The 70,400-nt window shown below is 37.1% G+C and overlaps 8 protein-coding genes across 10 annotated transcripts in view; 2 read left to right on the top strand and 6 right to left on the bottom strand.

Moving 5' to 3' along the window:
- The window catches only part of LOC109101487 (NF-kappa-B-repressing factor-like), a 4,459-nt gene extending 486 nt beyond the window's left edge, over positions 1-3,973 (top strand). The window contains exons 1-3 of one of the 2 annotated variants that reach the window (XM_019114847.2): positions 125-425; positions 624-748; positions 981-3,973. In XM_019114847.2, the coding sequence (XP_018970392.2) occupies positions 199-425; positions 624-748; positions 981-3,205 (2,577 nt within the window). In that variant the 5' untranslated portion in view covers positions 125-198 and the 3' untranslated portion in view covers positions 3,206-3,973. Of the gene's footprint in view, positions 1-124; positions 426-623; positions 749-980 lie in introns of those variants that run through there. The other variant, XM_042770247.1, reaches the window with a different exon arrangement.
- Positions 3,881-8,516, bottom strand: ube2a (ubiquitin-conjugating enzyme E2A (RAD6 homolog)). Its single transcript, XM_042770251.1, has 6 exons — positions 8,296-8,516; positions 8,020-8,100; positions 7,579-7,604; positions 6,620-6,709; positions 6,384-6,472; positions 3,881-5,061 (listed from the first exon to the last, which is right to left on the bottom strand). The coding sequence occupies exons 1-6, from the start codon at positions 8,337-8,339 to the stop codon at positions 4,933-4,935; spliced, it is 459 nt and encodes a 152-aa protein (XP_042626185.1). The 5' UTR covers positions 8,340-8,516; the 3' UTR covers positions 3,881-4,932.
- Positions 8,517-8,915: 399 nt separating this feature from the next.
- LOC109101490 lies at positions 8,916-14,020 on the bottom strand. Of its 2 annotated transcripts, none has more exons than XM_042770249.1 (12): positions 13,875-14,020; positions 13,744-13,799; positions 13,450-13,638; positions 13,261-13,371; positions 13,035-13,175; positions 12,780-12,887; positions 11,729-11,887; positions 10,186-10,765; positions 10,026-10,089; positions 9,766-9,941; positions 9,585-9,673; positions 8,916-9,493 (listed from the first exon to the last, which is right to left on the bottom strand). In XM_042770249.1, the coding sequence occupies exons 2-12, from the start codon at positions 13,789-13,791 to the stop codon at positions 9,401-9,403; spliced, it is 1,758 nt and encodes a 585-aa protein (XP_042626183.1). In that variant the 5' UTR covers positions 13,792-13,799; positions 13,875-14,020; the 3' UTR covers positions 8,916-9,400. The 2 variants fall into 2 exon arrangements, with proteins under 2 accessions (XP_042626183.1, XP_042626184.1); XM_042770250.1 differs by having other exon boundaries at positions 13,450-13,635.
- A 9,546-nt stretch (positions 14,021-23,566) lies between these two features.
- Positions 23,567-26,037, bottom strand: LOC109102111 (ADP/ATP translocase 3). The gene is given in 5 exon segments (XM_042770246.1): positions 23,567-24,023; positions 24,111-24,251; positions 24,331-24,577; positions 24,579-24,818; positions 25,808-26,037. Coding segments are annotated over 5 exon segments (897 nt in total). The 5' UTR covers positions 25,919-26,037; the 3' UTR covers positions 23,567-23,865.
- A 628-nt stretch (positions 26,038-26,665) lies between these two features.
- Positions 26,666-31,944, bottom strand: LOC122133945 (solute carrier family 25 member 43-like). Its single transcript, XM_019115428.2, has 5 exons — positions 31,497-31,944; positions 30,045-30,286; positions 28,868-29,040; positions 27,941-28,075; positions 26,666-27,637 (listed from the first exon to the last, which is right to left on the bottom strand). The coding sequence occupies exons 1-5, from the start codon at positions 31,766-31,768 to the stop codon at positions 27,422-27,424; spliced, it is 1,038 nt and encodes a 345-aa protein (XP_018970973.2). The 5' UTR covers positions 31,769-31,944; the 3' UTR covers positions 26,666-27,421.
- Positions 31,945-45,489: 13,545 nt separating this feature from the next.
- Positions 45,490-57,450, top strand: LOC109102107 (ligand of Numb protein X 2-like). The gene is given in 13 exon segments (XM_042770245.1): positions 45,490-45,759; positions 46,688-47,241; positions 48,460-48,650; positions 49,464-49,660; positions 52,284-52,658; positions 52,660-52,686; positions 52,853-52,987; positions 54,423-54,424; positions 55,043-55,215; positions 55,314-55,557; position 55,604; positions 55,715-55,872; positions 56,408-57,450. Coding segments are annotated over 12 exon segments (2,034 nt in total). The 5' UTR covers positions 45,490-45,759; positions 46,688-46,846; the 3' UTR covers positions 56,544-57,450.
- A 1,363-nt stretch (positions 57,451-58,813) lies between these two features.
- Positions 58,814-64,757, bottom strand: LOC109102105 (cysteine-rich hydrophobic domain-containing protein 2-like). Its single transcript, XM_019115424.2, has 6 exons — positions 64,549-64,757; positions 63,456-63,510; positions 62,339-62,494; positions 61,850-61,906; positions 61,342-61,401; positions 58,814-60,201 (listed from the first exon to the last, which is right to left on the bottom strand). The coding sequence occupies exons 1-6, from the start codon at positions 64,689-64,691 to the stop codon at positions 60,151-60,153; spliced, it is 522 nt and encodes a 173-aa protein (XP_018970969.1). The 5' UTR covers positions 64,692-64,757; the 3' UTR covers positions 58,814-60,150.
- Positions 64,758-66,002: 1,245 nt separating this feature from the next.
- LOC109102671 (homeobox protein CDX-1) lies at positions 66,003-69,599 on the bottom strand. Its single transcript, XM_042770244.1, has 3 exons — positions 68,968-69,599; positions 66,944-67,089; positions 66,003-66,838 (listed from the first exon to the last, which is right to left on the bottom strand). The coding sequence occupies exons 1-3, from the start codon at positions 69,401-69,403 to the stop codon at positions 66,605-66,607; spliced, it is 816 nt and encodes a 271-aa protein (XP_042626178.1). The 5' UTR covers positions 69,404-69,599; the 3' UTR covers positions 66,003-66,604.
- Between the last annotated feature and the right edge of the window lie 801 nt (positions 69,600-70,400).

Genomic DNA, 70,400 nt, shown 5'->3' with positions numbered 1-70,400 from the left:
GCAAACCACTCCGTACCACTCAGCATCTGACTCTATACTTAAATAGCAATTGCGTGATTGTTATAAGCATTAGCTAGTTTACATATTTTGTTCTGCATCGGGTGTATTATAATTTTATTGGGCCGTGTGAACTTCCCAGCATACACTGCGCGCATTACGTTGTTTCCGGTTAGCTACTGGCTACCGTCAGACACCGGGATGATCAAACCTCATTCAACGGGCCCGCGTGTTTTAAGTAAACCCGCTGGTCTTCGTTATTGGAACTGTAATATTGATGATTACCGTCAGCAGTACGAGAGTGACAAGCAGTGGTCCGCTAGACGTCAGTTCATTGTGAAACACATTGAGGAGTACGAGGGAAATGCTCTTGATAAGCTGCTGGCCCTGTCGATGGTGTGGGTTAACCATGTTTTCCTGGGATGCAGGTGGGAATTTGATTTTATAGGACGTGAGAACTGGGCTGTTTTTGGGTATTTTTGGCGGGAGTTTGAGTGAATAATTATATCACAAATGTCCTGGTCAAGTTTATTTTCTGTGCATCTTAATTGCAAAGTTATACATTAGTAATGTCAACCAAAGCATGTTGTTAATATTATGACTGTTCTTTTTTTTGGGGGGGGCAGGTATGGCTCCCAATTGATGCACAAGGTGCTTGAGATGGCAGAAGGGATTGATGTTGGCAAAATGCCCTCATATGAACTAGTACCAAACGTTGAAGCAAAAAAGAGGCTATATTCATCTGATGGAAGTAAGTCTATCAATGCTTTAAGTCAATCTTATCTGTCTGTTGATCGATCGATTGGTCAGTCTTCCTATCCATCTGCCTATGCATATATCACAGCATTGAAAAGTTAATCTGTAGGTGTTTTGCATCAAATATATAAAATGTAAATATTTTATTCAGCGTTTAAACAAAATAACATTGAGTAATCATTTGCGTGTAAATTGCTATTTTAATCATATTTTATTTTATATCTCAGGTGAAGAGCCTATGAGGAAGATGCCTTTGCCAAAATTCACATCCAGACCTCGATTTGAACCTGTACACTTTGTAAGTGGCGAAAACAGTGGCAGTCAAATTGGAGAAACTGACGAAAAAGAAAACGAGAAGGAGCGCAGGAGGGGTGTGATAAATGACGTAAGACAAAGGGAACCAGATCATCAGCCATATAATGGAAACCATGGAAACGGCTCCTCTTCCTCCTCAGGCTGCCTTGAGATGCGGAGATATGGTTATGATTCTTGGCCTGAGCACACAAGTAAGGACGTGGCCTCAGGCGGCACAAGTGGGCTTGGCTATGGCAGCAGAGGGTCCACCCCGAACTTCATGGGCAAGGTGCAACAGGAGTACACCGCTAGATATGAGGTGCATACCAGCAGACATTCCGACTCATTCTCACAGGCAGGCCGAGCTGATGAATACGGAAGTGCTGGACGGTCTGGAGCCTGGGATAGCGGACGGCGTGGACTGGGATTTGGACATCAGGATAGGCCGACGTCCAGCAAGGCTTTCAGCAGGGTATACGATGGTCCAAGCAGAGGCGGCTCTGGCCTTCTCCCAACACCCTCACTGCCGTCTTCTATCCCCGCATCAACAATTGACGAAAAACTGAGGCTGATTACCAGAGTATCATCGGCTGTTTTAATTACCTTGAGAGATCCTGCATTCATGAGTGGACCTGACATGCCAAACTACAATTTCATACTCAGCCGCAGCATTCAGGCTTGCAAGACGAACCCAGAGTACATCTATGTTAATTTAAGAGATATTCCACCCGCTGACCTTCCTAAAAACAGAAAAGTACCCTCTGAAGGATATGCATGTGAACTGAGGTGTCAGTCTGTGTACCTTGCCACAGGGTACTCTGGGAGCAAAAACGGTGCCAGAGACCGAGCGTCAGAACAAGCCGTCAAGCTGTTCATGAGGCCAGTGGAAATTCGTGTTCTGCAACGGCTGTACAAGCATACTTATGTTAATGACATGGTGGTGTGCCAGGTTAACACTCCAAACCCAGTCCTTCCCCCACCTCTTCGCAACCCTGAGGACAAGCCACTCCCTAGTACCAAGGGCCAGTATGAGCCTGACCGAAGCAAACACTGGACAGAGTTTGTTATCATGGAGAACGCACATGATGCCATCTGTATACTCAACAACTCGGCTGCGTTCAACCGCATGAAAGTTGATTACACTTTTGACCCGGTTCCCAACAGCAGTTTCTGGCTCTGTAGTGTGTACTTACAGGGCGAGCTGGTGGCACAAGCCAGAGGGACCAAGAAGAGCTCAAAACATGCAGCGGCAGAGGCAGCGGTAAGGAAGTTGCGAATGAACCAGGCTGCTCGTCAACAAGAGCAGCAACAGCAGCAGAATTTTTCTGGAGGCAACCACACTTCAGACCAGCCTGGTAGTCGCTACGCCCAGCAAAGCAGCAAGAAAGCGCAGCTAGGTGAATTGGTCATCCTTGAAAACTCTGATAACGCTATTTGCATAATTAATGACACTGCTCAATTTAATAAAGTGCTTGCTGACTACAAGTTTACGGTTCTGCCGGACCATCGCTGGAGGTGTGAAGTTTACCTCGATGGTCAGTATGTGGCTGCAGGCATTGGACCCAAAAAGACAGTGAAGCACATTGCAGCAGAGGAGGCCCTCGTCACACTTCGGCGCACACAAGCTGTGGTGAAGTCCAACCTCAGGAAAGAGGGCCACGTGGATGCAATTTCCCGAAATCAAATCATGGCTCATTCTGGCGAGGAATCCATGCGACAGGAGATCAAGGAGGACAACATCGGTAACCAGCTTCTCCGTAAGATGGGCTGGACGGGTGGTGGTTTGGGTAGAGAAGGAGAGGGTATTGCTGAACCCATCAAGGTCAAAGAGCAGTTTACCAGGGAAGGACTTGGTATGGATATGGACAGGCACAGTAATCAGCTGACTAAGCGTGACATTGAGGAAATAATTCGGAATTATGCGAGTTCAGACCGTCAAGATGACCTGCGCTTCTCCACAGAGCTTAACAATGAAGAGCGCAGGCAGATACACCAAGTATCCCAAAGATACGGGCTGCGCAGCAAATCGTATGGACAGAGCCGACAGCGCTTCCTCGTGGTTAGCCGCAGAGTTCAGAAGGAACAGCTGATTGGTCAGCTATTGCAGGAGGGGCAGGTGGGACGATATGAACTGGTGAAACCTCAGCCTTCACAATGACTAGGCTCAACAGGCCTCTGAGAAACCAACAGATGACCATTAATAAAAGCAAAGTGGTGTTACTTTTCCTGTTCATTTGTTTCCGAAGAGTGTAAAATATTTTTTTAAAAAGCCTGTAATATCTGTCAGTTCTCAATGACTACAGTGTGTACCCTTTGCCAATCTTTACCATGTATTATTGAAAACTGTCCAGATTTGTCATAGGTGAGCTCAAGACTATATGATGAACACATATCTTACTAACTTAACTTTTTGTCATATCATATATCCTGTGAATTATATTTATTGATATGGATGTTAGTAGTGGGGCCTTATGGCAGCATGTGCTCTTCTCTGAAATGACATTCCATTTTATGTTTTCACAATGGACAAGATATCATTCACTCAGTCTTTCATCTGTTGTAAGATAAACACTTGAAATATAAAAATATCCTTTAAGTAATTACAAAACAGTATATATTTTTTGTCATATTTTGGTTGTTGATTGTAGAATTAAATATTTCTCTCAACCTTAAATCTTTCAACTCCCTGTCTGGCAAATGAAGTTTGCGATTGCGAATACTGTCAACCAGTCTGCTTGTACTGACACATTAAATGTAGTCTGGTCATTGTTCATATTGTAGTCCATTTAATGAAATGTAGATGCTCTCTTTGTTCAAGAACAAACACCATAGAGTTAATTATACTGTTTATTTATAAGAATTGAGAAAATGTACAGTTTCTTACATGGGTTACTAGTGCAAATCCGACACTCTTGGTAAATTAGAAAAATGAAGATTAGCTTAAATGGATACTGCATGACAGCATCACACCCATATGTTTGAAGAAGCAATTTAATATAAAAATAAACGGCACTTTAATGGAACTTAAGAAAACAAGCAAAATAACCATGCATCTGGGGTGCAACAGACACAAAATAATGAATACGGCGGGGAAAAAAAAGCAACGCACTCAACTATGCCAATTTGTAATATTCTGAATCCCAGGCCTTAGGCATGGGGCTTTGTGGGACAGACAGATCACTGTGTACCTTCAAACAATTACTGCTGACAAACTAGCACACAGTGTCAATAGGCAACGCATGAACAGTATGAACTGCTTAATTAAAAGAACAAACCACTTGCACTTGATAAAAAAGGGCCAATTCCAACATTTGGTACATAATTTTCAAACTGGTTTTAAAAGGTCAGGTTGTCCAAGTGCAGTTATAAAGGCATGTTTCTGAACATCTAAGCTTTCCATACAACACAACATATCATCCATCTTTAATGTTCTTGCAGTTTAATTTGGAACTCTCAAAGACACATTAAGCGACATTCGGTATGACACTTTTGCAGAGACGCAAAGAAATCACTCTCTGGATTCATACTGAAAACAGCAACCAACATGTTAATACCCAAAATGAAATCAGCCCACAGTCTAGGAGCAACTTATAAAACCAAAGAAATAAGATGACAAATATGAGGGCAGGCCAAATAAAAGCAAGTAACCCTAGCAACAATATTTTGTAAAACTAAGGTTTATCCTCATCTTGGATAAGGTTCTGCATGAAGAGGGAGACCACAACACAACATCACTCTAATCTTGCAACAGCTACAGAACAGACAATTCTACAGAGTACGTGGAGAATGATTCAAAACATGATGTGTTTTATTTTATTCTTTGCAAGGTGGTTTTCCTCTTGTTGGCAAGGCGGACTATTGTTCATATGTGAACTGTAAGGAGGGTCAACAGTCACGCCAGCTCTGTTCCACAATGGCCGACACACGCTTCTCATACTCTCTCTTGTTTTCCTGATACAGCTGAGCTGCCTGGCTGTTGGCAGGGCTGTTTGGGTTCGGCTCATCCAGTAAAGACTGTGACAATGAAAGGCATGTTAACAACCTGAATAATGTCCTCACATTGTTACAGTACAATCAAAAAGGCATAAAGAAGAGTTTCAAGCAAAAATCATGCTAAATAAAACATTTAGTTTTAGGTTACTACACATTTTCCAATTTCAAAATTTCATACTTTTCCAGACTCAAAAAAGGCTTCTCTGTAGATCTTCAGACAATATTATGAAAAATCAATGATTAAGGGTGTAACGATTAAAGGTCAAATTCACAATATGAATTTACAATTTGATACTCTCCAACTACTACAAACCAGCGTTGTCACAGTACCGAAATTTCAGTAGTCGGTACCAATAAAATTTCACTTGTTTACATTACAAAAGCAAAAATATTTGTGGCATGTAGCCTCCAAATATTTTTTCAATCAAGTAAACACTGCTTTAAAAAGGTCAAATGACAAGTCTGTAATAAAATTAAGAATAAAGAACTGTTATTATATAAAACAAGTGACAAGTCTATTAGTTATCTATTTTAACACATCAAAAAAAAATTGGTTCCATCCACTGCTATGGTTATCACCAAGACAATCATTGCAATTTCAGATTCAGTCCCGCATTTAAAAAGTTTGCATTCTGGTAAAAACTCCAATTATAATCAATGAATAGATACACTGCACAATGAATCTCTTATTTACATTTGTTTACATTTTGTTGGTTATAATGAAACTACACAGAACTTTAAAGTGTGTGCTGAATAAAAACTCCATAATTCTGAGCAGTATTGAGAGGATTCTCACTAACTTACAATAACACGTCTGATTGGCCAGAGTGTTCATACGTACCACCTTTCCTGCATAATGGCTGGTATCATTACATTTTTAAGATTTTGGTATTGACTTTGTACTGAAGTAGTGGAACTTTTGACAGCACTACTAAAAACAAAGCCTGAATGAAGAAAAATTTAATTTGAAGGTTTGTTTTAATTACTTATAAGACATACATATTTGTTTCTTTAATTATAAAAAGTGCTTTTCATTGCAAAATGATCCATCAGGAATGGAGTGAGACTAAAAATATGCCAAGCACAGAGCAATGTGACACCTGAATAGAAATAATAATAAAAATTCTGGCTGTATGATTAATTTATTTTTTTAGAAATTCTCAATTTTATTCTGTAGGAAACAGAATGAGTTTCCAACAAACATTTCTCCATATTGTTTTCTTTTTTCCCACACTTATCCAGTCATTAAAACATACTAAAATAAAATGTTATACTTTTCCATACTGTGTTGGAACCCTGTAGTTTGTGCAAAAAAAGCAGAAATAAGTGCAGACATATCATACCTGTATTGAGGTTAAAATTGAGGAAACATCATATGTTGGACTCCAGCGATTCTGAAGAATATCCAAACATATACTACCATCTGCATAAACTGAACACAAAGAAATACAATTATATTTCATGGTCCACTGACACATAATTTTTGCAATGTGATATATGTACACACTTATATTTAATGAATCTAATATGCAAATATTTTATAAATGCAATAATAAGATTTTATAAATGTAAAACTTACCATTAGGGTGAAACATTTTAGAGACAAACCGGACTGTAGGAGGTTTGTTTGGATATTCTTCTGTAAATTCTATTGTTAGTTTGAAAGTTCCTATGACAAACAGAAGAAAAAAAATATGAAGCAAAACTATTTTCCACATGTAAACCAAATACCAGTACACAATTATACAGTGGCACATTTAATCGGTTGTCGTTATTTGGAACCCAAAGCTCAATCCTTATTCAGCAGTTAGTGTTTACTAAATCACATATTAATACAAACAAAACTGACAAAAAATAAAAATAAAAACATACACAAATATACAAAAAAAAACTAAAAAAAACACTATAAAATATACTATAATTTTATTATTTTTAAAATACAGCATTGTACAAAAGTTTGGGGCCAGTAAGTTTTTATTTAAAAGAAATTGATACTTTTATTCAGCAAGATCACATTAAATTGACCATTTTTTGTCACATTGTAAAGACCTAAATACGACCTAAAAATGTACTTCAAATGAATGCTATATTTTTTTTTTTTTTTTTTTTTTTAAAAAAAAAAAAAAAAAAAAAAAAAAACCTATATATTAAGCAGCACAACTGTTAGCACTGATGTTAGAAACTGACATGTTTCTTGAGCAGCAAATCAGCATATTAAAATGATTTCTGCAGGATCGTGTGAAACCGGAGCATGACTTGAACTTGAAAATTCAGCATTGCCATCGCAGAAATAAATTACATTTTACAATATATTAAAATATAAAACAGTCATTTTAAACAGTAATAATATTTTGCTGTGTTAACTATATTTATCAAATAAATGCAAACTAGGTGAGCAAAAAAAAAAAATTTTTTTTTTTTTTTAAATGAACCAAAATCTTTTAACCCATTTCTCCAATTATCACATTAAAACTGAAAAAAATATATAGAGAGAGATTTCAAAATACACATATAACAGCTTGTGTTTTCTTGACTTACCATCTTCAAAGGGTGTTCCTTCAGGGCTGTAGGCAGAAGAAATGGGTCAACATGTCAGGTTACACAGAACACTTGGCATGACAGCAAGAAACGAAGCCAAAAGCACTGGCCAATGTGCAACAGACCTGCGCATTACTATAATCCAAAAATAACAAAGTACACAGTCTACGGATAAGCCATTATAACATGTTTCCAACACAACACACAGCTCTATTCAGGACAGTCACTTCAAAGATCAAATAACCAGCACCTCTTATGGGGGACCATTGGCCATCTGGCCTATTTAAAACTGCTTATATTACCGCTAACAAGCTAGATGTCATCTTACAGACCTCAAATCGTCTGAGACAAAAAAAAAAAAAAAAACACTGTCAAAAAACACTGTCAGTGTGTTCTGTATACTGCTCATCGCTGTCAAAAAAAAAAGCAAAAAATACAAACCCAAAAATGACAGCGTTCCAGACCATGATGTTGTTTTCCGACGGTGCTCCGCTAACTCCTGCTGGTGGATCCTCCTGGAGACTGAAAAACAAGTCACCCGGAGAAGTTACACTACATATACTACACCTACACTACGACAACACACATGGCATCCAAATACATGATCGGAGAGGGATAATGACGTTAATAAAAGGCTATTCTGGGGGGGAAGTCGCCATGTTAAAGCCGGTGTTCAAAACGCTACCGAGGGCCTTTAGCATTTTCTGTGTCGCTTACCGTTTAAAATCTCTCATCAGACGCCGTCTTGCTGGGGTTGACATTGTTCAATTTGATAGCCAAGACGTAAACATAAGGTATCGACGGTGTTACTTTGAATCAGGTTAAATTCTTTTAGGTCAACGGACGTCGGTTTCGTCGATTCGGTTAAATATCGACGCTAGCCGTTCGCTCGCTTGGATCTTCCTCCTCCTGCCAGTTTTCTCTACTAAGGCAGTCAGTCTCTCTGGGACTGGACCATACCAACACAAAGCGGGGGGGGGAAGCAACTGTGCGATTAAATAAAAGTGAGCTCTTTCACAAAACTGTAAACCTATTCGTGGTTTATCATTAGAGAAGAATATGTATGACTAGCTTTATTAATTCGAGTGGTTTTAATTAATAAGAAAAGCAGATATGGTTAAAGCCGTTTAGCGAAAACCCTTCAAACACGCACAGTTGAAGCAGCCCAGCATAGTTACGTCATGGGTTTGACAGACGTGGTAGGTAGGTACGGGAGCAAACATTTAATATTGTAACTTGAAGACGAGTACGGAAAATATGTTTGAACAGTGTTAACTCTATAATATTTTTGCTTATATTACGAATTGCTAAGGTGCAAAAAATTCAATGACTCGAAATTAATAGTAAAATATATTTATTGGCATTATTCGAATACATTGCACACAGATCTACCCATTATGTCTTTTCAAAATTTTAACATTTTGATCAGTATCACAATGACTTTATCTCTTTTGTCCTGAGTAACCTGTGCTGTTTATTAAAATATAAATCACTTATTCAGTGTACAATTTTAAGGTACAAAAAAGAGTGAACTTACATATACAGTGTTAATTTTTTAAATATGAGTTTAAAATTTACAGATATTGATAACATGGATATTGTAAGATATTGTAACATTGCTGAAGTGAAACATAATTACAGTATATTTGTTAAAATGCTAAATGCTATAAAAGAGTGTTCATGAATCATGCTGCTCAAAGTCAAAGTCTGATCTCAGAGGTATATCACAATGCATCATTGAAGAATATTCACATGAAATGTCAAATAATGCACATTTAAAACATTAGATGGATTACAATAATAAAAAAAATCAATCTTTTTATTAGAAAACAAAATCCTTAACAGTTAGATTAGCTACTGCACTGAAGGCAGGCTCTCCCGGTAGGAACTTCCCTAGAACGTATGACAACAGCATCTATGCACACACACACAAAGAATTTAAATGTTAATCTGGATGTACATTTCAAAATGGATTTTAACTGCATAATCTCATCTTGAGTCCTTACATAAACAAGTTTCTTGTTCTCCTCTGTGTCCTGGAAGATCTTGAACAAAGTTTCAACTTCAGTCTTCTTGAGGATTAAAGAGTTTGAATCTAAAACCACCACAACAATTACTGCATATTGGTAAGGATGAAAGAATTATTTGTCTTGTCTTTACCAAGGCATGGGAAAATATTACACATACATTTTGAATTTATAAGCTGCAAAGCCTTCTCCTTGGTCGCTTGTTTCTCCTCACTGTCACGTGGCGGCTGGATGGCCACATTTCCTTCTGGCCATATATTCTCCCGGAAATTATCAATGTAGGACGCAATCTGAGCTTCGGTGGGATGCATCCTTTTTAAAAAGTTGTTTATTTTCCTGCATGGGAGGAAAGCTTATGCTTATCTTCTCATACTGTTAAATATATTTGGTGTTTGAATAGATATGAAATGGGATACTTACTTTTTTACCAAAGGCTGGACTGCTTTTAGAATGGCATCAACAATGTTAACGAGGACTGAGTTACCTGAAGATGGTAAAGACAAACATTGAATGGCAAGTTTTTAAGTTTCAGTTCTTGGTGATCATAAAAGCCGAACAGGACAAGGGAGTTACATCATACCAGTTATTTCCTTAAGTAACTCAAATATGGCTTTGGTAGCCTCAATTTGCTCCCAGTTGGTCTGGGGCTCCTTTTTCTGAGCCTTTGGCTGATTTGCCAGCTCTTCCTTGAGCTGTCCAGTTTTATCTTTTACTTGGGACTTTTGTTCTCCATTTAACTTTTTGTGAGTTAACTTGTCTTTTTTTTTTGTTTTCCCCCCAGACAGAGCACTTATAAAGCCATCGACGAAGTCAGACTGTAAGCCTTCAGTATGGTCCATGTCTGAGATTGAGATATCACTGGAGTGTCCTGAAGGACTGACTAATTTTGATCTATTAACAAAGACATCTAAACTTTCAGCAAGACTCTCCTGTCCATCTGAAACCACATCCTGTTCATCAGAGGTCTGATCTTCCATATCTGTTTCTCTATTTCTGAAGGTTTCAGTCTCTTCACGAGGATTACAAAACCTAATGTTTGTAGCTATTGGCCCTTCTACAATGCCCTCCTTTGGCTCTTCATCTGTGTCGATGCAGGCTGGCAGTGCTGTTGGTCCACCTCCTGCTTCATCGAGCTTATCCTCTCCTCTGGGGTTATGGGACTGGGAAAAAAACATAATATCACCAGAGGGTGGCAGTATCCTCAATAATTGACCTTGTGCTGAAGCTAAAGGTATATGTCTAATGTAAATCAACAAACTTTAGCTCTTTGGAAAAGACATCAAATTTTGATGTATATATGTTTTCCATTGACCTCATTTGTAAGTCGCTTTGGATAAAAGCATCTGCTAAATGACTAAATGTAAATATATATTGGTCCAAATATATTAAATATCTTAATTTCTAACTTTGGCCTGTAGTGTATGCTGTAACTAAATCAACTAAATTTAGCTCTATTTGGACAAGATTTAAAATCTTGCTGTATTTTTATTGATCCAAATATATGAAATATTGATATAAATACACTACCGTTCAAATATTTTAAAATGTTTTAAAAGAAGTCTCTCATGCTCACAATTTATTTTTTATCAAAAATACAGTTAAAACAGTAATATTGTGAAATATTATTACATTTTAAAAGAACTATTTCTATTTAAATTTATTTCACAATTTAATTTAATCATTTGTTGGCAAAGCTGTATTTTCAGCTGCCATTACTCCAGTGTCACATAACACTTCAGAAATTCTAATATGCTAATTTTCTACTAACTATTATTAATGTTGAAAACAGTTGTGCTGGCTAATATTTTCTTTTTTGTATCTTTGTTCAATTTAATGCATCCTTGCAGGGTTAAAGTCTTAGTATTAGTAGTTATTTATTTTTATTGCCATGACAGCATCTAAGGTTATCGTCACAACAATAACTTAGTTGAAATAATACAAGAGTTACATAAATTCATAATGAAAAACAAAATACAGCAGTTAAAATGATACAAGATTTTTTTTTTTTATTGAGTAAAATAATTAATTAATTTCTAAAATAAATCTTACTGACCCAACAGTAGTGTTTCATTAGTTTCATCATGGGATTTCCATTAAGCTATTGACCTAAAATCAGTTTTTACCTCATCCTCATCTTGGCCAGGAGTAAGAAAGCTTGCCAGTCCATTCAGAAAACTCCAGACACCTCCCTTATGTTCCTTATTACTCAGCAGCTGTGCAATGGGACACAAGAACTGGAATACAGGCTGAGTCTGACCAAGTTGTGCATCAGAAACCAGCTCCTGGTGGGAAATGAGAGGAAAACATTGCCAGGTATTTATTTCTACTGAGAACGCCTTGTTTAAAGGGGTCATATGATGTGATTTAAATTATTCCTTTCTCTTTGGATTGTTAGAAGCTCTTGGTGCATGAAGAAGATCTGTAAAGTTGCAAAGACTAAAGTCTCAAATCCAAAGAGATATTCTTTATCAAAACGGGTTCATTCAAACATGCCCCCACATCTCTATGTCACTATTTGGAAATATTTGCGTAATGCGTCCCAAATGTTCACGTAAAGAAAGGCGGTGTGGTTTCAGTAACCACAGTTAGTGTTGAAGCAGCCATGTCAGGGAGATGCTGTGTGTATCTAGAGGAAAGCAAAAGCACTTTATTTGGCCTTCCGAAAGTAGATGCATTTAGGAATCTTTAAGTTTCATGAACCAGAGGAGGTAATTCTGACTTTGCTATGACAATCTGGCACTTCTGAATCAGCTACTTTAAGTATGTTTTGTTTTTAGAGTATTTGCTATTGACTGTTCAAATGCGGAGTCACACGACTCTGTTCCCCTTTTGGGCTTGAACTGATGGTAAAACTAAGGACATTAGTCTTTACATTAATTCTGAAAGTTGAAGCTCGTGATTATGGAAAGGGGCATTACATTTCCAACGAGTGCTTGCGATGTTTGGCCAATCACAATACACTGGGCCAGAAGGAGGGACTTTGTAGAAAACTATGCATTTGAGAAAGACGGGGCATAGAGGACCTACAATAATGTACAGTATTTGAAAAATAATATGTTTTTTGAATATTAAAGCATGTCAACATATTCTGTTACACCAAATACACAAAATAATGATCTTTAAAAAAGCATAATATGAACCCTTTAATTCTAGATAGTGTGTGTGACAGCTTACTTGCAAAAAGTGCTCCAAGGCTGATCTAACTTCTTCTGTGTATGCAGCATCAAGATCCTTCTTTGTTTTCTCTACTATTGCAGATACAGAGGGTAAAGCTGAACTATCCTTAAAAACAACAGCAAAAAGAGAGAAAAAAAAGATTTTAAAGCAAGCAGCTACATACATTAATCAATAATAATGAGTAAAATATTAATGACTATCATACAAAATAGTCTGTGTTTTGATAGAACAGATGCATTGAAGATTCCTCACCATTTCCTCTCTCACTTGACAGAGGCTGTGAAAATTCAGTATATCTGATTGGGTCTTTTTGACATCCCAGTTGAGATTCTCAGGGTTATTTCTCTCCTCCAGGTGAACTGTGAAACACAGCTCTTCATTTTCCTTCTGAACCTAAGACAATGGTTTTTTTGTAAATTATTCAACTCAATTTAGCTTGCACGTTGTTCAGCTTTCTTTGTTTTTAAATATGCCTCACATTTGTAACACGGACTGCCCACTTCCCCACCCGCCACATCTCATAGGAAAGTTTAAACTCCATCATATCCTCCTGGACATTTGCTGTTAGGTAAACATCCGTTTCACAGTCCTTTTAAAAGAAAGCACAGACAAACTTAGTTGTACTGAAAAGCTTTGTAAATGAATTTAATATGCACATTTTCCATACATAATCCGAGTCCATGCCGCTTCTAATGGAGCCCTCTCTGCTGCTTGCAACATCATCTTCAATAACAGCAGCTCTTCGTGCCGATAAAGCCTTCTGTAAAAGCTCTTCCTCCTTATATTTTTTCTTTTTGGCTTTCTTTGACTTGACCATCAACAAGCTTAGAAAATTTTTCTTTGATCCTATTGCCTGCTAATAATAGTGAAAAAAATCATTTAATTACACTTTATTACATTATAAATTTACACTTACTGCTCATAAATCAAATTACTAAAATGAAAGAGAAAGATACATCACCCTTCTTCTTTTTTTTTCTGTCTGCAGACCGAGCATCCTCTGCTTCATCTGTCAATCTGTGGAATTTGTGGAAACCCGAATTAAGACAAAAAATAAAAATAATATTAAAAAAATTTTTTGATATGACTTACACTTCTTCTTCTTCTTCTTCTTCTTCTTCTTCACTTCCTACGGACGATGGTGTGCCTTCCCTATCTGAGTTTAGCAGGTCTCCTGTTGATCTTTTAGAGGTTACTCTATCCAGGTACAAAACTACCATCTGATTCAAGTTGTCTGGATTACAGAGGCATGTCACAAGCACATCAAGAGCTAGAGATGGACAACAGGACGAAAAAAGAATCAGTGTATTAGTAGAAAACACACAATACAATAAGAACAGCACAAAAATAACTTTTATATGAAAAATAACTAATATTTATATGAAATAAATTATAAAATTATATATAAAAAATATCTTATAATGAAAATACAGTCATTCATTGTTAGTTCATGCACAGTGCATTAACTAATGTTAACAAGCACAACTTTTTGTTTTAATAATGCATTAGTAAATGTTGAAATTAACGTTAACTGATTAATAAATGATGTAGAAGTATTGTTCATTCTTAGTTCATGTTCAGGGCCAGATTAAGGTGGGTGCTATTGATGCTGCAGCATTAGTCCCATTCCTGAAATAGGCCCAGATGAAAACAGACGAGAATTTTCCGGAAGCTGAACAGTCCTTTGCTATATTAACCTCAAAATAATTCTTAGAATGAAATTTGGAGTCCGACTTTCGGACGCCTATACACAGCGTTACTTAGGCTACTTATTATACAGTTACTATTATTCTATATTCTTTGCACTGTGACGTTACTGACATAACTAGGCATGATCATTTCGGTTATTTTTCCATTAACCGGCAAGATTATTTTAAATTAGAACTGAATTCATTAGAAAGGATAAGTGTCTGTGACCAGTTAAAAATAGGCCTACTAACAGAAAAACATAATAAAGCTAGGCTATATATAGGCCTATATAACAAATAAATAGGCCTACACAAGAAAGATATTTTTACTTAAATCATAAATTAAGAAAATGAACAAAAAACTGTGCAACAAGTAGCTTAGTATGCAAAGTTTCGGTTCATTTTTGTGCTGCGCGAAATGAACCCAGACGGCAGAAATCGGCATCCTATTTTTCTTTAGGCTTATTTTACAAAAGCACAAATAATTGTTTTTATTGTGAATGTACACAAATAAAATCAAACCTTTTACAATTCGGATTATCTTTATGACTAAAAGGAGTCATAAAAGAATCAAGTAATTGCCCCGGCGCTGCATGCGCACACACAGTTAAGCATTGCTACCTTTACAATTAAGCCTGTTTATTATCATAATAAAATACAGTCAGTCAAAAAAATAAATAAATCCACACACACACACACACACTGCTCAGTTTAAATATGTAGTAAAATCTGTTCCATTAAGTGTTATCACAATACCGCCATGATGTTATGCAAAACATTTAGTTTTACGTGGATATTGGAACCTGAGTGAAGTACATAGGCCTTATAATAAATAATAATTTGCCATTCAAATACATCGCTAATATGAAAATATTTGATTTTGTGTTTTCATATTTGCATTACCCAACATTGGTTTCAGTTTCGTTTTAGCCTAAATTAATTTGTTTTGGCTTTTCATTTACATTGCTATAGCTTTTTATATTTTTAATTCTTCTTCTTTTCTAAATACTGTTAATTGAAAGGATTTGTTGTGGAGTGAGGGGAACTAAAATAGCCTAGCTATGTTTACAGTGTTTATTATAGCCTGTTTGTAAACATTTTGCGTCTGCATTAGGTCTATTTCTTAATGAAATAATAAAACGCAACTTTTTCCCTTTTTTTTCTCTAAAAACACCTTTTCTATATAAGCGTATTTTAACCATGCAGCAAACCTGCTTCATACGAATAAATTGCACTTTACAGTTTTTGTAAATTGTAATAATATTTCACATTATTTTTTACTGTATTTTTGATCAGATAATTGCAGCCTTGTAGAGAATGTTAAGACAGTAAAGGTTTTTGTAAAAGACAATTTAGAAGCACCAGCCATCATGATTTGGTATACAAAAAAAAACAAAAACAAAAAAAACATATTGATAAAAAAAAATCTTACTGATTTACAATTAATTCTATAAACTAAATTTCATTTTGAATTTATATTAAATATGATGTTGGAGGCAGTTAGAGAAATAATTCACTCTTTGTCGCCATAACCATTGTGGACAAAGGCAAGATCAGCTGTACTTATATCCATGAGTACTGCTGCACACAAAAATGAAGATGAACAAGTTTGTAGAAAGTGACATGTTGAGACAAGCCTTAAGCATCGAGTGGAAAAGTAAAGTTCGTTTCAGAGATACTGTCCTAAACATAACAAATGAATGCTACAAATGTTGATGCCACATAGCTGATGGATGTTATGATCTTTAGAAAGATCATTAGAAATGATTTAGCACAAAGGTCAGTAGGACTAACCTTTTGTAGCAACTATCTCAGTTAGGACACACTGGTAGAGTTTTGCTTTCCAAAGCTCCTCAGGAAAAAGATTTCGCACCAGAGCTTTAGAGAAGGTCCTGAGGACTGCCATCTCCTCAGATCTTGAACCGAACACTGGAGAACTGAAACAGGTAAACAAATGAACATGCCAGTTTTCATGATGACTCATTTTACTAGCGGTATTCCTGGAACTGCATCAGGTGATCAGTCATATATTATAAAAAAAACACCATTATTTTTGACAAAAATTTATTTGGTTTTTAAACATGAGCTCTAGAATCATAAGGCCCAGTTGCTGTACTGACCTGTACGGACCAAGCATTAAACAGAAAAAAAGAAGAAGAATAAAAAGATAGTGATGTCACTCGTCATTATATTATACAATATTCTCAGAATAAATAAAGCATAAATAATGACACAGACAAACTTGCTCACCCATCTGACTGTTTTGCATTATGCAGGTGCTGAGTGAAGATCCTAATACAACCCACACTGGTAACAGACAGATCGAAGTTCACTGCCTTGGAAATGACTCTCTCGACAACCAGGTTAAACTCCCTCTGTATTGCCTTATGAAGGGGCTGACTGTCACCAAATTCTGGGACCGTGTACCACGGCTGGACCAGGTGAGTATAGGCACATTTAAAGACTATAAAGACATTTAAAAAATAATAATAATATAATTTAATCAAGCACAAATGCAATAATCCCCTTGTTATACCATGTATGTCTCTAATACTTTTGGTGAGGAAATTTACGCAACGAAAACCTATGAACCATAACCATATTATCTGATCCTCAGCTTCCTGTTCTATGCCAAGGCACAATGGGGGTGAAGCTTGCGAATAACAAAATTATTATTTACCCTGGAGAAGTGACCTCTGTACATTTGGATATTGCATTGTCTGAGACAAAGTTTGTCCAGTTCTGGAAGCATCAGTCTCATCAGTGACACCAACATGGTGACCTTTCTTTGTCTGAAACAGGAAGATTAAGGTCAAGGGATTAAATTCCAGTCATTTCACTGATTATGTCTGATATCAGAGTCATGAATACAGAAATGAGGTCAGTAAGAGCTTTTGCTTTTTTACTGGAAGACCCTGCATACAGAAATAAGGAACAAAAAGTAATCTTATGATTTCTATGGACGTGAGAAACCAAAACTAGTCTCAATCAAAACATTAAAAAATTCTGCTATATAGCTTACTATAGTAATGGTGTGTCCAAATGCTTCCCAGTTAGTTCTGCCTAAAAATTGACTTAATTGTTATGTATCCATTTACAATAAGGGAAGTCGTGGCCTAGTGGTTAGAAAGTTTGACTCCTAACCCTAGGGTTGTGGGTTTGAGTGTCGGGCCAGCAATACCACGACTGAGGTGCCCTTGAGCAAGGCACCGAACCCCCAACTGCTCCCCCAGGCACCGCGGCATAAATGGCTGCCCACTGCTCCAGGTGTGTGTTCACGGTGTGTGTGTGTGTGTGTTCACTGCTGCGTGTGTGTGCACTTTGAATGGGTTAAATGCAGAGCACGAATTCTGAGTATGGGTCACCATACTTGGCTGTATGTCACATCACTTCACTTTATAACCATTACAGGTAGCCTATGTATTCAATTGCACTGCAGAAGCTTTGTTTTGGGACACAGACAATGGTCTGCAATGTTTTTTACATTGTTTAAGATGGAAGACCATAAGCAGGAAACCAGCTACCAGCTGGTCAGTCAAGTCCAGTTCAACAGGTTTTGTAACACGACAGTTGGTCAACCATTTAATAACCAGCTTGAACCAGCCAATGGAAACTTTTTGTACCAAAACATAGTAATTAGATTTTGCCACAGGACAGTGGCAACCACTCTATTAACACATGTTCAAAGTAAGATTAAGAATACAAATATGAATTATAACAAGAATAGTTCGGCAGAAATATTATTCTTAATGTTCTTAAGTAACCAATATGTAAGATTGTTACCTTTCGTTCTGCTTCTTCAGGTGTATCATCCGTCTGAGTGCTTGTTTCACGGTCATGCTTTTTGATAGTGAAATCAAAAAGGCATAAAAAACAACAGAAGGCTAGTGTCCATATTTGTCCAAACTCTAAGAAGTACCAAACAAGTACAAATATAATGGCGACGATGTACCGCCTAGCGTGCATTGTTAAAAAGGTCCAGGTTCAGAAAGAAATTCCTTTGCATTCGATTGCTTGATTCGTCCACTTAAACGCAACACAGCATCCCTCTCCTCTACTTTCATCCATACAGACGAGACTCATACTGAATGTAGAACCGGAAGGTAGGCGTCTATGGTTTGAGGAACTTGCTTTTATAATGTAATCGGTGCACTTGAAGGTGTTTTGGTCGACCATAGAGCTCCTGCTTAATCTTTAATATAATCTGCTTTCTGTAGGTAATATATGTATGGTGCAGCTCAACGCTAATTTCGTGAACAAATCGTTATCGTTCATTTTCACTTTGCTATAGAAAGTAAAGCACTCACCATGCATGCAATAACAGCAAGCGTATGGTGAAGTAGCCTACTTTCACTCATTTGTCTTTCTTCAACCATCGCCGCAGGGTGGCTGTTATAAATTGATGCATGTTGAGTATCCTACATTTCATCGAGGGAGTGTTTTAAAGGCTTGTTTGTGTTTATGCGGTGCAGTGTAACGTGTTTATGTTTCGTTTTTCGTCGTCGTCAAAAGGATCTGCTGAGTTACTGGTTCTTTGAAGTTGTAAGTCGTTAACCTCCTAGTGCACTTTGTCCGGAAACGTCACGCCCCCTTGCCATTACGGGTAAAGTTAGGCAGGTTGCACATCGGCCTTTCAGATGTTGTGACATATATTTCAAAGAACGAATAGTCGTTTAATTTTCGCTTGTGCTGAACTGAAAAAAACAGGCATACAAAAGTAAAATTACGTAAGGAAGTTATTACAGCTCTTAATTTATACAGGCTGTTGTCTATATCAGTAGTTTGATAATACAGGTGTTGGAGGAGGGGGTAGGCGCATTTTAACCGGGGTTCGGTTATATATATATACTAACTCCCTGACATTTCTGCCTCCCTATAACTCAGTGACACACTTATAAAACAAAAGTCTGCCACCCTACTGGTGTAACCTTTTAGACAAGTAATCAAATTAATCTTTTTGTGAAAGGATTCGAGTCGCTGAGATAGGTTAAAGGGTTAGTTCACCCAAAAATGAAAATAATGTCATTAATTACTCACTCTTATGTCGTTTCAAGACCTGCGTTCATCTTCGGAACACAAATTAAGATATTTCTGATGGAATCTGAGAGATGTCTGACCCTGCATAGACAGCAAGGTAACTGAAATGTTCCCAAGTCCAGAAACGTAGCAAGGAGATCTGTAAAATAATCCATGTGACATCAGTGGTTTATCCGCAATTATGCAAAGCTATGAGAATACTGATGATGACATTATTTTCATTTTTGGGTGAACGAACCCTTTAAAGGCTTCATCACTGCTCTTTTGCAGGATCCAGTTCACAGGGAAGAAATGTATGGCTGTGTCCCAATGTTGCTACTTATACTACACTCTTAAAGTATGTACTCTTTTGGTGAAGAAAAAATACACACTTTTGAATGAAGAGTACAGGCAAGCTTTCACTGCTGTGTGTGTGCACTTGGATGGGTTAAATGCAGAGCACCAATTCCGAGTACAAGTTACCATACTTATGTCACGACTTTCACTTTCACTTAGCTATTTTTTAAAAAGTTTTTGGCAACTTTTAGCAACTTTTGTAAAGTGACTCAAATGATGAATCTAAATTACACAAAAAGAGGAAAAACCATTGAACAGCTACCCAGCCAAGCAGCACATCAACCTGGAGAGAACTGGAGAAAGATGCCTAACAGTACAAACATCAAATGTGCATTAAGTTGCTAGTTCTAATTGGCCAATAATATATGCACATTTATGATACAGCATGTTATTAGCTTGTATATATAAATTGTTGTTCACTTAGGTACACTGTAAGAAAAAATATGTAGAAGCACTGAAAAGGTATTAGTCATTTTCTGCCAGGATGTAAGTTGTAACCTTAAAACACAAAATACAATGTGGAATTTAAAACACAGGAAAAAAACTTGTGAAAAATAAATATGGATTGTTCCTTCATTTTAACCGCACATTGTATTCTATTTTTACAGACTTTTGTGTAGCATACTAACTACCAAGTTAATTACTAGTTAATAAGAAAATACATAAAATGTGTAACTGTTCAATAATTAAATGTTGTAAGAAATTGTATCGTAAAGATGTTACTTATGTTACTTTTACAAATTAAAATATTTTATGTTTTATGTTATTTTTATGGACAAATAACATTTAAAAAAATATCTTTTGCTGAGATTTGAGTAATCTTGTTATGTGTTCTACGTAAAAAAATGCTTTTTTTATGTAATGGTTATACAATGACGTCATCACGCAATGACATCACAACGTCATTTAGCAATTTTTAGTAACAAAAGGATCTGCCTTTAGCAACTTCCCCTAAAAAATTAGTTTGGCAACACTGTTTATGTTGTTGCTGTTGAAACTGTCTATACGGTGGATCGCAGACTTATACCGCCACCTATCTCTCAAATGGACTCTATATCTACAATCTCAGTTGGGAGTGTCAATGCTGTTTGGGAGATCAAGCCACGTCACAGAACAAGGAAAGTTTTGTAAATGAACTGCATGAATAAGGGGTGGGATGTCTATGAATTCAGCTTCCAAAAGAAAATGTTCTATTAAATTAAATTACTTAACAAACCTTAAATAAATCAAATAAGTGCTCAAAATCTACTAATAAATCATCCAAAATACATGTGTCATAGAACCTTGGGAGGCTTTTTATTCATTTTTGTAGTTTCTGATTTGTGGGGAGGTTGTGGCCTAGAGGTTAAAGAGTCTGACTCCTAACCCTGAGGTTGTGGGTTCGAGTCTCAATACCATGACTGAGGTGTCTTTACCATGACTGAGGTGTCCTTGAGCAAGGCACCGGACCCCCAACTGCTCCCCGGGCGCTGCAGCATAATTGGCTGCCCACTGCTCCGGGTGTGTGCAGAGCACGAATTCTGAGTATGGGTCACCATACTTGGCCATACTTGGCAAATTCACACCAAAAAATACCACCAAGACACACAATACTTGGCCAAACTCAGCAATTCACAACTACACTTTGACTTTCGTCAAAGCGCAATGAATTGTGGGTAACAGAACATCTGGGACTTCTCTTTTCAACTATGCTTTTGGACACACTTATTTTAATCTCATATACTATTTAGGATGGATAATATGAACATTGGGACACAGGGTCAGATTCCCGGAGAGGTTCATTCAGGCAGCTGGCATATGATTAAACCTCTACACTCACATGATGGAGCAGAGCACCCTGCCACTGCCCAGCCAGAGATTAAATACGTAAAAAATAGAACCCTATGACTGAAACTGTACAAGTCATGTGATCTCTGAGTAGATCCTGCTGCCAGCCAGCAAATTTAAACCCCCTTCGCAGGATTACATCACGCTCAACAGTCTGTCAGAACGATTCTGACTCTTGTGTAATCGGCTCATCCTGTAAACGCATATCACGCGATCCATTAGAGAAATGTTTTAATTTGTTCTACTGAACTTGTCATATTTCTCACCTAGCAGTGACAAGAGTTAGCAGGACAACTGGCAAATTCATATGATGTGCACAATTCATTAGGGGTGCACGATTAATATCGGCCGATAATTAATGCGTATCTCGTCAGTAAAGCCGGTTCTCGAATCAGCGGTAAATTCCATCAGGTGAGTGATTTCACATAGAGCAGCGTTTACTACACGGATCCGATGTTAACTGACAAGCTGCGCAAATCCACGTTGATAATGAACGTGGTTTTGCGCAGCTTGTCAGTTAACAACGGCTCTGTGTAGTAACAGCTGCTCTATGTGAAATCAAGCACGTGATGGAATTTACCGCTGATTAGAGAACCAGCTTTACTGACGAGATGCGCATTAATTATCAGCCGATATTTATTATTTTATTAATCCTGATATATGTATAGCTGTGATAATATAGAGTGTCAAGCAATCAAAAGGGCTTCATCACACACAATTTAATTATAAAAAACTTTTTTTGTATTATCACCACCATCTACTATTTATCCCTGCTGAACATCCTGTATTACCCTACTCAGGAACTCACCATGCTTGAAGTGAAGGTGATGCAAGGACAGATTAGTGTGGCTAATTTACGACTAGCTTGATGTCTACTAAGAGGTCACACACAAGCCGCCTTTTCCAACATACTGGATTACACTGGAGAAGAGCCATTAGCCTTGCAGCTGTTATAAACTTTCAGTTTTCATTCATGCCTCTTAAATGTTATCAGGTCACCTGAAACCTATGGACAGAAGCACAAGCTTTAAGACATTTTTTCCCCTTCAATATCTTTAAGGGGATTCCACTACTGGCTTTAAGCTCAACTTGATTCACAAATATTTGACACTTCAGTCTGTGAGGACTTGAGTAAGGAATATCTAAATCACCACAAATGTAAAAATGCAGATGCACAAATTCATACAAATTTTGAGATGAGATACAAGTATACAGAAACATGTAGGGCTCCAAAACAAATCATAAGTCTTGCAGGACCTGGATTACATTGAGGGGCACAAGTGTACCCTCAGCTGTACTTGGCTCAGACTCAATTACAACAGGGTATGAGGTTGCATCTTAAGAAAATAAATGTTGCCTGATACTCAGGAACATGCTTAAAGGCATGTGAGAAGACTAGCATCTGAGTAAACACTTAGACACTTCCAAGTGACAACTCCCTGTGGTGCAGTTTGAAGGTTATATAATGATTTGATCAGACTTTAACTGATAAACTGAGTGTTTTCAACTGTCGTCTTGCATTATCAGCACACATTTTTTCTGTTTAACACTGTAAAGCTGCTTCGACAGTCTATATTGTATAAAGCGCTATATAAATAAAGGTGACTTGATTTGTTTTAATACCATGTAAAAATGTGCCTACTACCCTGACTGCCTTAGGAAAATCACACCAATTTATGACAATCCAATACTCCAAGCTGCAAAAAAAAGGCTCCATGCCTGTGAATCATTCTGCTAGTTCAGTTTGCTGACATTTTTAAAGTGATGGGGATGGAGTTTGTTTGAATTTAGGAACAGGGTGGAAGCCATCCAAATTGCTGAATCACAACACCTGTAACGCAAGATATAAAAGGTAGAAACAAACAAACAAAAACAAAACGCCACAGGAATTTATGGTGTAGGTTCATTCAGTGGGTCTTTATTGATGCATTGACTAAAAACAGACCGGCTGGAAAACAGGTAGATTTTAGTACCTGGGATTCTTTTTCTCTGGGAATGACAGTATGGTGAGGGGAACCAAAAAGAAAAATAAGAAACAGGGGCAAAAGAAAACTGCAAAAACAATTTCCCCCAGTTCAACTAGTACGGACATACTAGTTGGTCCCTATAAATAAGGCGGAATTTGAGTGTTCTTCCAAATGTACAAGATATGTTACAGTTAAACATCTCACATTGAATGGTGGACCGGGAAACGCTTAAATGACCTTCTTCAGCTCATCATACAAAACCAGCACAAAGGCACCACCCATGCCTCTGAGAACATTAGACCAGGCTCCCTTGAAGAAAGCCTTGCCACCCTCATCACGTGAGATCTTCTTCCAGCAGTCAATTGTGCCACTGTACATTATGTCGGCTGCAACAAAACAAAAGAAAAGTGATCAATCCACAGCTTTAACATGTTAACTTATATTGGAAGCATCTTTAAAAACGGTCAACTGACCTCCTTTGCGTCCAGACTGCATCATCATACGACGACGGACTGTATCGAAGGGGTAGGATGCAATACCAGCAACAGCAGTCACAGTCAGAGCGATCATCCAGCTGACAACAATGTGGGTGTTTTTGGGATCTGGCAGCATACCTAAAGACATGACAGCAAATGTAGTGAATGCAGCAATGGCACACTTTGACGATGATACCTCAAATGCATTGTGACTTACCCTTGGCTGTGTCATAGATGCCGAAATAGGCGGCTCTGTAAATGATGATACCCTGGACGGACACATTGAAGCCCTGGTACAGACCTCTGATGCCATCAGACTTGGAGATCTTCACCAAGCAGTTACCCAGGCCGCTGAACTCTCTTTCTGCTCCAGCCTTGCCGACGTCAGCGGCCAGACGGGTTCTTGCGAAGTCGAGGGGGTACACGAAGCAGAGGGATGTGGCACCAGCAGCACCACCTGAAGCCCAGGTTACCAGCGAAGTACCTCCAGAACTGGGTGTGCTTGTCTACACCATCGAGGAAGACCTTCTTGTACTTGTCCTTAAAAGCAAAGTTGAGGGCCTGGGTGGGGAAGTATCTGATGACGTTTGCCAAGTTTCCTCTCCAGAACGACAGAAAGCCCTGCTCCTTGGGAATACGCACCACGCAGTCAATAATGCCCTTGTATTGCTTATCCACTGTAATCTGTTTGCTAGCATGTTGCACCTGTAAACATATTAGAAAATCAATCAATGCACACAATGAAAGGGCAATGCAATGGAAGAGTGATTGATTGAAAGACTAGCTGAAGCCTCAAAGATTACAAATGTCCCAAACTGAAAGCAACTAAAAGTGAATTTGGTGGAAAATAGTTTAAAACTATTATCCTCTTTATAGAATAAAACCAAAGAACACCACGTGATTATTCGAAATGAAAAAGCCGGCAAAATACTCGCTATCTTCCGGTAGGTGGTTTCCGTCAAAATTGTCCGCAAAAACAATGAAAATGTTGTAAAAATGTGTGAAAACTATAAATATATGCAACATTAAATCAATGTCACCCATATGATACGCCCATAAAAATATCGTGTCCTCTCAAACAATAACTGTGGGACTTCGACGTTCCAGGGCGCGAGCGTTAGCTTGCAAGCTAGCAACAAAGGCCTAAAGTTAGCTATTCACTGGCCTCCCCTTCTCGCGACCTTGGCAAGATCAATAAGGATGCTGGTTTACAGTGTTTTAAAAATAATAAAAAAAAAACTCCTTCCAAACCCCCAAAAAAAAAAAAAAAAACCCTCATTGGTTAGTGCTTGAAGCATTTCTCGGGTTCTCTCGAGGAGGGTTGGTAAATGTTAGGGAGCACTTAAGGCCTAAGTCAGTCGATCTTCTAACAAATTTATTTTACGATCAGCTTGATTTTAAAAGGCTCAAAGTCTACTTCACTCACACAAAGATCAAGATTCTCATTTAGTCAAGAGGTTCACCGTTTCGTTAGGCACTCTCCATTCAATGAACAATTAAAAGTAACGGTAATTGAAAAAAAAAAAAAAAAGAAGCAGGTTAAAATCTGATAACGCTCTTGAGTTTTATTTTAGCCATAAAGTCTTCTAGGATTACACTGTGCTGGTTGTATTCACATTTTAGCTCACTTTGTAATTTAATTTCTTTAAATTATGCAATTGTATAATCCCATTGATATAACCGCGTAACGTTACCTGAAGCAGCAGCTTGACTCTCTCGATTGGGGCTACGGCGGTTTTAGAGATAGCAGCGGCAATACCACCGGCCAAGAAGTCCTTGGCGAAAGAGATGGCGGTCTCATTCATTATCGGGTGTTCTTGGAGAGGTGTAACTTCAAGAGGTCTACCCCGCTCTGCCGCAGGACTAACGTGTGGAATGCCGGCTGATTCGAAATGGCCGAATGAAAAGTTGAGAAGAGATTTTTAAAAGGTTTGTCTCGCGAGAGGAAACGTACCCAAGGCTTCTAAGATTCGATTGGACCGTCGACTAAACGTCACACATTCCAGGAGGCGGGACCCTTTTATGATGACGGAGATGAATGGCTTAAAGTTAGAAAGGTAACCTTAAGCCTTCTCAAGGTGGAAAGCGTAAATGACAACAGGAAGTTTTTTAAAACAGAAAAACGTTTCCATGTAGCCAGTAATTCATGACTAATAATGTTTAAAACGTAACAAAAACATACATTTTTGCACTGTTTTTGATGCACATTGACAATTCAATAGAGCAAGAGGATCAGGATTGTCCAGATTTTAGTTTCAGCTGTCAAGCCAAGAAGCAGTTCTCCAAGGTGACATAGCATGCAAGTTTGTCACTAGCTTGACATGACTGTCTTTAGTTAATGATCTCCAAGAGAAAAAGGGCCAACATGTCAGTACAAAGTCCTTCACATGACTTTTGACTGAGGCAAAGCAAGTGATTTGGGAACATGTGATTACACAAGGCAATAAAAAAAATCAATACAGCCTGCATCACTACCATCTCTACTAATGCAATTCAATTTTGTATTATATAACAATGAATGGATAATAAAATATGACGAATAACACAATAAGTTGACAATAAGGACTAAGATAGGTTTATTGCTTATACTTCATACTGTTTTTACAATGTGCTTAAAGATTTCATCTTTAACAAATCTCATCCTTTTCACAGCTGAATCAAAGACGGTGACTGAGTTACCACGTTTCCAGATCAGTAGGATATCAGTACATTACAATGCAGATTTAAAATCGGAAAAATTGCACCACAATATGACCTAAAAATCAAGTGGTTTATAAATAACAGAAGACCTTTAAAAAGGCCCAAGAGCTAAATTTCAGTAAAAAAACTAATACTTTGTTTGACAAAGGCATTGCTCTATATTGTTGAAATGACGTTCAACATATTTCCTGAGAAGTGATTAAAACAAGGTTTTATATTTCCGCAGTTCTTAAAAATACTCTTTCAGTGGAGCATAAAGCCAAAAGCCATAAATGTCATAACGCTGAAAGGACAGGTCACCTTTAACACCGGCCTCTTAGGTGCACTACTTTCATTTAAGGCTGAGTCTGATGTGTTCAAGGTACTGTAGAATGTACGTAATGGACTTGCTTAAATTATGTGTATGCAATCGTTAAAATAGCCTATTGGAAGTTAAATACACCAAGAGGTACATCTGTAAACAATACATTGTGCCTTCCAGCAGTACAAACACCTTATACTCATTATCATTATCTATATAAATAAATAAAATGAAATTAATTAAATGAAAATGAAATCAATGCACTTCCCAGAGTTTTGTTTATTACTTTTAACTCCTGTTGGATTGGTTACCAGCGGTTTCCTATGGATGAACTCTGTGCTTTGTGTGATTTTCTGTTTTTCAGGTAGCGCTTAAACTCCTGTAGTTCATATGGGCCCAGGCTCTGGTCCACACCTGGTTTAGGCTTGTAGCTTAGTGGAGAAATGATGTAACCATTCCGGTAAAGGCACACTTGCTTACACATCTCAAAGCAACTGAAAAGCAGGCCGAAATATGGGACAATCTGTAATGTCAAAACAAAATATAATATTAGTAACCAGGATGTTGAAATGCTTTATTTAAGGTGTTTACACAAACACCAATAAAAACATTTAAGCATGCTATTTCATCCAAAGGCAGCTCAAGAAACTCAATTTGTCTTAATAATTTAATATAGTGCAAGGAACAGACTGTTGTTGAAGATAAGTTATAATACCACCCTGTGAGTTTTTTAATGAAGCTTTGTAGAACAGTTTACACAGAAAACATGCAGTGCTTGAATAAATTTCATCTCGGTCATCATGTAAACATATAAAACAATTATCACCTTCACCATGTTGGCTGTAAGGCCACTCCAAAGAGCCAAGACGCTCTTGTTCTTTATGACCTGTCTGAAGCAGTCAATCATTCCATTAAAATGGACATCAACTCCTCCACAGTGGGGCAAAAGAAGACTCTGGGCCTAGAGTAAAGATTGGAGAAATATTCCTGATCATTAAGATTTAACTGCATACTTGCATAGGATTCCATAAGAGAATACTAACACTGTTTTTTATAAACAGGAATAAGTTACATCAAATTAATGCACAGTGTAGATGAGACTAAATAAGATATGGTAAAAATGTTCAATGTTTTTATTCAATTCATGTGCATTTGTTTTCCAGTACCAACTGAGTACCGTACAACATTTTCCTACACTTATCTACCCTTAAACCCTCTTGATGTGTGTTCGGTGTACTGTGTTGACTGTGGTTATAGAGACTTTGTTTAGCACCAAACTGAAAGTCTCAGAACATTTAGCAGCTTTGGAAGGTTTATTCCTGACATTGCAATTTAACTTGCAAAAGCAGAATTTTTTTTGTTTCTAGTTTAGCAAAACACAACATAAAGGAACCAGATCAGATACACCATTGTGTGTATAGTATGTGAGAGGTCAACTATCTTTAGACAGTTTATCTTTGGCATAGACAGACGCTGGACACTATGTACATTCTCAGCTGCTTCAGGGCCTTGTGTCCTTCAGAATGGTGTACTGCTTTGTTCTGTGCGACCTGTTGCAAAGACTATTTAGAACTCAAATTTGTGTTTCTTTAAAACATTTTAATGTTTCATCCTTAACATAAATGAACAAAGGGGCCACCGCCAAGTTAAAAAGGTATGAATTTTTAACAAATTCAGGGAGACTCCAAGTCTGTGACACTGGTATTATTGTGCCCCCTTGTGTTAAGATATAGCACTACAGCGGTATTCTCACCTGCATCTTCTTTTTAACAGTTTCAAAGGGGAAGGAGAGAGTCTGAGCGACTCCTGCTGCAAGACAGCCATTGATGAAGTTCTGCAAAGATGTGAAGCGAACATGACGCTCCTGCCACAGCTTATCCAAATTGACATACACCGCATAGCAGCCAACAGAGAAGGGAACGGCACCTATTCCACAGTAATCCAAACATTAAGTTTCATTAACTTTTCAAGCAGAATTGTGAGAGATCCAGAATTTAAGTAGTATTATTAAAAGGGTCATATGATGCGATTTCAAATTTTCCTTTCTCTTTAGAGTGTTAAAAGCTCTTGGTGAATAAAGAAGATCTGTGAAGTTGCAAAGACTAAAGTCATAAATCCAAAGAGATATTCTTTATTAAAGTTAACACTCATCCACGCCCCCCTGAAACGGCTCGTTCTAACACGCCCCCACATATCTACGTCAGTATGGGAAAGATTTGCATAACACCGCCCAGATGTTCACACAAAGACAGAAGGCGTACCTTTCGTTCTTGTTGCGTAGTATTGTTGTAGCCACCGTCACCATGCCGTATAGACGCTGTGTGTTTCGTTGAGAAGAAACTACTTTGTTTGGCCTTCCAAAAGAGGACGATATCCGCTTCGTCATGCATGGATCACTCAAGCCGGCCGTGGCTGGAACGTGGTGCGTGACTTGTTTTGTTGAGAAATCGAAAACTACTTTGTTTTTTGCCTTCCAAAAAAAGACACGACTCGAAATCATTTTATATCATGTTTATAATGGGTTTTATTTTTTTTTTGACTCCGGCCGGACAAGGCATCACAATATGTTAAAACATTTCGGTCACATGCTTGAGGCTTTCGGCCAATCACAACGCGCTGGATAGCTGGCCAATCACAGCACACCTCGCTTTTCAGAGATTTGAGCCAGCCTAGTGAAAATCCACGTTTCAGAAGGCGGGGCATAGAGGAGAAACAATAATGTACAGTATGTGGAAAATAATGTGTTTTTTTTTAACCTTTAAACCGCGTAAACACATCTCATTACACCAAATACACAAAATAATGTTCTTTTTAGCAGCACCATAAAACCCCTTTTATTAAAAGGTTTTAGCTTGGTTTTGATGTTATTAAATGCAGGTTTACCTTAATTTAAAGGTTCTGTGGCCTAAATAGGCTCTGCTAATACATACCTAACACTGTGAGTGAAAAGCCTCTGTAGAGAGCCTGAAGTCCTTCATTTCTGTAGATGATGGAAAGAGAATGCAGCAACCCTCTGTACGTTGGTTCTTGGCAATTCTGAGCAATAAGTCTGGTTTCAACCACCTCCAGTGGATATGTTGCTAGAGCGGCAGATATGCCTGCCAGCCCACCGGCTACTATGGCTCTCCATTGCGAGATATCACCCTGTTTCATCATGTGAAGGTGGACAATACTGCCAAAAATAGAATAAAATGAATAGTTGTGATATTGCAATATAGCAGAATATGTATTCCCAAAGAACTTTTAGCGTATAAAGCATTTTTGACACATTTTAGAGTGCCAGTCATATCTACCAGATACATCTGATACGTCAAACTTAATTATCTAAAGGCTAAAATTTGGTTAAACGCTTTACAGCTATGTAGCTACATTTTAAGAAAAAGTGTGTAAAAATATGACCCAGTGTAATGTGTTAATATGCAGAAATTTACTTTATTGCAATTTAACAGGTATTTTACCCATATTTTGAATTGTGCATTGTCTATTATTTATTTACCAACCAAAAAGGTTATCAGCATATTAGAATCAGCATATAGGAATGATTTCTGAAAGAATATGTGATAGTAAAGTCAGGAGTTATAGCGGCAGAAAATTCAGCTTTGCCATTACAGAAAAAATTACATTTTAAAATATATTAAAATAGTAAACTGCTCATTAACATTTCAACTGTTACTGTAACTGTTTTTTATACACATGATCTTTTCATAGGAACAAAACAGGTCGCAATACGCCCTCCACTCTTTTTCCTGGAACACTGGAACACTATGTACGTGTCTTTCTAAAACAGTTTCCCGGTCTCTCCGTTAACCCCCTGCAGCACGTGAAAATACTCGTGACAAGTATAACGATAAAGTACTTCTGAAAGCCCCCTCTGATGGGCGTTGCTAAGTACATAATTCATTTTATGAATTCACAGAATTAAGGCCACACCCACTGCAGCTTCAGGGTGGCACCACATCGTCGTGCCAGTTTTCTGAGCTACATGATTGGTCAGGAAATGAAGGCGTGATGTGTTAAATCACGTTGAACTAAGGTAAACCCCCGCTATACAAGTGATACAAGCTAAGCTAATAAAGGCAAAAGGGGAAATTTAAATTATAATTTCTTTAAACGATCTATCGTAAATGTAACTTCTTAAGCATACTTAAATGCGTCCTCACTTGTTAGTATATAATTAATTTACAATTCAATTCTTTTTACTCTTCAACTTTTAAAGGCTATCAAGCTAACACGTCAACTTCCTGTTGTCTTTGTTTACCATCACAGCTGATCGAAACGTTTATCATATCTTATGAGTTACACAAGCCATCAATACGTACATCAGACGTAAATGCTAATCATCAATTATTCATCATTTAGTAGTAAAAATGACTAATACTTACTTTTTGTAAGTTGCTAAATGTATGGCACTGTAGGGGAACAACCGTAGACAGGAAACCATGTTACCCTTCCAAAATGCTCGAAGCCCCTCGTTCTGACAAATAAAAACAAAGCTGTGCAGGAAGCCGCGTTTGCAGTGAAATGTTCCTATTTGACTCAAAATCTTCACAACTTCCAGGGGTGACGTTACAGTTTTGCTAAAAACCCCGGCAAAACCGACGCACAGTAAACTTTGAGAAGTTGTCAGTCGGTCGTCCTTTTTGACTGTGGCCATACTTCATAAGGAAAACGATTTTCTTCTCCGGCCGTTTAAGCAGAAATAAGAAACGTATGAAAATGAACACACTGACGGCTCTGTTTATCACACAGTCATCCAGCTGCAGCGCAACATCATTCAGCGGCGGGTCACGTTTGTGGATAATCTGGTGAAGGCGGGGTGTGGTTAGTGCAAGCAAGGTTGGTTGCATGCAAAATCAAGCCATAACAGCTGCCAAAAATCTATAGATGGAAAGAAATCCCACAAACCATCTCGTGTTTCTTAAGAAAGACACACAAATTTAATGTGTTTTATTTTTTCGCTTTAGTGGCCAATACAAATCTGCTGAAAAACGATGAATGAATGGATCATGGACACACCAGTGTGCACTGTGTGAAAACAGAACTCTGTCACCTAATCAGTCAGGATAGAATTATGAGCATAATAATTGTTTACATCATATTTTGTGTTTTGTTGTACACATAATGTAGCCTATATATATTATCTGTTCACTATGATATCTGAATAACGTGTAATATGATAGTATAAAATAGATAGATGAATATTCATTATGAACAGTATATTCTAAATCGAAATAAATTTTTTAAAGAACCATTCGATATCTTTTCCTTCGAAATAACAGGTTCTTTCAAATATTATTTATAATTATTTGTGCATTTTTATTTATTTTATTAATGTATTATTTTATTTAATATATTAATTATATCTATATTATTTTTTTTTTTTTTTTTGTAGTGTGGCATTAGAAAAGTACCAATAAATGACCAGCCGATGGCAGTCTTGGCCAAAAAAAAAAAATGAATTCATATTATGTTGAATCTATTTGTTGTACCAATTGCAAAATTACAAATAATGAATCAGGTATCTACTACATAAAATATAAAGTTTAGAATAAAAAATCCAGCTTAAATAATTAATAAAAAATATAATAACAGATGAAAGTCTTTACAATTGTCTGCACATTTATAGTCCAGTAGTCTTTGGGCCAGTGTTCTTCTCAAGTATAATGGTCACATTATACTTATAACATGTATTTAGAATTAGGCAAAATGAACTCACACCATTCTTTATATAGAATATTTGCCAGAAACAACTATATAACATGCATACACCTAAGTTCGAAACTTTGGGGTCACTAAGATTTTTTATATAAGAAAGTAATTACTTTTATTGAGTAAATATATTAAATTCAAAAGTGACAGTAAAGACATTTATAACGTTACAAAATATTGCTGTTTCAAATAAATGCTCTTATATTGAACTTTATTCATCACATAATCCAGAAAAACATAACTCACATTTTTCACAAAATATTATGTAGCACAACTGTTTTCAACATTATTAATAATAAGAAATGTTTCTTGAGCAGGTAATCAACATATTAGAATAATTTATGAATAATCATGTGACACTGAGGACTGGAGTAATGGATGCTGAAAATATAGCTTTACAAAAATGAAATTGTAATAAATATCAATTGTATTTTCAATTGTAATAATATTTCACAATATTACAGTTTACAATATTACTGGTTTTACTGTATTTCTGATACAAATAAATTCAGCATAACACAGTTCTTTAAAAACATTTTTAAAAGTATTTCAGTATAAAAATACATACATTTTCATAACTGTATATATTGCTTTACTTAAGATGTTGCCAAATATTTATATATTTTCAACAAACAGACAAAATATATCAAGTGTTAACACAGCAAAAAATGCGTTTCTTACTTAGATTTTTTGTCTTGTTTCCAGCCAAAATATCAAAAAATTCTTAAATCAAAAAGGAAGTACAAATTATTGTCTTGTTTTCAGAAATAAAAGTCAATATTAAGTGAGTTTTTGCTTAGAACAAAGCAAAATAATCTTGTTTCAAACTAAAAACAAGATTATTTAGCTTGCCCCATTGCAGATTATTATGTTTCAGGCAAAAACTCACTTAATTTTGACATGTTTTTTTCTGAAAACAAGACAATACTTTTAACTTGTCTAGAAAATCCTGTTTGATTTAAGAGTTTTTAGATATTTTGGCTGGAAACAAGACAAAAAAATCTAAGTAAGAAAAGCATTTTTTGCATTGAAGCAAGCAAAGTCTAAGGATGATCCACAGTCTGCTTGTCAGACAGCCAGTTGATGCCAGTCTTTACTTTACTCAAAACCACAGATAGTATGTATTACAAATGAGAAATGCTGTAAACCTCAGCAATGATGAAATAATGTGTGTAAAGTACTATTAATATTACCAAAGGAAAGCACATGTGGAATATCTTTTTATTCAGATTGTTTAGGTTATAATATGTTGTAATTATTTCAGTGCATTCATAACCTCACATAATTATTAGCAGAGTAATTCACGGACATAAAAGTAGAAGCATTTTTTTTTTACTACTTTAGGGTTACTGCATTTAATGTTGAATATGCTAACTGCATCTGTATCAGTTCAAGTGGGGAACTCGCCTTGTTCATGATTCTTATGGCTTAATTTTATCATTTAGAGTAATTCAGTTAAAAAACATGTAAAAGGGGGTCAGGTTTTATCTTAAAAGCAGACACTGGTTTTGTGGGTGTCAGTATCTTCTTATCCACAAAAATGTGAGTTATGTAAACTATACTCCATGCCAGTCATACCTTCAAACCCTTCATGACAACAAACACAATAAAGGATGCCACATTGTGGCATGTTGCCCTATGTATGAAAATGAGCCCACAAGTCACCCTAATTTCCCAGCAGGGCCTTGTAGTTCCTTTCCTGTTAAGGCTAGTGTTTGTTTTCAGCCTGTATCCCCCTGCGATGTGCGCCTCCCTCCCCTGCTGAGTCGACAACCTCAGCTGCCTGTGAAGATCCCACCTCCTGTCTGTAGCCGGGCCACTTGGCTTTTTCACAAAGGCTACTGGAATAACAGTGCCCCGAGAAGGAAATGACAGTCTGTTCAAAAGAGCCACAGCATTGCTGCTGGGGGGGGGGGGGGGGGCATGTATGGCTTAGAGCAGTGCAAGAGATGTTTTTATCTGATGTATTATTCAAACTTTGATAGTCATACCACTCAAATTAACCCAGGTTTAAGTTAAGCATATATGTCATATTGCAGCATAAATGGTGAAACAGTAAACAGCATTCTCTGGGAGTTACTATATTTACACATTCAATATTTAGTCACGCTGACTGTCATTGTGATCTGACCGCAGTGAGAATGAGAGTGAATTTTCAGCCCTCATAAGCAGTAAAAGTCCCGGCACTTCCTTTGTATGTGACAAGAAGGACTCCTTTGATCTTTCAGTCATATGTATGCAGCTCCAATTACAAGACAATGGAGTGATACTTATGAAAGATCAGGTGTAAAGTGTGCGCATGTGCTGGATCTTATCAATTAGTGGACGAGCCACTTGACAAGATGGACACATTGTGTGCTACCGAGAGAAAATATCTTCTCGGGCCCCTTTAATGTGTCTCTCAATCATGTTCTCACATTTGTTTATTCACTGCTAACCATCCTCACCCGCCTCCTCTGTGATCTGCATCTACTATAGTGGATAGGGCACTGACTTCCTCTTGAATTCACACAGTGCCCTTCCTGACTCCCGCACTGACTCTGTATCCTGGACTTATTAACCCGGGAACTTCCAGAGCTCCTTTGTCTTGCTCTTCTCTATACTTTGGGGGGCTGCGAGGGGAGAGGACAGCTATTGTCATTCACTGTATGCCATGCGCAAGTCTGCCCTTGATCCCTGACTTTGAAATGGAGTGCTGGAGGAAGAGATACTGACTAATGCAGTAGTTTCTGAACTAGCATTTCTTTTTAACCCTCTTTAGCCTATATTATTACAAAAAGATTCTGCTCACAAATAACGATGAAATGTTTTTGCAATAGAATATGTTTATTTAAATAATGTAAAGCCAATGTAAACTATTTGGAGGCCCTCCACAATTCTGGGCCTGCAGGATATAATGTGTTATGAATGTAAAGTGTCAAAAGAGGGCGCTCTTTGTCAGTCAGTGCTACACTAGAGACAGGCCTCCTCTTGCAAACTGGTGCCAGGGCAGAGACAAGAGCAATAAAGTTCTCACCTCATTATCAAGAACACAGCCACATCACAGCCCACTGCCAGGTGGGAAGGGGGATGTCGAGATAATCTGGAAGAAAAGGCTGAACTGACACTCTTCACCTGGTAATACTGCAGATAGTTGACTAATCCACTCCACAGAAAGGGAATATTTTTATAAAGTGAATATTTTTTCATAATATATTTTGTCAGGTTTTGTAGTTATAAAGCATAATAAACACTATAATAAACACACACAAAAACAATAATAATAATGCTTTATTCATTTTCTGACATGCTTTTGACATGCTAAATACATTCACCATTTACTATCATGTGTGTGTATATATATATATATATATATATATATATATATATATATATATATATATTATATATATATATATAACTATAAAGAACTAAAAAAATATAATATACTTTAATAAAATAACTAAAGTAATATGTATATATTTAATAATATATTTAAATAAAATAACTATTAAAATACTTTATTTGTTTACCTGCAAGTCATATGACTGTTATCTGACATTAGAGAGCTGTGAACATGTAAATGTGTTTTTAAATTATAGAAATACTAACTTTAAATTTGAGGGGGAAATCAAAGGAGTTCGGTTGACAAAAAAGTATGGGAATTTCTGATACAGGCAAATTAGGTCAGTGTTAACATTTCCTCATGAAGAATAATTACTACGAGCATTGAGAAGCTTTCATGAGAGCCATTTAGTTAAAGAGGCTTGCAAGTGCTAGATGGACCTGGGCTCCTAGCAGCTGGTGTCCTCCTATCTTCACATGTACAACCAATAAATCAATATCAAATCTAGCAGGAAGCCAGATGGCCTCCCTCCAGACCCTCGACATAGTGGGTCACAGGCCTCTCAAAGCCAGCATGGCTACTGTAAGCCAGACCAACAAAGATGAGCCTTTGAAGGCTTAGACATTCAAAAAGGAGGCTATGAATGACTAAAGGGGACAAATAAGCTGTTACGACTAGGGTCAGATCAGTGTTTGTGTTTTCTCTGAACATCAAAGGCCCAAGACTGTTTGATATGCAGCCCCCACACCTTGATCCAGAGCCGGGACAGGTAATGGGGGGGGAGTAGTCCATTGAGTATCAAGGAGAGGGGGGCTTGTAGAGTCCTCCTCTTAGGTCTTGCTGTAGGGCACTCGACTCAGACAAAGAATCTTTTAGGGCCTCCGACTCCCTACGGAGCAGTTGGCCCCATGAACTGCTCACGGCTGCGGCCCTGTGCCAGGACCTGGTTATATGGGCCTCTCTGTGGTCCTAATGGGACTTATGTATGCAGTGTCCGGGATACAAATAAGTAATAAGACAACAATTTTTTTAAATTATATATATATTTTTGTATCACATGATAATACTGTGGCACTTTGTAATATACCCTGGTGCTCAAATTCATGTACCATGTTACTTACATAGTACTTGGTACTTCCAAGAGCAGCATGTACCATAGTACTCTATACTCTAGTACATTTGTATTTATGTATTTATTTATTTCACCATACTCTACCATTCAAAAGTTTAGGGTCAGTAAGATATTTAAAAAAGAACAAGAAATGAATACTCTTATTTAGTAAGCATGCATTAAAGTGATCAAATTACAGCAAAGGTTTTTATAATATAACAAAAGATTTAGATTTCAGATAAATGGTGTTCTTTTGAATGTTCTATTCAGCCAAAAAAAAAAAGGCTGAAAAAATGCATCACAGTTTCCACAAAAAAAATGTTAACACAGCTGTTTTAAACATTCATGATATCAAGAAATGTTTCTTGAGCAGCAAATCAGCATATGAAAATGATTTCTGAAGGATCATGTGACATTGAAGCCTGGGGTAATGGATGCTGAAAATTTATCAGGAATAAATTACATTTGAAAATATATATTCAAATTGAAAACAGTTATTTTACCTTGTAATAATATTTCACAATTGCTGTATTTTTGGTCAAATAAATTCAGCCTTTGTAAGCATAACATTAAAAAATCTTACTGACCTTGTTAATAGTGTACATATTAACTACACCCATCGAACACCTTCACATTAAACATAATAAAAATATCTTTAATAAATGGTTAACGTTATTGGCTTTTCTTGGCTACATCTGAATACTTAAATTTGAGTCAAAGGCTACTTTCTTCATAATTAAAACAACAGCACATAATATAGGCTTGTAAAAACCATTGTAGGAAACCATATTTCTAAAAACACACAGCAGTATGTGCCAGGGATTGATTTTAAAAAGTAAGACCCAAAAAACAAGTTAAACAGTAGTTTGATTGAATGACTGTTAACAGAGGAGTGTGAAATGCCAGCTCTATGGTGAGGTGTGACTAGGGTGAAGGGGGCAGCTCTGGCCTTTGTGTAACTCCCAGGCTGAATGTGCGGTGGCTATTGTTCAAGCACAACCGCCTGGCCTTTCAGTCTCTCTCCTCCACAGCTTTGTCCAGAGCTGCATGACCACTTCCTTAACCCAGGTCAGGACAAGGTCGTGACTTTGGTAACTTACCCCTAGACCGTCTGTGCTGTCTGCACATCAATAAATGCATAAATGTTCAGTCAGTTTGACTTTGAAATACACTTGAGGACCTACCGGGGAATAAAAGCAGGGAAAAAGTAAAAAAAGAAACAATCATAAATGTATGAGTTCTATTCAGCTGAAATTCTAATTGTAGAAAAATTATACAAGATTGATTGAAAATCAGCTAAGGAGTAGCATCACAAGAAAAGTAATCAGATTTACAGCATAATAAATAATAAATTACATGAATCACTTCACAGAGTGACTGAGAGTTTACATAACATGCTCAGATTTACAATGTTGAATTAACCCCCCTTAACCCTAATGGGCTCTTCTATGTAACTGTGAACACACAGGTCAGTCTGGTCTCTTTCTCATGTTCCAAGGCCTTATTGGACTCTGAAGAATGAAAACCCTTCTCTGTTGATAAGAAGAGGAAAGGCTAAAGTGCTTAAAGGCATGGTATACACTGTTTTAGTACTTTGATGGAGGCCGAGTGAAGAAGGAGGGGAGGTATATCGGCTGATAAAGATCACCATGGGTCTTTGATCTTTAAGAAACTGATAAGATGTTACCAAGTGGCATGCTGGGTGGACAAGCAGGCCCACATGACAGGTACAAACAAGCAAACACAGCCCCAGAGGTGATGTCTGCAAGGAGAGCCAGATAGCTACAGGAGGAATGGCAGATGGGCAATTAGCCATTTCGCTTTGGAGTGAAGTGGAGTGAAAAGTTAACACAGTAAACTTGCCTCACTGATTAAACTAGATTTATATTAGATATTTTATGGATGAGTAGAGAGCATTATTAATAACTTAAAACATTGGAGATCATGTTTCCATTTACCTAATGGAAATAATCTAACTTCCTTTTTAGCTAAATCAACTTTGCCAGAACGTAAGGGCAAAGTAAGAACATGCTTCACCAAAACAGCACACTGAATTTTGATGGCTGAAGATTGTTAAAGTGACACTCGAATGTCAAACTAATGCATAGCGGGGGTGGGCTGCGTCTGCCTGCTACCTAGCACTGATTTAGGGCCTGCATGTGGATGCCAGACAGAGCCTGAAGTCTGGGGGTGCAAGCTGCAGCCTGAAACAGATGCCTGGCTGTTGGGCCAGGAGAGGAGGGGGGGTCTGTGTTGAATAAGATGTGGGGAACTGCCTGTGGAGTTAATGTTCTTTGATTGGTCCTCCTAGCAACAGAGCTGTAATATTCACTGCACCTGCACCAGGTCAGTAAGTGTGCATGTTAAGAGAAGGATGCAGGATGTTACAGTGGATATCTGTGAATATATAAATTATGTATATTGGGTTGCACACGTTATAAAGTGACAAGATATAGTAAATAATAATCTGTGATGGACTGACCATTCATCCAGGACAAGTGGATTGGAAGATGAATGGATGGATGAATCAAATCAAATCTTTGGTGGACGGACCACCATGAAAAGAGGTTTGGAAAATGTGTAGATAAAATAAAATATTTATATCAAGATTTCAGTCTTAAGTATTAAGTCTAATTCCTGTACATGGCCCAATGACAAAGACAATCTAAAGAATTAAGACGTAAGAGCCTTCATTATCAGTTCCCTCCTACAGACATCAAAAGACACATACAGTGAGAGTGCAGCTGCCCTGGTAGTGTGACTTTCTTCTCTCACACTGCCGTTTGTGTTGAGGATGTTTACCGATCCCAGGAAAGACAAACAGGTTCATTCTTATTTGTGGGAGTTGTGCTCAAACAGAGGAGCCAATAGGACTGATTCAGCAAAAGGGTCAGTCTGTTACTCATTGTTGCTATTGTTGTTTTTCATTTCCTTTCACGTTAGCTGTGTCTTCATACACACAGACTTTCTCGTCAACAGCCAGGGTCACAGTTGGAATGCTTTAGAATACAGTGGCTATACTAATGCTGGAAAATGCATTTCGGTTGTATTCACATTTGATGTATTGTGTTGTAGCAATCCGATCCCACTATAGTTATAAATGGCAATCAGTTTATAAATAAAATAAAGACTACATTGAAGGTTTTTTTAAAAAATATTATTTCTTCTGCAAGTTACATAACCTACCACATCCACGATAACATGCTTTCACTGTCAGTCATCCATCGTGAGTGTAAACATCTGGGGACAGCTGCACAAATGTGACACTCACACAGCTGATCTCTGCATAAGAAAACAATTTTATTTAGCTTGCTTTTGATAATCAATTATAAATCAATTTAACTTACGTGATGTTTGTGCATCACTCTGTGTTTTGTTAGGTTACAAAGGGTTTCTGGACAACTGTACAAGCTCACACAACATTGAGTTACAATGACAAATATAAAAAACATTTATATGATTCACTACAAAACCAGCTTTTGTTTGTCAGAATGCCTGTAGATTTGACCTGGATTCTTTTCTAAAGATTGTATAATTTATAATGGACACTACTTAGTACAGTATTTTGAGCAATGGACAATATTTTGAAACAAAGTATGTTTTGAACAGTGATTGGTTTGATAAGCAAGAGTCATTGTCTGTGCTGGACATACAGGGGTATAAATCAAAGAGGGAACAAGCCTCAGCACAGTGGTTTTATGAGGGTAGACTTCCCTTGCATCCTGCAGGGGGTAGAAGCCAACACTGTTCAAGTGTCAAAGTGCTTTTAACTGGCAGGATCACAAACAAAGAATTATTACTTTATTGGACATCATTTAGAAAGACTTTTTTGCACTCACTCTGATTTCTAGTAGGAGAGAAGAATTAACACGTAAGAGTTATTCTCTTAAAATTATAGTTATTAAGAAAAGTTTCATTTGAATATACTCCTGCTGGGTTGCTGCTTAATGAAAACTGCTCAGAGAAAATTCAAAGGTCCTTGCAATTAATTTGTTAATTATGCAATAATAAAAGAATTATACTCATGAACTGTTTGAATGAGGACACTTAAAAGTTGGACAAGTGCATTATACTAAAATGAATTATGCCCATACAGGTGTTGTCAGACTTCAGCTATTCTCACAGCCGCTAATGAATAGCTGACATTAAACATTAACACTATTGTCAAATCATGAAGAATGCACGATAGCTATAGTCATTCAGAAGACAAATAAGATGGTCCTGCAGATTAATCAAAACTCATAAATTAATCTATTGATATTTTGTGTACATGGGAGACTGGGGGTAGTTGTCACACACTCTTTTAAATTAGAATAATATTAGGAAATTAAATTTTAAACTCCATTAAAATGAAAATATCAGAATCATTTTTGTAATAACAGTTTAGGAAACAAGTGAGCACAATAAAACTAAATGGGAAACATTCAAACAAGTGTCAACAATATAATGAAGAAAGTTTTTAACTGAACTGTTTTCATCATAAATGTCAAGTCACACTTTTATTGGGTCTGTTTGTGAGGGCTTGTGTTTATATTTAGTAAGTTTATAAAATGTAGGCCTAATATATATATATATATATATATATACACACACACATATATATATATATGTATGTATATGCATATGTATGCATACACACACACACACATACATGTATATACATACATATATATATATACACACACACACACACACACACATATATATATATATATACATACATACATACATGCATACATACATACATACAATATCTGTATTGTATATTGTTTGGTAGACACTGTCCCAACATAGTATCTAAAGCAAATTGCGTGCTAAAACAATACTTTTACATGTTTGTGTGTTATATATTAATTATTTCATGATTTTCTTGGTGTTTCATAAATATGTTAAGGTTTAAATGTCGCTATAATGTACTGTTTATTAGCATTGTGGCAACATAGCCCATACAGTGTGACAACAAGCCCAGCCAACAACGTTTAAAAATGATCCCGACTTCACATTTCAGTATTTTTACATGTTCCAAATTCAGTATTTTTCCCGCGTGAGTCCAAAGGTGAGTTTATTCTCTACCTGCGCGAACTTCCTGTGAAAGCGTCAGATCCGACTTGTTTGCCTGAAACTTATGCTGGTTGCGTCGCCTACCATTTAGTAATACCTGCCGTGTTGTCCAGTTATTAAAACGTGGGAAAGGAAATGATGAGATACTCATATTTTAGAGTTTAGACGAAGTGAAGACGGATGATGTTTTATATTTCGACCGCGTCTTTGTTTTATTACTTCCGGAAAATCCCCACAGGTAAGACTAGTTTCGGTCTAGAACGCGAAATATCCAGCGCGTCTCCTTTCTTACGTGACACAATCTCACAATATTTGCTTTAACTTCATTTGTAAGCTACTGTTGTTGCCTTATTATTATTGAATGTGAATGAATGATGGTTTAAAGGACAGTAAAGCGAACATTACACCGCTTCTTTCATAACAGGTGAGCTCGAACACATTGTAGGTGGGTTTAGCAGGTTGGGTACGTTGTTAAGATAAAGGTAACTACGTTGAGTTACACGAAGAAATATATGTGTTATTTGTATTGCTTCTTTGCCCAACATGTAATTCAAGGGCACTAGGTTGTCCAGGTTACCATCAAAATCTCCTGTCAGCTGATTGATGAATGATTTATGGCTTCTACTTTCTCGTGTGTCACATCTACCTGCAACGTGTGGGTCAGACCACGTAGACCGATTCAGAAGGTTAGAAAAGTCAAATATTTTCTATCAGATGATATGCTGTAATAAAGTAAAACATTTGTATGTTTTAAAGCATGCTGTTAAAATTAGATTATGACTCCATAAAAAGGACGAATGTACCCCCCTCCAGAAGGTGGAGTCTCCTTTCAGAATAAACAACTGCAACAGACTTCCAAAAGTAAGCAGATATGATGCACGTACTTTCTTCGTCCCATTGTTCTGGTTGTTTGCTTGTGCTGTGTATTTTTCAGATAGCTTGTTTATTCTTGTAGAAGAGAAAGTGTGTTGTTCTACTGGTTGTTCACACTTGTTCTAACATTAAATTGATCGTTCATCCAGAAAATTGAAATTCTGTCGTCATTTACTTCTAGTGTTATTTCAGTCTTCGGCGGTATGACTTTCTTCTGTGGAACACAAAACGATGTTGACAGCGCACAGATGCGGTGAAAGTAAATGATGACTGAAGCTGTCATTCCCTATCATTATGTCTACTTATTCCTTTTGTGTTCCACATAAAAAGAAAGGTTTGGAATGACATAAGGGGGAATAAATGGTGAAACGGTTTTCTTTTCTGGGTGAATTGCATCTTTAAGGCCTAAAATGTTGATTAGAGGCAGTGCAAGTATTAATGGTTAGAGTAGACAGTGTTTAATCAGCCTTTTTGCTTGTTCCTATTGACTTGAAGAAAAACTCTGGGTGACTGTATATTTTCATACTTTCCAAATTAAGTCATTCTATTGGGGCTGTGCCATTGCCTGTGCATTCATTCTATAAGGGTGTGTCTGAGGGAATGATTCATGGCCCCTGCTAGAATTGGGTAGGTGAGAGCATTTCAGACTGGGTGTTCACGTTTTCTTTGATTTACCATTTGTTCTGTAGGCGGTGGAAAGGACAGGAATAGTGCTAATTTATGACATCAGCATCCTGGTAATCCTAACATCTGGAAACACTGTATGGACTTTGTAACAGTCCACATTCAGTGACTGTTTAGTACACAAACAGGTGATACATTGTGTGCTCAGTGAGTTATGTGGACTTAGATTTGTTAGGTTTTGTAGTGGAATTCAACTTTGAGAGGTTCACAAACTCTACATCATTACGGGACAGGAGAGACTGACAAGCTGCTTGTCTCCAGTGTGTAAGATACTCCCATGAGGCTATGGGTTGAGTCCATCTATCTTAGCCAGGGTCACAGCTTCAGTGGACAAGTGCAGAAGTAATTCTAGCAAAACACATCACTGAGCCATAAGGCTGAGGGTTTTAGAATATTTATCTAGGCTGCTCTTAATTTGTGGTGTTTACTAAGGCACTTTTACCGTTTAGACTGTATATTTACTTTCAGTAAAGGGTCCCAAACCATATCTTATGATGAAAATATTGTTATATATATTCAGTTGCTACCATTCAGGACCATAGTTGCAATTTGTGACCTAGCCCACCCTAGAATTGTGGTGATGAATTTTACAATGGCAAGTATTAATCAGTATTTTTCTACACTATATAGTATTAAACATGCATGGGCTGCAATATTAAAATTCTGGTAAGTTATTTTCATGTTATGGCCGATATTAAAATTCGATACGGTTTTGTCTCCAAAACTGTAATTAAACTTAAAATCAGGCATTTTAAATACTTTTAAAAATGTATGCATCAGAGCATTATGTACAGTATGAAAATTTGATCTTTTGATGATTGCAAAAGATTACATTTTACAGTGAACTAAATGACTAAATTATTTTTATTAAATTTTAAAGTGTTTTTAAAGCTTAATTTTGGGTGTTAGATGATGGATAACAAAGATAACAAATGTAAAAGTAGCACAATTAAATATAAATATTTACATACATACTAGTTTATATACATATATATAAAACCATGAGAGGGTCAGTGGAAAAGTTTACATAACAACAATTCTAGAAAATGTAAATATAAATAACAAAAATAACATTACACAAATTCTGAAAAACAAAATTATATAAATAAATAATACATCTAACAATAGAGTACTATAGGTAGGAAAAAAATGTAATATAACACTAAATATTTTCCAAATAATTTTATTTTATAATATTTATAATATTATATTATATATAATTTTCCCAGTATAAACTGGGTCTTTATACATGAAATATATAGCTGCTTTTTAAATTTTAGGATGGGATCCCTTGATTACGTTTGATAATATTGGGGGTCTGTTGCATCTAAAATTTTGAAAACCCTGAATATATAATATCTGTTAAATATTTTATTTAGTTTTAGAATGATAAATGAATTCTATTTGACTTGCCCCTTATTTAAATGCAGTGGTCATTTTTTTTAGGTAGTGAATAACTGATAATATGTTCTGCTCAACCATGGACAACACACACACACATAACTCACTGTGTAATTGGCCAGAGGTTGAGCTTAGTTCTTAGAATGCCCTGCCTGTACTAGTACCACATCAGCAGTCTACTCTCCCCCTCGTCCCCTGACACACACACACACATACACGCATACAGCACGCTCTCAACCCCTCCTCCTGAGTCGACACAGCCGGACTCTGAACGTTTCTCTCCAGTCTGTTGAGCTCCCCTTTAACTGCATGTCCTTGCATACACACACACACTCACATGCACAAACACACTCTGTCCCTAGTTGAGATGACGGGCTCTGGTTTCAGTCAGGCTGCAGGCGGCCAGCGCAGCTGTTGGGCTTGAGTTTCTTGTTTTCATGCAGTGGCTGCTGGGAGTCTGACTGCACTGCCAGCATCTGAGGTGGGTTGGAATAATGATTGAGATTTACTACCTCACATTCATGGCAGATGGTGTGTTTGTTTTGCACATCCATTGAAATGCTGGTTGTTAATTGTGTCATTGCATTGTGTTATTAATTGTTTGTATTGAATGGTAGTTTTGGTGTAGTGTTATCATTATGTATTTATGGTATTCTAAACAAGAATTTCTGTAGTATCATTATGAGGGTCACTGACATGAGTGCCCACAATAAATAAGAGGAAAAATCTAATAATAAAATAAATGCTCTAAATTTCAAGTTGGTTTTGCATTGTGGTATTGGCCAAAAGTGACCAATTCTTTACACTTTGAATATGTTACTTTTTTAAAGTAAAATATATTCAAGGTTAAAAGTTTTTTTTTTTTTAATTATTAATTAAAGATGATAATAATAATGAATTATTAATTCATATAAACGTTTTTTGAGTTTTTAGGGAGTCCCACCACATGACATCGATAATGTAGTTTATTTAAGGTTACGATACACATTGTTTAGGTTTCATTGTAGATGGATTTAGCAGAGATTATGTGGTTCACAGAGGGAAGTGACCCATTACTGATCAGGCATGAAGTCATTAACAACAAGCTTGTCATTTCTACACTATTCATTTTGAGTCCTTGCTCTCTTTTTTCTGAGCAGCTTCTTTGTTCACCAATAGGTGAGTATTGACTGCTGTCCTCCTGTTATTTCACATAGCTTAACCGGTTTAATGACTTGAACAGAGAAAGTTAGCCAAACTCAGATTGCTGTTGAGGAAGGAAAGTCGTGGAAAGGATACAGCTGCAGCCCTCTTCCTATACTGTTGTGGTTAAGTGGATCCATGTCATTTCCTGTGTCCAGCCAGCATGAGCCCGAAAAAAAGAATGCTTGACGTGAGCTTCAGTTTTCCTTTGTTCTTTTTTCCAACAGAAACTTGGGTGTAGATGAAGCGGCTAGCAGTTCGTTCTCTTTTTGGATTGGAAATATTTGATTGCTTCTCATCTGATGAAGCTGATGTAGAGTTTACAAGCTGAGAAAGTGGCATAAGCTCTCCAGCCCTGAGGACGTCCAACTTAACTTCTTCAGGCCATGACGGAGCCCAAGGAGTTTCCACCAGCGGGTGGCATAACATGGGTGCGGGTGTGTAAGGACTGTGGACAGTGTCATGATGGTCGAGACAGTCACCTGTTTGAATATCAGGATGAGGTGGATGATGAGCTGGTGTGCCACATCTGCCTGCAGCCTCTGTTGCAGCCCATGGATACGCCGTGCGGCCACACGTACTGCTTCCAATGCCTCAGCACCTTCCTGCATGACCAGGACTTCTGTCCTGTCGACCGCCAGAGGCTTCAGCTCCAGAATTGCCGTGCCTCCAGCCTTCTGGTGCGCAACCTGCTGGACAAACTGGCCGTGCTGTGCCCATTCCACAGTGAGTGCCAGCAGAGCATGCAACGCTGCGAGCTGCAGCCCCATCTACACAACAGGTTAGTGCATGCCACAAAGGAAATGTTTACATATTACTAGGGCAACATAGCATAAAGTCAAAGAGATATAGACATAGATAATGCAGATATCATAATCTAGAAATGAAATCAGTCTGTGGATAAACATGCACATGTAGCCATTAAGAGAGCTGCTTAAAAAATTGTGGAATTCCACTTATTCAGGTTTCATGTGAACAGAGAGATTTGAGAGAGCTGAGCAGGATTAAAGAATAGACATAAGTGGACTGTATGACCGAATACTAAAAGAACTGGGTGACTTTCTTTTATATAATGGAGTTAATTAGGAATCACATGAGTGACTACTATAGGATGTGTGCAGATAGTTCAGCTTCGTCACCTATGCCAGAAACACATTGTTGACAAGTCACATTTTTGCCTATTTAGTAACAGTATTTACGCAGTATTAAGAGTTCAACCCCGCTCACAAGAATTCTCTAAATTGTTGATTCACTGAATGCAAAGCCATAGTTTATGATATAGGTGATACAGTATGCAAAAAAGGAAAAAGCCCCTGCGAATAAAACCCATGACTTTGGTGTTATTGCTCTACTGTTTGAGCTATTGGAACACTGCATACAATGACCCTGTGCCTCAGCGTTCATCTCCCTTACATGGGTTTTTTTCCTGTGTTTTATCAGATTCTTATCTTCTATGATGTAAAAGCATGGTCTAAAGGTTGTTTGGCTGATAGTTCACATGGTCAGGAACAGCCCAATGTAAACACAAAGAGCAGCTGTGGGATGGGGAGGGAGGTGTTGACATGGTGAAACCCAGACTAGACCTTATTCTGCTCTTTCTTTCTTTCCTTTTTTTTTCTTTTTTTCTTTTTTACCTGTACCATCTCTATCCCTGCAATGCAGCAGAAAAGCCTGTTTGTGACTTCATCTGCATAGCTCCTCTTGTTTCTGTACAGAGAATTCACTCTCCCTGAGCATGTTCATCTTTAATAGATAAATGCTATGTAGCTTTGCACTGAACTGATTAAGCATTGATTTGTTTTTCACTGCTGTTTTCTGCTGACTCCTAGATATGTCAGATCCAGAGCAGTATGCAGCTTTGGTGCATGTTTAGGATATTTTTAGTTACTGCTGCTGCCATCTGGTAATGAATGTCTTGTAGGTTAATTAACAGCAGACCACTGAGTAATGATGCAGAAGTTCTCTCTGACTCAGTGTGCTCTAATTCTCTCTTTCTCAGATGTCCTGCATTCAGACGACTCAGGGAAGAGGCGGAGAGAAAAAAGAGACCCTCCTGGAACGAGTTAAAGGGAAGCAAATCAGATGGAGATTTAGCTGATGCCAAGTCTACCCCAATCGCACGCACAGGTCAGCTCAGTGGACCCTCAGAACCTGGACTGGTCAATCCGGCCTTTGAAGAGGGTGAAGATGGTATAGCAGCACTTTCCTTTTTTCTAGTAACCTGCCCATCAAATATTATTACAAAACCATATGAACATTAGCTGATCCATGTCTAAGTATTTATGATGTTCCAAATTGAATTAAAACCAGGAATATATACATAATTTTATGTAATATCAGTACCAAAATGGTTATCAGACAATTTTGCTTGCTTGCTTTCTTTTCAGCGAACAAACAGTAACACAATCAAATATAACATTTTTAATTTTATTTAGCATTTTATAACATTTAAAATCACTGATGTTTGCTTTTAGTGTTTTATTTTTAATTTAGGATGATGGTTAAATAATATTGAATTACGTAACGTTTTTGATTTGTGGTAACTCAGGAGGTAAGGTGAGAACAGTGTAGCACAGACAGTGAAAAGCAGAGGAAATAGATTTGCAGCTGTGTTTACTTTGGGGTAAACCAAAAGCGAGGGAATCTTTAATGTGCCCCTTTATCCTGTGAGTAGATAACCAGGATGTGTCTGGATGTTATTAATATTGCATCAAAATAAATTATGGCATTAAAACCAACTATCGTCACTGTCTGAGAACATGTATAAACAGAGAGATTTACATCAACCTTTTTCTGATTAAAGCTCTAAAACACCTGGGGGGAGTCTGGACCTGTCATCTGGATTATTGGAAATGCTGTTAGTCATAAAGTTGCTTGCTTAAATAAATGACTCATTCCGGTGCTGCCACAAACAAACTGCTTGTGTTTTTGCCATATGTTGAACTACTTAGTATTTTTTAAGCATTTGTAAATCAGGTTCCTGATGGTCTTTTGGATTCCCAGACACCCCTCTGAGGTCCAGTCTTGTGGCAGAGGCGACTGTGGTGGAACTGTTTCGAGAGGATCCAGACGAGGATCTGGGATTGCGTATAGTAGGAGGGAAGGACACACCCTTGGGCAACATTGTCATCCAGGAGATTGTGCGTGATTCACTGGCTGCGCGGGATGGCAAGCTAGCTCCTGGAGATCATATTCTAGAGGTGAGTCATATCTCAGCTCACTATGCCATTATGTTTGTTTTAAATTATCAATTGCTATCGATTTGAACCCATTAGATGTTTTCCACCGGTTTTATCTCTGTCTTTCTATCCAGTTCTCATGTTGTCAGTGTACAAACCCCAGCATCATTGTTTACATTGCAGTCACATCCCTGGATAAAGGTCACAAGACCCTGCTTTCCTAAACGTCGGGAAATTTCCACTGTCTAGCACTTTATTGACCATGTAAAATTGTAACAGTTTTCAGTTCATCTGACAAATTCTGTCATAGGTCATGTATCAAAATAGGTTTAGTCATATAGGACTGACACACTTTTCACAAGTTCTAAATGGTCATATTTAGCTGATTTACAGTTGGTTTTTTTGTTACATAATGGAAGATGGGGGGCAGCAGGAGTCATTCACATGTTAAATTTTAAAATTCCGATGTCATTAAGACCAATTTAGACATTAATGGGGCATTCATTAGTTCTTTAGCTAACATTAGCTTCGCTGTTCTTTGTGTACTTTAAGTACAGAGATCAGAATTTTATTACACCGACACTAGTGAGTCTTAGAGTGTGGTCTACAAATGAATTAATTACTTTATCTGTCCTAGTAAAATCGAAGCAACTTGGTCTCAGTCATCAAATCTGTCTACATTGTGTATGCTGTAGTGATGCTTGCGCTCATTTTTTGCCTTTGTCAGTCTTTTGGTCTTCTGACTAAAGACCTTTTCTGCTTCTTCGGCTGTAAAGGTACTGAGTATCTCTTTGTTTAATCTATTAAAGCACAATAATAAGAGTGCTTCATTGTCTAATTTTTGCTCTCCAACATTTAGTGAAACACTGTGGATCACGTAATTTCAACACGACGAAATACATAATTAAAACACTTTGCATAAAAAGCTATTATGTGTACAGTCTTCATCCTAAACACCATTCAGGTGACTCTTCGCAAAAACACAATGTATTTGTTTATTTGTAAAAATATTTAACTTGGCATTAAACTTCATAATTCACCTTTAAAAAGCTCAGTTACACAGTAATGCTTCTCAATTACAATTCAGTTCAGTTAAACAAATTTACTTTCTTGTTCCCACAATCCTGTGCTCTCCTAGGATTTCTGCTTCTAGCTGTCCTGGAATGCAATGCCTTAGTAAAACAAACCAGCATGACTGGCTTCACATTCAAATTCAACCTTGAGTTTTAATGTATGCCTCCAGCTTGTCTTCTCTGAGGTCATAAATATGGAAATCTGAAAGAGGTTAGCCGTCAGCCCTAGGATGATCTGTATCCTGAGCGGAGCTTCTTTGGCTTTTTAGGGAGCTTGTAAAGAGATCTGTGGATGGCTTAGATATCTAATTTCTTGAAATGGGATCTCTCTTTTCCCTCTTCTGGTTCAACACAGCATTGATTAACACAAAGGACTGTTCCAAAAAGATTTTCTCCTTTTTTGGTCCAGAAGCATAAATATCAGCATTATTTTAGTATATTTTAATATGGTGTTCTTTAGAGAAAACAAAACAAACTGGTTGGATCTAAAATAAAGGTTAGACATTAAAGGTGCACTTAGCGATTTTTGCCAAATGATGATGATATTTGTAAGCACCAAAACAAACATGTCCATACCCCAGCAGTACACAACCCTAGCAGCGATGATGGCGGAATCTGCTATGCCTGTCGGCCACAACATATTCAAGCAAAAGCCAACAATTTTGTTGTGTGAAAAAGCAAAATCATCGTAACACTATCAAGAAGAAACAAGGCAACCTTGGCATCCGATTCCCTTCCACTCCTGGAAAGCTGTATATTTACGTGTATATTAACCCTTCTTTTTAATGTTTTGTTCCTTTGAAATTGTCCTCATTTATTTTTTTTACCTACCATCTCTTGCTATCTATAGTCGATCTGCTAATTCATCCTGTGCACTCGCTGAGTGCTTTCTTCTCCTTATCATTACTAGACACGCCCTTACTGCTTATTGGCTGCGAGTGTGTTTTGGGACTCGGTCCGACACTGTGGTCAAAAGCGTTTTTCAAAAATCGCTTAGTGCACCTTTAACCTGAATTCCCACATGAGTTGATATTAAGACAATGTTTAAATTTTGTGAGGCAAGACTGTGTCCAAGTAAGTACAAATATTGACTTTAACATTAAAACACCTCCGAAACATTTGAGAGCACCCATATTTGTGTTGTTTTAGCTTTTAAACATGAAGCTTAATGAACCAAAATGATCCAAATGATCTTTATAGGTGTTGGGTGTAAGTTGGCTTCTTATTTATCTTATTGTAAATGATTCATCCATACATGTTCCAAATGTAAAACTTGCATTTAGATCTGCCTCCACCCAACAATGTTTAAAATCCAAAGGTTAACTCAATCTTCCAGTGAAACTACAGACTTCTCTCTGGTGACTTAAACCCCATTCCTTTCATACAATCAAGCTTGCATTTAGATCTGCCTCCACCCAAACAATAAACGATGGACAGAACCATGTCCCTGTCTTATATTCTTTTTATTTATTTTGTTTATTTGTTTCACTTGACTGTATGACACAATATGAAAGAAAAGATAGTTACTTTCATTGCTTTGTGACTGCAAGCTAACAGTATGATCTTTTCAGGTGAATGACGTCAGTTTGGCATCCATCCCCCACATTCGTGCCATCACTGTGCTCCGGCAGTCATGTTCCCGCGTCAGGCTAACTGTCATGCAGGAGAAGGGCTTCAAGCCCCGGCCTGAACATCTTGCTCAACCCTCAGCTTCTCCCCCATCACAATCACCCAATCCCAACCAGAACCACGGCACCATCATCCAGGTGACCCTAGTAAAGCGTGAGCGCTCGGAGCCACTGGGCATCAAACTTATCCGTAAATCTGAGGAGCCAGGAGTCTTCATCCTGGACCTGCTGCCTGGGGGGCTGGCTGCCAAAGATGGCAAACTGAGGAACAATGATAAAGTGCTGGGGATCAACGGACAGGACCTGAGACATGGCACCCCCAGAGAGTGCAGCTCAGATCATACAGGTACAGACAGACAGAATCACTTCACAGAGAAAAAGGGAAATTTACTGTTACTGTCTCAAATTACTGTTAATACAATCTGTTACTTTTAAACACTATATATATATAGGATTTAAGTTTTTATAGTAAATGTAAGTGATTGTTATGCTCTCTGTTATGTGTGTGGCAGGCATGTGAAATGCGCGTGAACTTCGTAGTGATGAGACTTCCTGATCTCTCTGAAGAGGGTGGTGAGGGTCAGAGCAGAGGGTCCAGGAGGGTCCCAGAACCACAGTACTTCAGACGACGATCCGAATACCTGAAGGTAAAAAGCGTGCTTCACAAGCCCTAAAGCATAATATAGTAGATTTTAAAGGCACAAATAGTCATAGCTGTGGATGCTTACTTAGGTGGTGCAAGTGTAACAATTGCAAACACCCAACACAACCAACCCTCTTACTTCTTGCTTTTATCTACATACATATATATATATAAAATGTATGCACCATTCAAACATTCAAAATACATTTACATTTTCCTTCAAAAAGGCAGTAAAAACAATAATATTGTGAAATACTATTATTTTTACAAACTAAAATTTAAATAAAAATTACAACTGTTTTCGATTTTAATATATTTTAAAATGTGATTTATTCCTGTGTTGGCAAAGTTGATTTTTCGGCATAATTACTCCAGTCTTCATTGTCACATGAGCCTTCAAAAATCATTCTGATATGCTGATTTGCTGCTCAAGAAACATTTCCTATTATTATCAGTGTTGAAAATAGCGGTGCTGCTTACTATTTTTGTGGAAATTTTAATGCCTTTTTTTGGGGATTCTTCATTTAAGGAATTAATAACAAAAATTCTAAAAAAAAAAGAATGTTGAAAAATCAATATTCACAAAACATGACATAACAACATTTAAAAACAATAAAAAATAATAATAAAAAAATATTATATCTGAACAGTAATTTATATATACAACACTGGCCAAAAGTGAAGAAAACCATACAAGAAAGATTCAGCAAATCAGTAAGACAGCATGAATTTGTCTCATACATTTGACATTTTCACAAATCTTCATGGATTGCAATTTATTAGATTAACATGTATTGTAGTGCTTTGCATATTATGAGGTAGTTTATTGTATTTTGAGGTAGTCATGCAATGCCCTTGTCTTGTAAAGGGGATCAAAAGTAAAAGAAAGGTGTTTTGTAGTTACAGTTTGACTCCGTGGCAAAAGCTTGGTTGCATGTTTCATAGGCTGTGCTGCCTGCACGCGAGGTGTCTTTTCACCCAGAGATCAGTCACACCCTGCTTTTGTGACACTTCCTCACCAGCTGAAGGCAGAGGCAGCAAACACAGGCTGGGTAGTGGGAGATGAAAGCAGATGCCCCCTCTCTCACTGGGACTCGTCCCTGATCAAAAGGCTGGGGTGCTGTTCTCTGAGCTGCTGCAGCCACTGTGTTTGTTTGTAGCTGGGGATCAAAGCTGGTGACAGTTAGCTTTCACCTGTGGAGATGGAGCTTGAGCTCATGCTGGGAGGAAGGGCCACCCTGCTGGGTAGGAAGAGGCAGCCCCTCCCCCTCTAGAGGTCTGGAGACTCCAGTAAGACTGGGAGAAGATGGCTGAAGAAGAGCGTCTTGCCACAATCTTTGAATTACGATGGCAGCGTGTCAGAGCCGCTCACATTAACGCATCTCTCTGCTTCGCAGCAGGATCTGGGATGTTTGTTTTTACAAATGTTTTCACCGCAGGAGTCAGTCACATGTCTTAAGCTTTCACTTTTCACCCATCCCCCAAGTATAAACCTTTTCAGAACACTCAATTATCATTAATCATTAAGCACACTTACATGCACAGTTACTATGGATCTGCAGTAAGTTGAGGTACAGTCTTTTAAGTATACATGACACAACTGTAACCATACTTAATCAAATATTTGTTTTTCAAAGCATGCTCACAATGCAAGGGCAGTTGTAGTCTGTTTACTTTGTGTACACCGTTCAAAAGCTTGGAGTCAGTACAATTTATTTTTTAAAGAAAAAAATACTGTTTTACTGTATTTTTGATCAAATGAATACAAATTTGGTGAGCATAAGAGTCATTCATTAAAAAACATTAAAAGATACAAAAAAAAATTGAAAAAAAGTTTTTAAAAGTTATTGTACATGGTAGATATAACCAAGTTATCTGTTAGTCCAACTATGCAAAAAAACTGGACTGGTACAGTGTTTACATGACTGTTTGTGCATATACTTGTACTTAATTCAGCCGCTGGTGAAAGTTGTTGTTACTTACATCCACATTAAAACATTTCTTTTGACTAAATTTGTGTTGTGCAAGTTGTTTAATGTGCGTTATCTGGATTCAGGAGCCCTCCACTTGGGTTCTCCAGTCAAGAGAAGACAGTGAGTCTGAAGAAGGAACCTCGACACTCTCTAGGCATCACCATCGCAGGTGGGAGAGACTGCCGCTGCCGTTTGCCTGTCTACATCACTAGCGTGCAGCCGGTGGGCTGCCTGCACAGAGACGGCACCATCAAAACAGGTTATTCTCCTCAGTCGTGGCTCCATATAAAATGCTCTTCTCTGTGAGCGTCATGTGCAATGCTTGAGTTAACTGATGTCGTGGCTGCTGTTTCCCAGGTGATGTATTGCTGAGTATAAATGGTATGGACCTGACCCATCTGACCTACAATGAGGCGGTGACCATCCTAAAGACTCAGGCTGCTCAAAACACAGTAACGCTGCAAGTCATCCAAACTTTTTCTGAGGAGGAGGAACAGGTTGGAGAATCCAGCACAAGAGAAGACATGGACACACTGGAGGGACCCAAAGAGGATGACATTAACTGGGCTCCTCTCTGGACCCACTGGTTGGGCCTGCCTAGGTACGATTTTTTTCTCACTGGGCATGTTGTGATATTAATTGTTGAGTGCAATATTCAAGTTTGATGTCCTCTTCTATAACTTTTAGGATAGCATATTGCCACGAGGGCTTAAATATGAGCAAAATTTATAATTTGACCATATCTTTTTAATCCCAAGTACATCCACTGGTGTCGTGATATTATGCTGATGAAGACCAACAGTGAAAGTTGGGGCTTCAGTATCGTGGGAGGATATGAGGAGAGTCGTGGCCAGCAGCCCTTCTTCATCAAGACCATAGTGCCTGGAACACCAGCTCACTTTGATGGACGCCTCAAGTGAGTCTTTTGTCCTCTTTAACAGCATTACTGGTTAAAAGTTTGGGGTCAGTAAGACTATTTTGTTGTTGCTTTTAAAAAAACAATTTATCATTTTATTTAGCAAGGATGCAGTATGTTCTTTTGAACTTTCTATTCATCAAAGAATACTGTAAAAAAGTCCACAAAAATATGAAGCAGCACAAATGTTTTCAAATATTTATAATAATAAGAAATCTTCTTGAGCAGCAATTCAGCATATTAGCATAATTTTTGAAGGATTGTGTGACATTGATAATTGGAGTAAGGAAACATTCAACTTTGCCATCACAGGAATAAATTCATTTTAAAATATATTAAAATGGAGTATTTTTTTTTTTTAATTTTAATATTTCACAATACTGGTTTTACGGTATTTTTGATCGAATAAATAGCTTTGGTGAGCAAAAGAGACTTCTTTCAAAAACATCTAACTGACCACAAACTTTTCTTGAGTGCAGCGAGTTTGTCTCTGTAAGATGAAATGCTTTGTTTATTGACTCCTGCTCTCCTGCAGGTGCGGCGATGAGATTGTGGCTGTGAATGGGGTCACTACAGTCGGCATGAATAACTCCTCCTTGATCCCAATGCTGAAACTGCAGAAGAACAAAGTCACATTGACCGTGGTCTCCTGGCCTGGCAGCCTGGTTTGACAAGACTAGCCTGACCTCTATCACTGTTACTAGGTCCACCACCACAAGATGGATTTTAAGTTGATGCACAAGTCTTGTGATTGGAGAAGAGATGTCTTGAACATTATTGTGGCCTCTCCAGAGAACATTGTGAAAAGCTGATGAAGTCTGTTAACAATCATTGACCCAAGATTTAAAAGCAAGCTGAAAGGTTGACATTATTTAATCCACTGTAGGCATTTAGTGTTTCACAAGTGTGCAGTGCACTTTGTTGAGCTGTAATGGTGAAAAAGTGTGAACTGCACTTGAGGGCACTGGACAAGCTTGACTTCCTGTTTAAAAAGAAGTTATATTTATCATGCCACTTGTCTGGGTATATTTTAGTATGGAACTTCTTGTTTCCATATATAACCAGTAATAATCTTGTAGAAGGTTCATGATTGACAACTGTTCAGTAATAAATATGAGTAATTTTTTTGACTACCTGGAGTTAGACCACATCACATTCTCATGTTGATGGCACTTTTTACACGGTTATATGTTCTGAGAAATAGTTACATTTGTGAAAAACTATGTAGTTGCTGTTGGGGTGATAGTATGGACTGTTTTTTAAACCACAGCTTGGCTAGTTTGACACATTTTTTTTAAGAAAGTATCTCTTGGGTGCCTTGGCTATGAATATGTACAAACACACTGATCCACACCTGCCTTAATTGCCTGTATACCAAAAACGCCAATTGTTATCTTTGGCCTTTCATTAACTATAGATTGTTTAATTGGATGCTTTTTTGCCTCTTTTATTTGTAAGTTAAACCCTTTTACTTTTTAATGCATTTTAGTAAATTTCAATGATGTTCGGTCTTTAGACAAGCACAGCAAATGTAAAAGGGTTATGATGACACAATAAAATATTTGTTTTATTTTATTATGTCCTTGTTCTAAGCAGTGGCTGTTTTATGTTCACTCTTCTGATTCGTAGTATAATATATTTGTAATTGATTCTATTAGGTCTTTTCTATAATTGTATTAACTGACAGTTTTTTAAATAATGATTTAGTTTTCATATAAATATACATGTAATCTGCTGAGAATTATGTTACAGTGCATGAGATCAGAATCTCATCTGCCAGACCAACAGTGGATTCAACATTTTAACCCTGTTTGGTTTACACAGTGATGCTTTTCTCTGTTATTCAAGAGAATGCTAAAGCCACGTTTCACTCCCTTTCCAGATCATTCATTAGAGTCCCTGTGGGATTCTCAGGCAATATCTGCAGCTTTGCCCTGTGGAGTATCACACCATCTAAGCAGTTTAAAGGGCGAGCGATGACATGTCATGGACCAGGACTTTCTTAGACATGACTTTAGACCAAATTTTATATTTCATGCACTCACACAGCACAGCATTCTTCATTGTGTCTTAGTCTGCCCCCTAGAGCCCATATAAAGCTCAACATTTTTTTTGCTGTAAGCTGTTACTAGATGAATATTTAAGCAGCTTAAAATACATAAAGCGCAAGTGAAAATGAACAGATTATCACAAATGCAGCTGTTTGTATCATTTACATTTAGTCATTTTTCAGACTTACAATTAGGGAATATATAAAGCGGTTCTTCTTAAAGAGGCAAACAGACACAGAAAGTGCTCGTAATACAAAGTTTCAGGCATTGTTCAAATAAGTACAAGCTAGAAAAGGAAGGAATAAATAAAAAGACTGTATCTGAATCATTCATGCTGAGTTACGTTTATTCTTCACTCCCCTCTTTGCAGCCCTGCTCTACATAATGTAAACCAACTGGTCAGTTCTATCTTTGACAGAAAGTAACTAAGACCACAAGTGAATAAGCCTTATTAAAAAAATTAACTTTCAAAAAAATGTTTGCATAAAAGTCAACTATTCACTTTGCTCTCAAATTATCTGTTTACCCCATAACTTCATTAACTCCATTATTAATAAAGGGAAATTTTTTAAAATTCAAAATTACATAATATATGTAAATACATAGGTAACACTTTACAATAAGGTTCCATTAGTTATTGCTAGTTAATGTATTAACTAACATGAACAATGAGCGATACATTTTTAGTTATTACAGTATTCATCTTTGTTAATGTTAATGAAAATACAGTTGTTCATTGTTAGTTCCTGTTATTTCACAGTACATTAACTAATGTTAACAAGCACTTTTAAATATAATAATTCATAAATGATGAAATTAACATTTTTATTGTTTATGCTTAGTTAAAATTAAAATAAAATAACTGAAGGATACATATAAAGAGAACGCTGTTCAAAAACATCAAAATCAGGAATTTATTGAAGCTTTCCATAGGATTAGGTAGGGACAAACATTTACAGGTACTTTAACAGAACCAGTACTGAGAGCAGATTCCTTTCTCTCCATTAGATTGCTAGGCAAAGAATCATTCCTCTTAAGCACAGTTCCCTCCCAAGACCATCTACAGAGGCACTCAACTAACGCAGTCATGTCTACAGTATGTGGAGCAAAGATGTCATACAGTTATAGAAAATAGATGAGGGGCAGTTTTATCCATTACATATACAATGCTGTGTGTGTAGTTACCTCAGGAGCAGAACCACAGCATCCAGCATCCATGAACACAACTAAAACAAATACTTCAAGGTGATGCTGTACTGAAAGAACACAAAAAAAAAAAAAAAAATACAGGGTACAAATTACGTTCCAACAAAAACTGGAATAGGTCAATTTCACTTGGTGCAAAAATGAATGACACATTACTCTTGGTAACAAATTTTGCTTGATTGGCATATGTTATAATTTTTTAAACACACCACTGACATTGTAAATCAATATCAAATACCTCATGGACAATCAAGTGCAATTTTCAGCCCTAACTCGAGTGGCATTTTGTTCGTACATTTTATGGCTTACTGGGTAAACAGTTCCATATAAACTTTAAAGTTACAGAGACACGGATTATTATATAAACAAACTATGCTACAATAATATCTTGGCGAAAAACTAATAACCATACATAATGTAAACATGGTATACCACACTGTACATGATATTTACAAGTCAGTTTGTTGACTTCCCCGTGTAGTAGACAATCGCAAAAGTGCCAGATCACGGTGCTGACTGTTCCTCTAAGCTAGTTCAAACATCTGCTGCACTAGCTTCAAAAAGCCCCAATGCTAGGAATCACACTCTGAAAACATTAAAACACGACACACTTCTGACTCCTGCACTTACATGTCTGATTTAAAAAAGCTTGTCCTTTAACATAAGGCAAATTCACACCATAAGGTGCCTTGTTCTTAACAATACCATAATATAGTATGTGGGGAGGACTCGATAGCTCTTTGGGGTAAATGCACTTTTAAAACAGCATCAGAGTTTGCTTTCTTCCCATCTCTCATTTCATGTAACAAAACATCTGAGTGCAACACAGGAGCGTTTCTACTACATCAGGAAATGTGCAAAATCTGCTCTAAAGCAAAGTGACAGTGTTGCGAATTCTACTGTACAAGGTACTGGGAGAAGGGGTCTTGTAGAAACCCAGTGAAGACCCTCAATCCGACATATATACAAGGCACTAAGGAGAGGAATGAAGGGCCTTCCACGAGGATCCAGTAGAAGTCCTTTAGTCAGGTCTGAATATAGGATACTTTGGTAAGAACTCTATAAGAATCACCTGTAGACAGAAAAATAGGCAATATTAAGCAAGCACACTCGAGGGTTAAAAATCAGCAGCCTCGTGATTGACAACCTTATGGTCTGACTTTGTAAGAAAATGCAGACTGAATTAAACATTAAGGTGTCAAATTACTCTTTTAGTTACAAATTACAGAATTGCTCGATAAACATGTTTGTTCAGAAATGCTTCAGCTCACGGAGTGCCAAGCTTCTTACTTTTGCTTTTATTAACAGTCAGGTACTCTGATTACGAGTGTTGTCGTTCAATTCTTTTGGTGTCAGTAAGATTTTTTTTATTAATTATTATAGTAAATAAACTAAAAATGTTACAAAAGATTTACATTTCAGCAAATCAGCATATTAGAATAATTTTTTTAAAGATCATGTGACACTGAAGAGTGGAGTATTGATGCTGAAAATTCAGCTTTCCCTTCAGGAATAAATGACATTTTAAAACGTGTTATTTTAACCTGAAATAATATTCCACAGTATTACTGTATTTTATAAATGCCGCCTTTGTGAGCATAAAAGACATCTTTCAAAACATTTTTGAAAGGTACCATAAAATAGGTTGTGCTTCTAGTTGTATTTACCATAAGTTTTAAATTTGATGCCATCACTTTAATGAATATGGTTGTATTTGTGCCACATAAATATCACCGTTTTAAAAGTGTATGTTTTTAATATAATAAAAAAATACAGTATTTTTGATTATAGTCACCCAAACAAATATTCCCTCAGAGCTGATTCAACCAAAAATTGCATCTTGTTTTAATTTTGTAAAATATTTGAATGATTTTATAATTGATTACAATAACAAAACTGTGAATCTGAATCATACAAAAAATGAGAGGCTGAATTTTTTTGACTGACTTATAAGAGACATGTTTTGCAAGTCACAATTTACCTGTGCACAATAAATCTGACAAATTCTCTAATGAGATGATATTTGACAAAAAGTTTTCCAAACGGTCCATTAGATTTTAAATGATTGTTGCACATTTAATTTTGTGCTGCATTTGCAATCATTTAGGTAGCAGCTTAGAGCCCTCAAATAGAAAAGAAAAAATGTACTTCTAATTACCATTTCGAAATTTTCATGAAAAAATAAATAAATAAAAAAAATCTATGAACTTACATATTCCATCATGTTGTTGCTCTCACATTTTCTCTTGCTGAGTTTCCAGCGCAGCCCCAGCTGAAGGCGAGACACGGGAAGAGACAGGTTAGACAAAGCCGCACGGTAGATCTTCAAAATATACTCAAGCACTTCAGATGCTCAGACACACTTTACACACAAGGGTTAGCCGAGGTCAAGCAGTGGCCAGTGCTAAGCGGAGTTTCCTTTAACGTGTCTGCGCCGCTACTGGCTGTCAGTCAAAGCTTCAAGACACAACAAAACGAACGTGGCTTTTTACTGCTGACCTTTCCACAGTCTGGTCAGCCTCTGCACTATATCACTGCATCAGACCAAAATGGCTGCGAGGGCAACAAGCATTTGACAGGGTCAAATGTTAGCAGCCATTTTAATGATCGCTATCCACCACACACCAAGACTTAAACGACTCTCAACATGGCAGCTAAACTGGAGATGATCCGCTGTCCTTATCTTTATGTGTCTGAGATTAATTCTGCAATGAGCTTACCTTGTGATATAATCTGTTGTTTTCCCATTCTAACAATTTCTGAATGGATCTTCGCGTCTGAAACACAAAAACAAAAATGAGCTCATACAAATAAATAATTATTCACAAACAAAAATAGAGACGCACAGATTTTTAAGCTAATCACCCTGTCAAACTCTTCAAACACATGTTTAACAAATGCCAATAAAACTCGCAGGGCATGAAGACTTCAGAGACATTTATGGACCAAAGCTCGTAGTTAAGCACCTTGTAAGCTGCACGTCATGGCTAATAAATTAAAATTTGTAGTTGTAAAATCCCAACCTTTCCACAATTCAACAAGCCATGACATCTGACATACATCAGTTACACACACAGTTAATAAGTGGATGTGGTTTGTTATTTGCCTCCTCACTGACAGGGTTTATTTATTAGATGCTCAAATGAGGCAATAAGTAATTAATATAGATTAATAGGGCAAGGACCGTTCACGTTTGAGGAAGGACTCACTCTCTTGTTGAGACATATGACAGGCCACAGGCTGCAGCCCACTGTACAGCAACAGCACAGGCAGCCGCAGAGCAGCCATTTCACATTGACCGGCAGGTTCTTCTTCAAGCAAGCGTTTACTCGATTGATGCTCGTCTTGAACTCCTCTGGAGCAACCTAGAGCAGATGAGAGAGGAGCAAAACAGGACTGTAAATAAGCCAGTAAATGGTTCTCTGTGCATTCTTAGTAAAAAATAGAAATAAAAATATAATAAAAAGAAAAAAGAAAAATATTTTAATAGAACATAAAAGGTCAAATAAAAACAAAACATTCATTTAAAAAAATACAAGAAAAATAAAAGGAGTTCCATAAAAAGTCACTGGAATTTTTTTTTTTTTTTGAGAAAAGTTTAATGTTTGCAGATGCTCTCTGGAGATCTTGCAATTGCACGCTTTCTAACTTGCCAGCCGAGCTCTGACACTCTCAGGGCAAAGGGAGGACAAAAAGATGAGATAAGCCCGTGGCCTGTGGCTGCACCGTCTAAACAACATGAATGGCTGCTCATTCCTCTCTGGGTATGTACGCCATAAAACCGGGGTCGTAATCTTTTATGACAGGATGCAAAGGTCTCTTTGCAAACAGCAAAAGAACTGGAATAAAGCCCAGCAGGCCTGATCTGCACCCTTCAGTCATCATAATGCTGACCTCATCCATCACGTCACCCTGGGTCACAATACTGGAGCTCTGCTTTATTGCCCCGCACTTCCCTCGGCCTGCTCATCCCCCTGAAGCCTTTTTGTATTTCTGCGTCCGACCCAGGAAGCTTCCTATTCTTGTGGACGGCACAGTGTTTCTTTCATTATTTTGTCACTGGGAGCTGTGTCCTCCCAGCGCTGGGATCCCTGCCTACCGGAGCCCTGGACGGTTTACTTATTGACAGATTCTGTTGCAAAAACGCAGCACACTCGGATTAAAACCATTTTAGAGACGTCATCAAGGGATTCTGTATTAATCAAAAACTCACGCTACGGTGAATAATGATGTAAAGGTGAAGGTCAACAGGGAAAGATATTTTATTCACACTATAAATAACATTTAACATGATTTATTTGATAGATGCGAGTCAGAAATCATTACCTTTCCTGTGAGAACAGAAGGAAACTCTGTGTCAAATTTGTTGCTTAGTCCAAACCTGCAAACACAGATTTTTTATTTATTTTTTATTTTTTTTTAGGTTAATGATTATGGGGGAAAGATACTGAAGGTCATTTCTGCCACATAACAAAAACATAATGCATTTGTAAACAATATTCATGAGATACTTCGATATAATAATGATAAAAAAGTTAAAATTATGACGTCATAATAAATAATACAACTATGAGACACTAAGTCATAGTTATGAGCTAAAACGTTTCAATTATGACATTCTAAGTTGCAATTATAAGATATTATGAGAAATAAATTCAAAACTGAGGCATAAAGTCAACTGACTAATGTGATAATGACTTTTTCATCTCATAATTATGATGTAATGTCACAATTTAGCTTTTTTATCTTATAATTAGTCATGTTTCAGTTAGATGTAAATGGCATTAAAGACTTGACGAGCAACACACAGACACAACGAAGTGAAAGAGTTCAGCTTCTACATTTAACTTGAATTGCCAGGAAATCTGAAGGCTGTATGAGTGTCTTTTTATAATCCACTGCAGTACTAGGTTCTGCTGTCATGTAGAAATATCACATTGTTTACCTCATTAAATAATAAAACATCTCAAACGTAGCTCTACTAGTCTAGGTGGTGACTGAACTTCAGAAATGTGTGCTTAACTGACAGTTACAGGGGTACTTGTACTGTCCCAAGAAAGTATTGCATTAATTAAAATACTATCTCTCGAGTTCACCTCTGCAAACGTACAGTATAGTTACCAAACAACTTAAAATTAAAGAGAAGGTCCTAATGAGTTTGATTGTGGTTACGGGGCAGCCTTTATCCACGGCCAGCAATAAAACCATAAATCTCTGTGCTAACAACAAGGCTTCGGATTAGGAGGGCTGATTCTTCCGCTTAAAATCACTGTCAGCACACAGCTGGAGAAGCTCGGAGTAACGTTGCGTGTGTTTTGATACCACAACTTAGCGACAAAAACGTGCAGTGAGCTTAGCATGGAGGCTACAAACACAGACATGAGCTAACAGTGACATTCATACGCATTCATACGCTTACACGGTGATGTGACCGGCCCCACGCATGACCACAGGGTCGGGACAGTATCTGACGAGGTGTTCTTCACTCACAATTCTCTCATCTTCTTCTTCTAACTCATAAATGGTATCAAAGTCCGCCATGTTGGGCAGTAGGACGCTCATGACGTCTCTGGCACAGCGCCGATGACGTCATCCTGGCACTCCGCACGAATAAATTACAAAAGGGCCCTGAAACTCTTCAATGTATATCGCTTTCAACAGAAAGTGAGGAGCTGTTGATGGCTTATTAATTTCAGGTGCTGAAATTAAGTAGCTATTTGAGCTGCTGAAATGTCTTCTGTTCTTCTATGAGCTTTTATAACGTGCGATTTTGTAGTTTTTTTTAGCAATGAACAATACGCCTACTTAAAATTTAGGCCTAAACTAAATAGACACAATTTTAAAAACATCACAGTGCGTAACATAGGAGCACATTTAGGCTTGTGGCCGAATATGGGTTTGCGATTTTTGACAGGGGCCTCCATTTATAGGCCTTTTTCCAAAAATTTAAAGAAAATATATTTGTCTGATCCCGTTTCTTGGGTGGTAATATTGAATTAGGCTATTGATATTGATATTTTCCCTGGTCAATTGGATGTTAGATACAGTAGGCCTAATAGTTTGTTGTGATATTAAACATAAAACAACAAGCCTCACATAAAAGGGATTTGTGCCTCTAATGCATTAAATTAATAAAGTCATGGGACACCCATAGGATTTATGGAATGTGTTATTTAAAGATAAATGCAAAGCAGAGAAACCAGTTTTCTTGCTGTAATCAAACTGTTGATTTTTTTTGTTTCAATTTAAATTAAAAATAAATAACAATGTTACAACAGAAAAGCACTTTTGTCACACTGATGACCTGCAGTGTTTAGTTGAGTGATGCACTTTGCAAACTGTAAAGAAAAAAATTATTTATACAGATTTCCCTCCCAAAGGCTATTCTGTGAAGAAAATATGAAGGTTCCTGACAGACATTTGTTTATTTGTAAATCATTTTTAAAGATTCAATGACACAGCTGTTCGCACAATTTAGTTTTGAGACATTATTTGTAACTTTTTTTTTTTTTTTTTTTTTTGGAAAATCGTTAACTTAAAAGTAAATGTTGCTTACAATGGTAGGCTACATAATAAGTGACGCCAAAATAAGCCTTTTTTGTTGTTGTTGTTGGTATAATCATCCAATTTCAATTAATAGGCTACTGCATTTGTACAGAAACACTAGACTATAGAACTTAACAAATTTTAAATTGTTCAGCCTTAATTTGAAAAACAAGCCCAAATACAGTGTAGCTAGGCCTATACAGAGTTACGGTGGTTTCACGTTTAAAAGGTAAATTAAAGGTAAATGTCTAAACCAGATGAACATACAATAGGCTATATTTCATTTGTTTAATAGCCTTATTTATCAAGACAGGATAAAAAAAACTATTGCAAAACTTTTTTTATTTAGGCTACATACTGTTGAAATCAAACGTTATACCCGTGTTAGGAATGTGACACCTGCACATCACCCCGTGAAAAAAAAAAAAGTGACCGGCGTGCGCTCTGGACACAAACTGTAGCATAAAACAGCCTGCCATCGCAGGTCACTGGTTTACACAGACAATAAAAGTTTAACAGTCCCGGGGTAAGGATCATTCTACATCCCGAGAAACGCTGTACTTGTAGTTTCATTTTATTTACAAACATTTAGATACACTCACCACATACAGAAAATGATATTTATATCTTAATTGAGCAAACACAAACAAACCATTAAAATATTTAGTCTCTGGATCAGACGATCCAGACGGTTTTTTTTTTTTCTTTTCTTAATTTGAAAAACTATTCTATTAAAACAATATTTGAAGAGCCTCCAGAATTTCGTTGCATTTAAGACGTGATTCTTCTGTGGTAATCCACAACGCGCGCCTTGATGCCTGTCGTGTAATAGTTTGTAATCCGTTTTGTCCACGCGAGCGGTCCGCTTCGGTTCTGTCCTTTCAGCGTGTTGGAGTGCTCAGTTAAAGTTGGATCTTTCAAGTTCGAGTTCACTGAGTGACAGTAACTTGCTGTATGTTCCTCATAGATGGTAAGGCGTTCATTCCTGGGGGTGGGTACAGAGAACCGTGTATGTCTGACGGACTCAGTGACCCCGGTACCGGTAGGGGACTGACAGAACCGGGATCGCTGTGAACTGATCCTCCGCTGCCGTCAGACACACCCAGCTTCTTTTTGATTAATTTCCTTTCCTTAGCTCTGCGGTTCTGAAACCAAATCTTTACCTGTGAAGACAAAGACAAACGGTTATAGAAAGAAACTTCTAATTTTCAACTAGTGAGATAAAACTAATTCTATAAGTAAAAATCTAAACTGAAGTCATTTGTTACCTGTCTTTCTGAAAGCCCGAGGTTTACTGCCAATTCGGATTTTCTTCTGATTGTGATGTAGCGATTAAAATGAAATTCTTTCTCAAGCTCCAACCTCTGATGGTCTGTGTACACCACTCGATATTTCTCCTTCGTTCTCGTTTTGCCTAAGAAATAAGAAATGAACGAATAAGTATGAAAATATGTTGATAAAATGAAGACATTTGTCATAAAACACTGGATAAGAGATTCATTATCAAATAATAACCAATTAACGTCGTGCGTAAAATGTGTAATACTGCTATTAATAATATTTGAAGCAGAGGAAGAACTTGTGCATTGTAGATTATAATTTCTATAAATTATATTTAAATTATTTTTATCATATTGACGTTCTTCTCTTACATGTATGTTGCATTTACAATCATTAGGCCTATATGATCTCTCATTTCAACGTTATAAATTATAACGCCATTTAAATATTCACTCAATTGTATAAACTAAGATTACATTGCTAGATATGCAAATTGAACTTCTGATCTTCTTTGAGGAGATTTTTTGAACAAACTGCAGAACAAAGAGACGCAAAGACATTACCCAAATGCCACTGATGTGTTAAGAGACAATACACGTCTTACAAAGAATTACGAGGAGATAACATCAAAAATCTTTTCCTCAAACCAAGAGCAGGCTGGACTTGTTTGATGGACAGACCAGCTATAGCCTATATAACAATTTTTATGTAGCCTGCGACTAAGAACGCAATTGATTATAGTTTTTTAATTAAGAGTTTACAGTCACTATAGTGAAAGCTCTGACATCTAATAATAAATTTGTTAGTTTTGATTGCTTTTTTGTCCTCATTTGGATAAAAGCATCTGCTAAATGACTAAATGTTATGTAAATGTAAACATGACCCTTTAACTTCACATGTCATTTCCAAAACTTTCAGTTTTTCAGCAGTAGAAATGAAAAAGGCCGTTTACAGTTCGGTCATGTAACTTTGTAAGTGATTCTTTTCTTCGCTGCAGTTGTTTTAACATGCGCCGGAGACAGGAGAACTTTATGTGCTGTGAAATTTGTCACTCTTTGAGGTAATATAACCCTCAAGAACAGAGACAGAGGAAGACGCGCTGCTGCATATCAAAGTGAAAAAGGTGTTGAAAGAAGTCGCCGCCTGAATATGACAGATAACCCTCAAAACCTGAGACAATGTAACAGGAAAAGTAGACCTCACATCTTGTTTACGGGAGTCGCAAATTAGCATCACAAGTGACCCTGGCGCCAATTCCCAACACCTTCATTTTGCCACAACTATTTGTCCCATGCGTAAAGGAACTAATATATTAATATAACTCAGATATTCCGATTTTTTTTTAAACTGCAAAAAATTTTCCGCAAATAATTAAGTTAGTGAGTGTAAAACTATTCCATTTTCTCAGGCCTTACTATTTCGTAATATTTTGTCAGATGTGCCACTAGCCTAACAATGTATATTTATATATTACACGATTTGTCCTTTTGCAAATTATTTGTCTAATATTAAACCAAAATAAGTTTTTGCAAGATTTTGTAGACATGTTTTTCTAATCATGATCTAATCATGATCTAATGTGTGTGGTGTGTGTGTGTGTGTGTGTGTATATATATATATATATATATAACACATATATATATATAAATAAAAAAACTTTTACATTCTAGTAGGCTATAACCTATGTAAATTGGGAGCATGACTTAAATTTGGTAATTTTTTATTCTGCTGCATCGAGAAAATGGATCATAAGCGTGAACTACTGTCATTTTGTACGTTTCGATCACTGATTTCAAGACCTTTAAATTATTGCGCAGTTTGCATGTTTTAAGATTACTTCATAAATATTTAAACGTTTTTCTTTATGCGTATTATGCCATATATTTTAAATTCTCAGCAAGCTTTTATTTATTTATTTTTATTATTATTTATTGAATTAGATTTTATTTTATATGAATTATATAAATATTCAATGAATTAGATTTTATTGAAAGACATTTGTTGGCCTTACCGGTTGATGAGGACTGCACGGTTTTGCTCATCCACTGATAGGAATTGCGTCTTTCTCTCTCAGGTGAAAGCTGGCCCACAGAAATGTTTTCAGGTGGTGGAGGCAGCACCGCTGATCCCGGCCCGTGCATGGCATTATAATCTGAAGAGCAGTAGGAAACTTGTCCCGGGGATGAACTGCTCATAGGTGCAGAAATAGTGTTTGGAGGTCCCAGGCTGTAGGCGCCCCAGTCCTCTCTCGTTGCGCCGTAAGGAGGGCACCATGCTCCCGCTGACTGCGCGTGTGTGTCCATGTTGGGCACATGATGGTATCCTGTAAAATCTGAATACTGTGGTGTGGAGACAAAATTCTGTGGTGGAAGACTGATTCCAGATCTTCGCACGGATCCTTGGTGATACATGCTTCCCTCTTTATCCAAAAGGTATCCAACGTACATGATTCGAAAGAAACCCCTAAGAAAACTTTTTTAAGGCAACATGCCAGCCATACATCAAGCCAAATATCACTCAAAACCAAGGCCTGACTCAATACTATTTATCTCAAGTGTGGTAGTCCAAAATGATCTCCAGGCCACGCGACGTAGTCCTTGACGTGCTTCAATCAAACATGATGTGACTCTGTTGTCAAGGTGGTGGTGGCAAAGGTATAACCAAGCCCTCCTGACGTCAGCCACGACTTCAAAACCTCTCGATTTGCATGCAAATGACCAGCCAATAACACCACCAAGCCCTCAAAGATTCCCCTAGCGCCAGATTTTTGCATCACCTCAGACTTACATGCACCTAAAATCACTTCTTCAATGTTCATCAGTATTCAATAAGCTTAGTTATAGACTCTAGATGACTTAAGGAGTCAACATATTAAGTTCAAAACAATCTTCTCTCTTTTAAAAAGACAATTTAAAAGGAGCTTTGTCAGATCTGTCTCAGTTTGACTTCAAAAAAGTCCTTTAAAGAAAAAAAAAATTCAAACAAGCAAATAACTTGTATAACTTAACTAATAACTTATTATATTTATATTATATATGTTTTTTTTTTTAATACAAATCATTTATTTGATTATAAATGTTTTTATTTTGTTAATATAAATTAGGCTGTATATTATATTGGAATTTTATTTAATTACACAAGCGAAAACAACAACAGCAATGGCTTTTTTTTAGTATATATTTTATCGTAAAAATAAGTGTTGATCATAAAAGTGAAATGAGCTGTGACGTGCTTATAGGCAGGCAGCGTCATTCGGCGATTAAGGGTCGCTTGAAGTTTTACTGCTCTCTTCTCTCTAATGGAGCTCAACCTGTGGATATGGGAACGTCACATCTGCATAGTACCCATGCCACTTTCTCGCCTTCAGAGTCCATGCGTAGGCTATTTGTTAAAGGATACTATTGTAAAAGAGGTGCAAAGCGGGAGAAGGTTGTCTTGAAGTAA

The sequence above is a fragment of the Cyprinus carpio genome, chromosome A14 (genome assembly GCF_018340385.1).
Source record: "Cyprinus carpio isolate SPL01 chromosome A14, ASM1834038v1, whole genome shotgun sequence".
Lineage (NCBI taxonomy): Eukaryota > Metazoa > Chordata > Actinopteri > Cypriniformes > Cyprinidae > Cyprinus > Cyprinus carpio.
Note: the sequence above shows the minus strand (reverse complement) of the source record. Positions and strands in the feature narration are given on the sequence as shown.

Excerpts from the sequence above, each read along its gene's own strand:
- ube2a (XM_042770251.1), bottom strand. The coding sequence starts at position 8,339 with ATGTCAACCCCAGCAAGACGGCGTCTGATGAGAGATTTTAAACG. Across the intron at positions 7,605-8,019 it reads TGGAACGCTGTCATTTTTGG|CCCTGAAGGAACACCCTTTG; the intron begins GTTTGTATTTTT and ends TTCTGCCTACAG. Across the intron at positions 6,473-6,619 it reads TAAAATGTTTCACCCTAATG|TTTATGCAGATGGTAGTATA; the intron begins GTAAGTTTTACA and ends CTTTGTGTTCAG.
- LOC109101490 (XM_042770249.1), bottom strand. The coding sequence starts at position 13,791 with ATGAAGCAGAGGATGCTCGGTCTGCAGACAGAAAAAAAAAGAAGAAGG. Across the intron at positions 13,639-13,743 it reads CAGAAAAAAAAAGAAGAAGG|CAGGCAATAGGATCAAAGAA; the intron begins GTGATGTATCTT and ends CACTATTATTAG. Across the intron at positions 11,888-12,779 it reads CCTTGGAGCACTTTTTGCAA|GAGCTGGTTTCTGATGCACA; the intron begins GTAAGCTGTCAC and ends ATTTCCCACCAG.
- LOC122133945 (XM_019115428.2), bottom strand. The coding sequence starts at position 31,768 with ATGGCCACAGTCAAAAAGGACGACCGACTGACAACTTCTCAAAGTTTA. Across the intron at positions 30,287-31,496 it reads CATTTAGCAACTTACAAAAA|TATTGTCCACCTTCACATGA; the intron begins GTAAGTATTAGT and ends TATTTTTGGCAG. Across the intron at positions 28,076-28,867 it reads CTGTTAAAAAGAAGATGCAG|GCCCAGAGTCTTCTTTTGCC; the intron begins GTGAGAATACCG and ends TCTTTACTCTAG.
- LOC109102105 (XM_019115424.2), bottom strand. The coding sequence starts at position 64,691 with ATGAGCGTCCTACTGCCCAACATGGCGGACTTTGATACCATTTATGAG. Across the intron at positions 61,907-62,338 it reads TCATATGTCTCAACAAGAGA|ACGCGAAGATCCATTCAGAA; the intron begins GTGAGTCCTTCC and ends TTTGTGTTTCAG. Across the intron at positions 60,202-61,341 it reads GCAACAACATGATGGAATAT|GTGATTCTTATAGAGTTCTT; the intron begins GTAAGTTCATAG and ends TTCTGTCTACAG.
- LOC109102671 (XM_042770244.1), bottom strand. The coding sequence starts at position 69,403 with ATGTACGTTGGATACCTTTTGGATAAAGAGGGAAGCATGTATCACCAA. Across the intron at positions 67,090-68,967 it reads CGTGCAGTCCTCATCAACCG|GCAAAACGAGAACGAAGGAG; the intron begins GTAAGGCCAACA and ends CTTATTTCTTAG. Across the intron at positions 66,839-66,943 it reads TCGGGCTTTCAGAAAGACAG|GTAAAGATTTGGTTTCAGAA; the intron begins GTAACAAATGAC and ends TTGTCTTCACAG.